Below are 72,089 nucleotides of genomic sequence, written 5' to 3'. Positions count from 1 at the left end.
AGTTTATCTCCTGACTGAAAGCAAAGGGCAGAGGTTCATCTAATGGGAAGCTTGGAATTTGCAAAATACTATTAGTTTATTGATTTTATACTGAGAAAAAAGCCCACTTATCTTATGGATTTAAGCAGAGGGCACTGGCTTCCCAAATGCTATTTGAAAAAGAAAGGATTCATAAAGTAAATTTTTAATTTGGACCAATGAAGGGGAACTGGGGATAGTGGAACATATTTACATGGCTTGCTTTAACTTCTCACCCCCGACAGAGAAAGGCGAGCGACCCTCTTAGGGATCGCGTACCAGCTGGTGTTTCCTGCCTTCTGCTCCAGCTCCACTGTCTGAGAGTTGTCTCCAGCCAACCGTGATGATCAGTCCTCAGTGTGTGTGTCTACTCCTGACACAGATACAACACTTTACCTCTTTATCACCTTACATATCTTACCTGGAGAATAAACTGCTGCTGAACTGAAAACATGGTGTGTGTGATTGAAGCCCCACAGAGTGTGTGCCGTTACCTGTGTCACTGCAGTGGATGCTGTTGGGTGGGCACGGTGAGTCTGTCACTGCGATGGGGAAAATGAAATCTGACCTGAGAAGTGTCTGCATAAAAGAATTCTAGACAAAGGAATTCTAGACTGAAAACTGAGGCATCCTGCGGATTTACAGAGGATCACGTTATGACCTGAGGTTGTGTACTGCCCAAGTCATAAGTTCGTGGGTATATATTTGGGGAAGCTGGGGAGGAAAGCAGTTTTCTTATCAGAAGGACTCAGTAAACACACGATTTGAAAACCCAAACCCCGTATCTTTAAAGGCTTCTATACATTAAAAGATTACTCTGAAAATAAGTAAGGGGTTAATTAATACTACAGTTATGCTAGTAGAGCTTATTCCACAGAGGCTTTCATTCTGCGGTTGGATTTGTCAACCAAAGATTTATAACATAATAGCTCAGGTATTAAGAACATCAGAAGTAACGTTTTCTGTAGCAGCAGTCAGGGGCTAGTGAAAAGCTGTTGTCTTTAACTCCAGAAATTTGACTTTCAAAATCAGTGACAATGTTTGACTGCCTTTTTTCCAGACATGTCCCTGTACTGTACCATAATGGAAGCTTTTCCCCACAGTTTTCCCCCTGCTACTCTGCACCACAGTTCAGAGCACCGGATGGTATAGTGGGTACCTCTGCCCTGTCCTGTTCTTGAGCAGGCACTGAGATGAAAATCCACTCCTCGGTGAGCTTCAACTGCTGCATGTCTCTTACACAGAGACCTAATCTCATGGGAATAAATCTAGCGCTACAGGAGGACACTTGGTGATTTGGCTGCCAGGAACAAGCACTTGAAAGAAGTATTTGCTATCTGAGATGGAGATGTAGGTGGGGAGACTCACACTACTGCCATTGCCCTACTCTTCTGCATCCAATCCTAGCAGCATGTTTCATGTCTTCACACTTCCTGCTATAGGAACTGGAGGTTTTGGTCTCCAGGGCATCCTGTACTAGCAAAAGAGCTGGTGGAATTTCCTCCTGCCTGGACAACATTGCAAAGACTTAATGCTTGTCCTTGTGTCAAAAGCTAATCTTCAGACACTGTTCGTCTGAAGTCCGTTACCTGACTGTCATCAACGTGACTGCAGCTATACCACTGCTTCAGAACAACCCCCATCCTTTAATCAAAGGAAAATTGCAAAAAATGCACTATTTTTCCTAGTCTTCTTTAGTCTGCTGAGAATAGACTTCTATAAATCTGAAAAAGCAAACTGTGTCTTACTTTAAGTTTTGTTTTGTCATTATTATTGTCATTGCATTCGTAGCAGTTAATTTTAACTCTCAGTGCCAAAACCTGTACTTGGTTACAAACCTCAAATCAACAGAAGGTTCTCGATGAGATAATGGATTTTATCTAGTTTGTTTCTCACTATGTGTTAAGACAAAGCTCCAGCTCTCCTACATTATCTGACTGCGATGAGTGTGACGGCAGCTATACCATTGCTTCAGAACAATACCCGTTCTTTAATCAAAGAAAATTTGCTAGTGTCCTTTAAAACAAAAATATTAAAACACGTCTGAAACAAATAAAGATTGTCCATTTCAAAGCTACGCAAGGGAGGCATATGGGGCAGAAAACTTGGAATAAAACCACAGTCATGGATGAAGGGATTATTCTTTGTTGTTAATAGTCTTATTGGGGTTTTTTTTTGCAAACAGCAAACCAAGTACAGTTACTACTAAAAGAAAAAGTTCATGCAAAAAGGTATTTAGATATAACAGTTGATTTCCGAGGAAAATGCCAGAGCACAGATTCACCAAAAAAGCACAAGGATAGAAACAGGCTGAACAAATCCATCATTTCTCCTCGAAGTGTTGCGTGCGAGAATCCAAACGCTCAGTTTCAGCTAGGGCTTCCCTATAGACAGCAGCTGTTTTGCATTAGTACCACCAGTTACGTGAAAGTGGTGCAGCTTCTCGCTGGAGGTGTAGCTGTGCTGCTACAGCCCATTTACGGATGCAGAGAGGCAGAAGTTATACGCAGAAACATCTTTACCCCTTGAAGTACAACCAGGTGTCCCAGGCGAAACTATCCTAGTAAAGATGTCACACCTCTCTACCTGACATATCTTTTCTAAACTAGATAAAGGAAGTTTAATTGGAATTTGATCTTCCTGTCATGATTGTGTGCATTTCCAACCTCCAAGGCAGAGCTGTAAAAAGATAACGATGCATCGGTATGCTATTTACAGCTCGGCGTTCCTGGTTCCTCTCCTGCTCTGCCAGCATCACTCACTTGGGGAGTGATGCCCCGTGTCCTGTTATGGGAAAGGAAGCTAGAACTTGTCTTTTTAACCGTTGCACCCTGTCTGACATATTTGCTATCGCGGTTACACTTGAACTTGGCATTGCTGTAGGTGAAATAAACGTTACATCAGGCTGAAACTGAGCCCCGCAACCATAGCCTTGAGCAATGTGTTCGAAGAGATGCCTACCACTTATTGAACAGCTTTGGGGCCCAAGCTCCTTCAGGGCAGTGGTGCCTGCACCACTGCACCACCCCCTCAGAGGCAGGGGCTTCAACCCTAAGCCTCCCAGTTCCCAAGGAAAAAGACTTACTTGTCTGACTACAGGACTGCTGTCAGAGGCAATCTTTTACTGAAGCTACACCAGAGTGAGCTCTCTGGAGCTGAAAAAGGATCAAACAAGAGGAAGCCACAATCTCTGAATAGTATCTGGTCAATAGGACCCTCCTCTGAGAAAGGAGAAGCTGGGATTTTTGACCTGGACAAAGTGTTTTATTGTTGTTGCATTAAAAACAGCAGCAAACCCCAGAGCACTCAACTCTTCCTCTCAAATGAGTATGGTTTTTTCAGGCAGCTCAAGGCTGTGGTTGGGTCTGAGTCATGAGAGAAGGAATAGGCAGGTATCACTACCATCCTTCTGATGAGGGAGGCTACCTCACTCCCTTCATCTACTAATTGGCTCCCTCAGCTAAGTAAGTTTTTTCTGAGCTAGCTCACCCCCTTGTTAATTGTGCTGTGCTTCAGTAAATACAAAACCTATTTGCTATGCATCTCTATTCCTGTTAACAGATTTAGTTTGTTAGCAGACACGCGTCAGCAAGTAAGGCCAGTCATATTTATTTTATTTGTATGTGAAAACATTTAAGCTAGCAGAACAGTTTTGGTTTCTAAGGCTGTGGTTGGGCACAGATTTCCTCTGACAGCTCTGCTGGCTGCAAGAGCTTCTGTCTCCCATTGGCCACTTTTTCCTCCCACTTGTGTTGTATAGATCTATATGTGGATATATAGTTCAGAGCCCAAATTTAGCAGAAAAAAATCAGCATCCTTTTAAGAGGTTACTTTTTTTTTTCAAATCAAAACTGTTCCCTGATCCTATTTATGATACAGCTTCCATGTGTTTCTGCTGGCACGGCCGATGTGGAGGCCAGGCTGGGAAGTGAGGGCCATAGCTGTGGAAATACATGGATTTTCACTCATGCCATACTGTGTAAGTGCTTCATTCATGGTTTTATTTTCCAGTGTCTATTTGCAAATGATAATTTTCAGATACGTCAGATAACTAGAGTTCTGCCAAAGAAACAGGAAAGATGCAAACCCTCCCGCCAAATCAAACAAAAGACCAAACCCCCAAACCCAAAGCCCCCAGTATATTTTCATAACTCTAGGCTGGAAACTACAGGGCAAGGTTTTCTAAAATGTGTGCCTGGAGTTAGCCTTTAAGTCAATTCTTGATGACCCAAACATTTGTCCTGAATTTCAAAAGTAATGATCATTCTGCCATGAATGAAAATCTATTCTGGAATGTATTTTTTGGAAAAAACCCAATTCAATAATTGCATAGGACAACCTCAAGAAATACAAATAATCAAAAGTTAAGAATAAAATAAAAAATTAACTGAAAGAATAGGAAGAAAATTTTTTACACAGGGCTAAAGTACTAAGGTCCAATGTATTTTGGTTTTATTCACTGTGTGTAGTGGAAACGTATTCACATATTATTACAATTGCAAGTAGCTGGTGCGTTAGCCTGCATTATTAAAATTGGCAAAGACCTCACCTGTAAGGGATGTAGCAGCTGTGGTTTGACATGGCAGTGAAGTTAATGTTCCGATCCTCTGCCCAAAATGTGGCTGTGAAGTAAAGCTCTGATGTAATGCAGACTCATTCAGCTGGCTCAAATTTCTTTGAACAATTTTGATGGGTTAACTTGATACTGTCATGCTTTATGGCAGTGGTTGAATTGCCTGTCCACCCCATTCTAACTCTATGTCAGGTCAGGCCTTGGTCATCCCATCGCAGGCCATAAACTCTATATTGTGTGCTAAATCCAGCACAAATCTTTAGGATAAAAATATCACTTCCACTGAATCAGGTGTCCTGAACTTTTTCTCACTGCCTCCTCTAGCTCATAGGAGCGTGTCTTTGTAAGAAATTCCCGTGGCCTTCCTGTTCTTCTCTGGCACTTTACAAGCATGCTATGTTAATCTCAAAATAATGCAAGAAGAAGGCATTAAAAAGAAACATCTAGTTACTGACAAATTTACTGTCTTTTAGGAAGACTCTAATGAAGACGAGGAGGTGAAAATTTCATTAGTTGATTAAATTATCTCTCTTATGTTATCAATTCTATAATAATATTAAACTTTAATTTGCCTTTGTATTTTAATCAATTGTTGTATTATTTATAACTGAGAAGCACTGCATTTTTTTCCTAGTCTTGTTTAGTCTGCCGAGAATAGAGTTCTATAAATCTGAAAAAGCAAACTTTGTCTTACTTTAAATTTTGTTTTCTCATTATTATTGTCACTGCATTTGTAGCAGTTAATTTTGACCTTCAGTGCCAAAACCGGTACTTGGTTGCAAACATCAAATTAACTGAACATTCTCAATGAGATAATTCATTTTCTCTAGTTTGCTTCTCACTATGTATTAAGACAAAGCTCCAACTGCCCTACAGCTAAGACCGCAAACAGGCTGCGTTGGGAAGTGTACTTTGTGTTTCCTGGTTTTCAGAAGTGATGGTGTTGTTGAACTTGATAATGTTGGTAATGCAGGTCAATATTAATTCTGTTACTAAAGTTGAGATGTATGCTAACCAAGTGCATTTCTTTCCCATTGCTGGAAATTAGGCTCCTTTTGTTTCATCCTATTCTTTGAACAGACGCCTGAGAACTTGCTCTGCCTGCAAATTTATTCTCTGGAGAAAAGTTAGGATACTTGCAATTTCTCTTTGTTCTGATTCTTCTAATTGCTCTGAAACTTTGGATTAACTTGTTTGTCCCCTTCTCTTGGATAAAAAATATTTTCATATGTATAAGCTGACTACACTGCTACTACTTTCCCTGAAGCCAAAGTTAATTCTCTTCTACTCCTTTGTGTGTTTGTAAGTAGGTGTTCAGACCGTGTTCCCTGGTGGCTTTCAGGGAATTTTTCATATGAGCTAGTCATTGACAAACCAGGATGCATCAACAAAAATATACTTGGTTTTGTGAATCAGAGACACGCTCTGTAGCTGTGTGACATTACTGACATTAATGGAGTTACACTAATGAGCGCAATCCTTCCTGTTTAAACTTCTGTAACAACATTGGTGGTGGCTCTATACGTCCATGAGCGTACAAGGAGTACAAGCATAGTCACTGGAACTAGAGGGCCGTGGTGTTTTTGTGGTATCAAACTGATGCTCCATCAAAGTGTCTTACATGGACAAGTGGAACAAGAACTCCTATCATGGTGTTGTTCTGCTGTCAGGTCTACACAACTGCATCTTCCCTCCCAACTCCCCAGCAATTTCCTTGAAGAGCGCTCGAGCTTTCTGCCTGTCAGCCCTGGAGACCCTAAAGGCTGGCAACTCAAATACAGATTCACAGGAAAAATTTAGTTTGATTTTTCCTTAAGATTAAAGTTTCATTTTTTTCCCCAGAATTTTGAAGTGTCTGTCTTTCATCCCACGAATGGAAATATTTCAATCTCAGCTTTCAACTAGCCATAGAGTCTGAGGTTCATCTTAGGCAATTCAGCATCTTTAATAAGCTCAAAGGTCACTTTTTCAAAGATGCAGCTTTTGAAGGCTGTGATGTTTAGCCAGCATCGACCTCCACGCTGCAATAATTGCAGAGCTCAGCAAGAGGAAGTAAGAAAGATCGTAGATGCCAAGCAATTTTTTCTTTTTATTTATCAGCAATTAGACATGGCATGAAGAAACGTAATTCAATTGAGAAACCATGGCATAGTCCAGCTTCGCCCTTGCAGAAATTGATTTCCCAATTGATCCAATAGCAACCAATTTCTTGGAGACACAAATCTGCCATCCTTTTTAGCCTGAAGGATTAACCCATGCACTGGGCTTTCTGGGTTATTTCCATTAGAACGAGACCTTGCTCTAGAGGCTGCCCTCTCTCTGAAATCATACTGGATTTTTTTTTTTTTTTCTGGGAAGAAAACCCAGTAAGTAAGGTGCTTTTTTGATTAAAGTTTCAAAACCTGCCAAAAAAAAAATTATCTTCTGGTCTTCTTTTATAACCAGACACTTTGTAAGCCCAGGAAAGACAGAAAACTGCAGCCTAAGAGCAGCTTCACCAAACCAATACGACAAGAATTTTCTCAGATTCTGCTTCAGTCTTAATACTGGCTTAGATACTAAATACACCAGGGCACATGGTTCCTGCTTTTGTGAGGTGTTAATGGTGCTTAAAATACTAAATGCCAGGAATTTGAGGGGCTCATGACAGTCACTTTTTTTTTTTTAATGTCAGCGAACAGCTTGCCATAAAAGACAATGCTTTGGTGTAAACTGGTTTAGGTTCTCGCTAGTACAACTGAATGCACTGGTTACTTCAGTATGGGAGACAATATTCTGGGCTCAGACAGAATACTGGACTTCTGTCCTTTCTGCAGTTCTGTTTGTTTCTGGCTAACATAATTTACCTTTTAAATTTTTATGTCTTTGGATTCAGCCACAGCAAAACTCTATCTTTTCACTCCTTAGCAGATGAATGCTAGAAGAGAAATAATTCCCACTCCTGAAATAATGTTGTTTATTTTTTTTCTTTTAGGATACAGTGATTAAAAAACCATCCTGACATTAAAAAAAAGATGCTACATATTGCAAGCCTGTGCTGTAGGAAAGCTCAGAAAAAGTAGTGTAGTAAGGGCTTGACAAAAAAAAATTCAGTTCTGAACTAAATGGTTATTATATATTTCTCATTTCTGGTGCATTTAGACACCTCATTAAATAGGAAGTAACTGCATTTTTTACTGACCTGAACAGAGAGTAAGGAAAGAACCTGTATATCAGTACAGAGACGTTAGAAATAGCACTGAAAACTGCTTATAAAGAGAGAAATGTTTATATTGCTGTCATAGCATTCTTGAAAATTGCCTGGGTAGCATTTGTGTTTACGTGTAGTCATCATATGTATTGAACCAGAGACATTTGCACTTGCCTAGATAGGAAGAGCACGCACACCTTGCTGCATCTGCAATTTTGAGCGTGTAGCAATGTCTCTTTGTGGGTATAGTGAATTCATGATTATTCTCACTGTACATCTCCTAGAGGTTGTCCTTCATCTCCTTTGTCATCCTCGTGTTGGGCTGAAATGCCAACACCTGACTATGGAGACAGCACAGGACAGAGAGACACTGGGTTTCCAGGGCACTCTGCTCGAACCAAGCCGCCAGCCCAGGACGGGGAGCACAGTGCTGCCAGGGGAGGCTTCACCCTCTGCTCCTCTGTTCATCTGACAGGAGGGAAGAGGGAAGTCAGCACCTATTCAGGGGATCTCTTTTGTTGAGAAGTTTATAACAACCCAGAAATCAGAATTTTTTCACTCTTTATGAGGGAGTGTAGCGATAGAATGAGGGGTAACGGTTTTAAACGGAGACAGGGGAGATTTACCTTAGATATTAGGAAGAAATTCTTTACTGTGACAGTGGTGAGACACTGGAACATGTTGCCCAGAGGAGCTGTGGATGCCCCATGTGGATGCTGACGATCTGAATTGTACAACAAATTAGCAGCTTTTTATAAAAAAAATTATTCTCATGCACAAGCATTTTATGAAACAAATGAACAGTGTGCTCAATGCTTGTCTTTGCCATACTGCAAGATAAACTTGCAGAAATGAGACCTGGAATGTCTTACAATATGTAATTAAAGTAGCATTTTAATAACTTTTTTTTAAATAATTATTCTAATGGATCAAGGCATATTAAACCTTCTCTGTGGTCTAGCAAAAATTGCCTTCGTTTCTCTTGTAGAAAGTAGTGTCCAATAAGAACCTGCAAAGTGGTGGGTTTTTTTTCCCCATCTGTTTATCCGTTACTCATCACCCCTCCTTTCTGTCAGAAAGTCTCTGCAGTCTTTCACCAGTCATCTGTGCTTTTTAGAGTCTGTAGCTGGCACTTCTTTATGATTCACCAGGTCTGTACTGCTGACCCATGCTCTAACAAAACGTTAGGGGATGACTCACTGCTGGAATTGTCTCCCATTAAAAGGCACATCAAAATGAAGGTTACTAAACCTCTTATTACCCTTTTACAGTTTAGGGGGCTAGTTATGGCATCATCTGGTTTAGGTTATTAGGACATGTCTTTCTAAAATGCCTCTTATACTGCATCTTTCACAGCTTTCTACTCTGATGAGAGAAACACCACTGGTAGGTACTGAGAGTGTCCAGAGATTATCTCAAACCATTTTGAAGCACTCAGATGAAAGGGGTGACGGTTAGAAGTATTAGTGCAGTCATACTAAGTATGGCTGATACCACCCTTTGACAGGGCACAGTTTATGTGATATTTTGATGTCTTTTTTTGCAGTCTTGCTTTTCTGTGATTCTTCCTGCAAAAAATGTTCATGTGTTGTTTTGAAGATTAGGGCCACGATGTAGAAGAATGTATTCACCGTACCACTGCTTACCTCAAAAATCTAACTTTTAGGCTTTCAGTTTTCCCCTGGACTGATATGGGGACTGAACTATCGCCTCTTCCTCCAGCTTTTTTATTTAAAGACAGGAAGGATCGATGCTTTTTGGTTTTGGTCTGGATTAATTGCTTGCTAACTGGATGATAATGCTGGGGACCTTGATGGGGCTCAGCCAAAGCTACTCACTGTGGAGGTCAAGAGAAATAATTTTCTCAGTCTGAGAAGTTAGAGAACATTCATAATGTGATTATATATCCAAATGCAGAGAAGGCCATGATCTTCACCTTTGTCGTGGATCCATGGGTTATGTCTTAGAACAGAATACAGTCTGAGAGGGTACCCTGTGGCTCTGAAATACTGTGATGATGACAGCATGGGCAAGGAGTGGACAGAAGAGAGATTTCATAAATAAGCCAAGAGCACCAATACAAAACTACATTATGAAGGACAAATGTATTTTTACCGAACAGATAAAAATAGCTACAGAAGGACACTGGAACTAAATTGCTTCAAAGTCTTACCACCAGACAAGTTGGGTAGATTTGTATTAGCTTCAGCAAAACCTTTTCTCGGAAACTGTTAAGATTAGCACAGATTCATACCAGAATGCATCGGCCTGTAATATGCTCTTCTCACAGAAACTTCTCTGGGGACACGTTGGACCATTGGCCTCATTTATGTGTTCGTTGATAAAATCAGTACCTTGCTGTCATGAAGGCAGCATGCAATTCCCTGCTGGTTTTGACGTGATGTAACTTGGCCTGTGGGTCAGGGCAGTCATGGCCTCTCCTGTCCCGGCAGACGTGCTGGGCAAAGGGGAGCTCTGTCGCGATTGCTGGTGGTGCTGGTGACAGGCAGGGGCTGGGTGTTTCTGTCAGGGCTCCCGCTTTGGTCACTAGTGAAGCCTGAGTGGCAGATACGTGACTGGAGTGGCTTTCTGCTCTGTCTCACCGCTTCCCATGACATGGGACTGTAACAGGCCTTGATATCTCTTGCCTTGCCCTATTGCCATCATATCTTACTTCTTTCCTATGTTCACTGATATCCTTTTAGGGCACTTTTGATCTTTTTGCCTGTGGTCTAAAGCAAACTCTTGAGTTCAGTGAAATAGGGACTTTAAGCAGTTAGCATTTTTCTTACTCCAGGTAAGATGTTACATGAACAACATACCTATTCCTGAAGATGCATTTTAGCATCCCTTTTGGCTATATGTAGACCATGGACCTCAGGAACACTCCCAATGGCTCCAGATCCAGGCTCCTTGGTGTATGACCCAGCTGTATTTGTTTCTACACTGCAGGGAGACCTGTGCACCCACATCCTAAGGCCCCTTTCCAACCTCCCTCTTCCCATGTGTGGAAAGAAAATGCCAGCCTGGGGACAGGACAGAGGTTTCAGTGTGTTCCTCAGGGTGCCCGCTCTGTATGCACTCAAGGAATCAGGTCTTCTGCTGTGTTGGTACAGCCCAATAGCTAAATACCAACACAGGCTTTGTGATGCATGGAGTACTGGTTACCCACACTGGCAATCCAGACATGATCCTTGTGGCCTTAGTAAACACCAAGCACCAACTGTCTGTAGGGACAGAGAATTTATTCAACTGAACAAACAACGGAGCCAATGTCAAGATCATGACCATCTCAAAGACCAGCCTATTCAGTCAGGAGTGCTCCAGCTGGGAGGTGAAGCTGCTCTTGGATTTCTCCTGAGAGAATCCAAAGGTCTGCCCCCGTGCCCCTTTACCTGCAGTCCTTATAACTCACCCACATGCCTTCATCCACCGTTAATCAGGTGCCCTTCAGCTGCTTGCTTCTCAAACTATTATGCTTATAGTTTCTTGCTGCATCAATATAGCAAAATAGGAAAAAAAAGTAAAGTACTTTTTAATGTCATCATCTAACATAAACAAACTACATCTATATCACTACCCCAGTTTCCAGGCAGGTACTTTTTCTGCAAGCTTTGTAAATAAGGGCATTTCTTTGTCTAGCATAGACACTTGTACCTGGGTTTATGCCTGGCCTGTGGAAGAAAAATCCAAAGGCTGATTCATAATATATATGTGAGAGACCTGGCATTGCTCTGAGGAATAGTAGTCAAGCCACACAGACTGATGTGTGATTTATTTCTTGTAATCGGCTGGTCTACTGAGTCCTACCAGGTACAGTGAGAACTTTTCTAAAGGCAATTAAGCCGGGCTAAAAAGAACTTTATTAAACTGAACATACAGAGGAATTTGTAAATGGGAAGATGAACAGAATTTAAAGGGAGAGTGTAATAAAAAAATAGTATACTGGAAGAGAAATACTTGGAACTGGAATGAACACAGCGTCTGCACAATTCTTGGTAGATATAGGAACAGAGAAAGAAATAAAATTTTAATTTTAGGTATATGATTCCCAGAGTCTGCAGTGGGAAAATGAAAAACTAAGCAGAAGATAACCAAAGATAACTAAGATGAGTTAGCTAAAGATAACCTAGGAGAACTAAAACAAGCTGTACGTTAAAGAACAGAGAGAGAACTGCAGACGGGTATCCTGTATTCTTTTCTTTTGGGTATAGCAAAGAACTATGAGCTTCGATTTGGCACACAGACACATTGGATACAGCAGGGAGTGTTGCTGTTCACTAGCTGGCATTAGCTGCTCAGATCTAACAGCTGCACTCGAGCATAGTTTGCTACCTCTATTTTGTCATAATGTAAATTCTCTTTCCTGTAGTGGGGAGAAGGGGCATGCAAAGTTCAACTCCAGACTATAACTGCGTAATGCTAGAGGAGCTATTTTACTCAAATTAATAAAAATGCTTTTCACTGTCTTTTTTGGTGCAGGGACTATTTGTACATCAGAACTTTTCATACAATGGCCCAGGTCTTTCAGTGTCCCTAGTGTGAAGCTAATAGTAACAACAGAGGAAGCTTCTGCAGAATATAATAATTAGAAATATGGGTTTAGCTGCATTATGGTGATAAACTCTATCTGAACACTGAGAACAGAAAAATGGCACAGGATACAGCAATAAAGTTTGTGTTTGTTCTTCAAGAAAAGTGCTACAGGTTAAAAACAAGCATTTGAAGCTCTTATATGCCATGAAAAAACCTCAACCCCTTAATTTGCGGAAAGGTGGTGATTTGGAGAAGCAGAGACTTTTTATCTCAAGTTAAATTCAAATCCCACATGGTATTTGACTGGCTGATTAGCAGATAACATGAAGGGCATTTGGTAGTGTCAGGAAGGTGTGTGCACTGATTTTGCCCCCTTTTGGGTAAGGCCCAGAATGAGCATCGGCTGCCTGGCTGCTAGACCCACAGAGGGACTTCAGCCATTGCAATATTGAGCACTGAGCTTCCCAGCTCTCAGACCCTGTGAAACCACTCGGGGAGCCCTGGCTCCTGGCACGATGCACTGTGTACTCCTTCCGCATCTGCATCGAAATCTCTATTCTAGCAAGGCGGCTGGAACACAACCATTTATTTCTTCTATTTTTTTTCACACAAGTTACTTGAATTATATCTTCTATTAGTGGTGTGATGGGCTGGACTGTATGTTCTCTGAGTTTTGTAACTGTGGTTCTTATTCTTGCAAAATTATGACTGTGAATATAAGAAAAATACTTATAGCAGTAATAAGCCTCCCAGTTCAATAAGTGTCTTCTGCTCCCACCTCTTTTGGAGCACTATTGCAGTATGAACTTATTGTCAATGAGTACTAGCAACAGCAGAGAAAACAAAAAGAAATGTTTTCGGAAAGGAGCACGCCTCATGCATTTTCTCTTAATATTATAAAAAGCTCATCATGAATTTTGGATCAGAATCACTGTTCAGTTAGAAAGACAAGAGAAGACCACTAGATGGTGGTAAAAACCCAAGCCTTTGCTAACAACATCTGTGAAAGAGAAGTTCAGAGGGGCAAAGAAGGGGAGGAGGAGCCACGGTTTGAGTACTGAAGTCATTATTGCTTGGAGTCTATAAAAAGGCAGTTGCACAGTAAGTAATTTATACGTGGTCAGCCTTGACTCTATGGATTTACTCATTCCTCTTCCTCTATTTTTGTCATCCATTCCCACCAAGGAGTCCCCAGCCCCAGATGTCAGGTGAGGAGGGAGGCTGAAACTTCTGCTCTCTGGAGGAAAGGTTGCAGGCGATGAAGAGGACGGGCAGCTGAAGGAGCAGCTCTGGTCAATAGGTACAGTTAATACTTGATTGCAAACAAAGGGTTACTTTTAAAAACTGGAAATCATTTAGCTTGGTATGCTTTGAATTTTATTTGCAATAAGTCACTGACAATCAGCTTTAAGTGTTCCCCTTTTTAAGAATCTGATGGCTTACAACTTGCCCTGAATATTGTCATTACCAATAAAGCATTGAATAAAATGCTCACGATCTGGAATAGAAAACTCTTTTTTTTTTCTTTTTTTAGTGACAGATTCTACCCTTACTGATTCTGTAACCTTAGTGTATCCTGAAAAGTACGGATTTGTCTTTGTCAGGTGTTTAATAGGCTGACAGGCTGTCAGGCTCTTAAGTGAGCACGTTAGTATCGCACAAATAAATTGTTTATAACACAGTTCACGTGAACGTAAGAAGTACGAAGGTCAGGAAAGCATTTAAATCTTTTACTGAAAATGTTCAGTTCTTAATTGTGGCAATAATTCAAACTTCTATGTATTGTATTCAAGTGAGCAGGTTCTGCTGAACCTAATACTATATTCTCCTGCATTTCTGGGATCTGAGAATTGAGCCTTTGAAAACTGTTTCTTGTTTGCTGTTCAGCAGAATTTCCAGGACTTTGTGATCACTTCTGGGGGACCAAATAGAATAAACAAAACTATGAATGACGAGTGCATGAATCTCTTCATTAGTTTGTGGTTTTAATTTCCCAGTAAGGATTGGTAGAAAAACTCTGAGCCAATCAGAGGTTAATTTAGCATCAGTAGAGGAATATGGTGTGGAAGAGGCAGGATGTGTATGAGCCAAATTAAATAGAAATGGATGATATTTGTTTTGTCAACTTCTGCCTGTTCTCGTCATGCTATATTTTTTTTGGCAGGGTCTTTTGCCTTTTGGAAAATGCATTTACCACGCGCCTTGGCAAGTCCCTCAGAAAGAACAGAACGTGTTTACTTCCAGAGATGAACACGTCCTCTCAACTGTATGTTTCTGAACTAAACCTGAGTGCCTTTGGCAACAATTTTACTGTGCCTACTGTCAAGAGCAAGTCATCGCCATGTGAGCAAGTGGTCATTGCAGCTGAGGTGTTCCTAACTCTGGGCATTGTAAGCCTCCTTGAAAATATCTTAGTTATATGTGCAATAATTAAGAACAAGAACTTGCATTCACCCATGTATTTTTTTGTTTGCAGTTTAGCAGTGGCTGACATGCTGGTTAGTGTGTCTAATGCTTGGGAGACCATAACAATATACTTAATAAACAACAGACACATAATTATGGAAGATGCCTTTGTCCGTCATATAGACAATGTCTTTGATTCAATGATCTGCATATCTGTGGTGGCTTCCATGTGCAGTTTGCTGGCTATAGCAGTAGACAGGTATATCACTATCTTTTATGCTCTGCGTTATCACAACATCATGACAGTGAAAAGATCGGGGCTTATTATTGCATGTATCTGGACCTTTTGCACAGGCTGTGGCATTATCTTCATTCTTTATTATGAATCAACTTACGTGATCATTTGTCTCATCACTATGTTTTTCACCATGTTGTTCCTCATGGTCTCGCTGTACATCCATATGTTCCTCCTGGCTCGTACTCACGTGAAGAAAATAGCAGCTTTGCCCGGGTACAACTCTGTCCGTCAGAGAACCAGCATGAAAGGAGCCATCACTCTGACTATGCTTCTTGGCATCTTCATTGTTTGCTGGGCTCCATTCTTCCTTCATCTCATCCTGATGATCTCCTGCCCTCAAAACCTCTACTGTGTTTGCTTCATGTCTCACTTCAACATGTACCTCATTCTCATTATGTGCAACTCAGTGATTGATCCCTTGATCTATGCCTTTCGTAGCCAAGAAATGAGGAAGACCTTCAAAGAGATAATTTGTTGCTATAACCTGAGAATGGTTTGTGGGTTATCAAACAAGTATTAAGAAAATGAAGGCAAACCAGGGAACAGAATCAAAATGCAACATCTTGCTACACCTTGTAGTTCTGCTGAAATACCTGTGGAACATCTTTCTCCATGCAGCTGTTATGATTTCTGTGGCACTCAGAAACCATTTTTAAATATGTGATTTTACCTTTCTTTCCCTCCATGCACCTCTCTCACACTGGTGGTAGGAGCTACTCAGTGCCTCTGTATTATGGGGAGAAAGCATATTTTGAATCTCATTTACCCTACTGAAGACTGGATCTTATAAGAGGATTATACAGGGAAAGTCTTATCTTTCTTTCTGCCAAATAAGTGTGACCTGCCATGCAAATGAGCCCATCAGCCTCTAAGTGTGTATTTCTTTTGATATTCTTTGTCTGTATAGGTACAGCATGGCTTATTTTTTTGCCCAATATCAACAGGCTTTTTGCTATTTCCTTCTGAAGACATAGAATCAGAGAAGTAGCTCTGATTATCAGGATTCACATACCTCACTCAACAGTTATGACCTATATATATGCACATATCAGCAGTCTTATATCCCAGTCATGACTGTTACTGTCATAAAATATGTATTATGTAAAAGGACAATGTTATCACAAGATTTTCCAGGTTGGATACAGTACTTTGTCTTGTCTGACTATATGTGTTCTTATCACTGTGGGGTAGGATGTACCATAGATGGATTTTAAGGCTGGATACAAAGATGGGATGATTCTAGTTTGCCTGTTTTCTTTATTTGCCAGGGCTGGGGAAATAAAGGGTACATGGCCTCTAGAGTCATGTAATGCTTCATGGATATGGAAAGACTGGGTGAGTGGCTGCCTTTATACAGACATTAGACAAGCGTTTTAGCTCGGAGTAGCTTTTGAGGAAGCTGTACTGTAGATTGCATCTTTCAAGCCGGGAGAGGCAAAACGAGTTTGATGAACAGAAGGCATAGCAGGCAATGGCAAAACAGGAATTTCAAAACCTCAGGCATATGTAACTGTAACAGAGAGTTCTGACTTTTGCTCCCCAAACAAGCAGTTTTTGTCTTTGTTGAGAGGATTCTAAGGTGAATCTCCCCATGCCTTTTGTGTGAGTAGTTTGCATCTACTCATGCTCTCATTAACATGCTGTTCTGCAACAGCTGTGTAATGTACAAAATATTTGATTTATCGCAGATGAAGGAAGTGCAACTATGGCATTGATTTTTTGATGCCAGTGGATGCCAATATCTTGCACTGCGGTATAAGCTATGAAAATATTTAAAGCAGTGATACCCTACTGACTAGATATCAGAAAATAGCTTGGAAAATTGAATTATGTCTGCCAAGCTGAAAAAATATCCCTTGCTATACTTGGTTTAGGGATGCTTTAAAACTGTTGTTGTCAATAGAAGGACTACGATTGATTCATTGGGCCTTAGGTTGCACCTTCAAGGTGGAAGACCTGGCCAGATGTAGGAAAATTTTTTTACCATAAAGGTGGTTCAACATGGGAACAGGGGCCCAGTGCTTGTGCAATTTCCATCCTTGGCGATATCCAGAACTTGACTGAACACAGCCTTGAACAGCCTGCTCTAAGTTGAAAGCGGACTCTTAACTTTGAAGTTGTCCCTGCTTTGAACGGTTAGGAATCGATGATCTCCACAGCTCCCTTCCAACCCAAGTTATTCTGTGATTCTATGAAACAGTTTGTGTATTATGATAAAATTATCAATTTTTCCCTCAAATTTAATCTCTTATGTAAGAAGAACTGTAAAACATTCCCCTCCACACATTTAGAAAGATAGCATACTTTGTGTCATCACTTGCTTTGGAGTTTTCTGGCAGGATAAGTAAGGTGCCTCTTTAGCACCAGAACTATACCTTTTCTCTGCTGCACCTTAAAATATATACTGCCTCCAGCTTGCACATATCTCCCTCTGACATGAGTGGGAATGTTATTCTCAGTGGAGACACCATATTATGTCGACTGTAAATATCATGTTTATATCAGTGCACCAGGCACTGGAATCTTCCTTCAGCTGCATCCGAAAACGGGATTTCAGAGCTATGTTTGTGGTCAGTAGTGAGAATCTTGCCTGTTTCAGTCCACTTCTAAACCCTATCCATAAAAAGCACCTAACAGTGGGCTCTTGCTACTATGAATGCAAGTAGCAAAAGGAGACAGTTCAATTGCATAGTGGAAGGCACCAGCTGATGTTGTAAATAAATCATTAAATCTTCACTGGTTATTGCAAATAAGACAGTCTTGTACATAATTGTAGATCAACAAAGAGGAAGCCAAAACTGTAATAGCTTTGGGTATTTTCTTGAATTGTACATTACTTTTTTGTTGGAAGTTTATTTGATGTATAAACACAGACATATGAAGAAACTATTAAAATGGATTGCTGGAAAACCCACTATTATTGGTTATTCATTGTAATGTGTGTTATTCATTGTAATGTGCTAACCTTATAGATTATTCACAGAGGGAATATTGCATTAGAGGCTGTCACTTCCCAATTTAAACAGATGCCTTATTAAGAAACACATTCTGAAAGAGAATTGCAGACTAATACAATGTATTTACATTCATACCTATGTTCCTCTAGGTGTCAGCATCACATCCTCACTATAAACTTTACAGATGGGGAGAGAAAACAGCTTAAGGGGGAAATGAAAGTATTTTCAAGAACAGGATGGAAGAGTTCCTGCAAAAAAAATGAAGTTGTTTACACTATATAAAGTGTATACACTATATATATGTAGTGTAAAAAAAATCTGTTTTTATATATAGTATATATATACACTATATATATATATTATATATATATATAAAATACATGTCTCTGTGAGGCCATGACATGTTTTAATCTGTTTCTTTCTCCTGTTCAGCTCCAGAATAAAAGCAACACTTAACATGCTTTCACTTCTACCAGACCTTGGAAAACCCTAACTATTCTGATAAATTGGGACAAGCAAGCATTGTGTGAGTATGAAATTTGCTGTCAAAAGACAGTCATGAAAAAATTAGCTGCTAGGCTGTCACTGCACCTTGTCTCCACAGCTAATGATACTACTCCTGCTTACACTTCCAGTCATTTACGGTTTGGTGTCTGTCATTGGAAAGAAGCTTAAATCACACTATTTCTGTCCTAGAGCTCCAAACCCAACTTCTATTGCCTGCTTCTGCTTTGATGACTGAAGATATCACTGCTTCTAACTTGTGTGTAACTATTTTAAAGTTTTTAATATGAAATTATTCTGAAGTCATTCCTGTTGCAGGTGGGGTCAACTTCTATAAACTCATATGAATTTTAAGTAGGCTAGTAAGACCAGGGAGAATATTAAAGAAAACCAACCCAACATTGCTGCTGCTCCAGAACTTCATCTAGTGAAGCAGAAGACTGGATTCTCTGGTCTATAATCATGCAAAGGGTGGCTGATGGTGGGCAAGTTGCACTGTCTCCAGATTACACTAAAGTACTTCATACGTTGCTCTAAGTTTTGCATGCTTTAGTAGATTGAAGCATAAGGTTGGTTTTTGCAAATGACGGCATTGCCTGGATAATTCCATATCCAGCGTGCTCCTATACTAGCACTAGGAAAATCTGAATCTCCAGGCCAAGGCCACAATAATGTACTTGGAAATAGTTTTCCAAGAGCCTTAGCGTCTTCTATGATGCAAAAAAATCATAACTGAATGGAGTAAAGAGGTTATTTATGATCCTAGGCTTTATGATCCTGCTTCCCAAATAGGCACAAGTCCATCACAAAGGACTCTAACTACTGAGTACTACTGCCTCTGCATCTGGGCTGGGAGGGGTGACTGCTTTCAGCCTGCACCCTCCGTGCAACCAGTATCGAAATCCCTTTTGAGGGTGGATTGCACAGTCCTACTTCTTAGGCTTTTCCTCTTAGAAAACCTTCTCTGAGTGGCTCTCTGGAGACTTTAGTTGCATTTGCCAGGAATTCTGTGCAAAATGACTGCTGAAACCCCAGGAATTCCTTGCACGCACAAACTTTAAGAAGGTAGAAAAGGCTTACACATCTGTGGGAAAGCAAGCAACTCGCTTACACAGTCTGCTCTCTGAAATCTCAAAGGACTCTTCTTTGTCTCCAAAGCCTTGTTGGGGACTCTCCTGCCTCTCTTGCAGTAAATCTTTCTTCTGTTGCTGGTTAGCTTCTTGCACAGAAGACCAACTCGTGGCGACCACTGCTGTGCTCAGGGATCGCAATGGATGGTCCCAGATTTCAGCTGTGTTCATTTGCATGCGCAGTGCCCTTCCCATTAGACAGGGTGGGTGAAAAAGGTATGGGAACATGGATGTGGAAGTGGGCATCCCCACATCAGGGATGGATAGTCATGCAGGCTACAGTGGAGATGTCTGTATAAGTCTCTGTGCTAGTTTATCTCCAGGTGGGATGCTCTCCTTTCTTTTCTAATCTTACCACGTATTACAACCTGAGCTGTGTCCATCTTGGATCCAGTTTGTTCTTCATACAGGAGAGAAAAGGAGAATCTGAGGTATGTATGTGTGTCTCTATACCTACATATGTGCCTACATGTATGTGAGTTCTTACTCCCAAATACAGACTACAGTCACAAATGACATCACAAACGAAATGTGAGGATACATAGTTTCCTTTTTTCTAACCTTTCTGCTCTTTGTCATCCAGTTATTTGTTACAGTACTTTCCAATTTGCAGCTTGTTTCTCACGTATTTCCTCCCCCTGTGAACAAACTAGCAACAGTCTAAAACTGAAGGAGAAGAAAAAAACTTCAAGTGCTTTTTGCATCCTGAGATTTTGAAAATTATAGTGAATTAGTGTGACAGAACAAAGCATACCCCAAGCACCTGTCACACTAGTAAAATTTAAATTCTTATGGTCCTTAACCACTATCCCTAGAACAGTTTCTTCTTGAGCTGCTGGCCTAAAAAACCTCAAGAACATGTGATTGGCCATGTTGAGCACTGAGAGTGAAGGATCTCCATCAAAATAATGAGCAGCTGTTCAGGGGAATTATACAAAGTCTGGACATGTGCATGGTAATCCTCTGAAATATCCTTACAGCTTCCAGCAAGCTATGGTTTAGGGACTTTTTGGGCAGGAGGTTATATTTACAGTTTTGTGACTGATAGTTCTCAATGAAAGTTTCTCAGAAGAATTTATGTGATCACTTTTGGATCTCTTCATACTCATCTGCAACATCTCTTGACAGTAAATTTCACAGATTAGATCCATTGTGCAGAAAAATTATTTTTTTATTCTTATAAAGCACCTGCTTGGAAGTTTTCTTCAGTGCCCCTGATGCCTTATGTTGTCAAGAAGAGAAATAACTGGTCTCCACTCACTTTCCCTCTGCGATTTGTTATCCTACTCCCTTATATTCCCCTATAAAGTTTCTTTTTTCCAGACAAGGATCCTAGCCTATTTAATCTCTACTGGTATTTTCATACCTCGTTGTCCTTATGTTGTTTTCCTAGATCTACTATATTCTTCCTGACTCAGGGGAGGACCAGATAAGCATATGATAATCTGTATATAGATGAAAACTAAATTTCCACAGAGCCAGACGATGTTGCGTGTTTTGTTCTCTATTATTTTGTTAGCAGTATGTAACAAAATACTTTCATTTAGTACAGCATGCTCCATAATTTGGAAAATTTCAAGATCTCTAAAAGAGTTCTCTCTCTGCAAGTGCTCATAGGAACACATACTCTCTGTTCTCTAAATATGTTTACATTTTCAATGGTGAGGGCTTTGGTGATACATTGCCATGCAAAACATATGCCAAAAACATGGTGCTTAGGAGCGCTTCTGTGTTTCCAGGTCCAAGTACCTGCCTTAGCTGTATACCAGCTCCATGGCAGAACTCATCTGATGGACACAGCTTCCATCTCCCTACCTCTGATGGGCAGTAAGCTTGGCCACAGAGGCTGGAAGGGCCTTGCAGTGTGTCCTAGACAAGCTCTGGGCAGCTGAGGATTAGGGACCTCAAGTTCAGACACAAACTTCTTCCAGAAGCACATTGTTTCTTTGAGAAGGGTGGTAAGAATGTGATTTGTGCAGCTACTTCCAGATGGTGATTCATCACTTGTCTCCTTTCAATTAGGCTGGTTTTACACCTGATTAAAGCAAGACGAGAATTGGAACTATAAGCTTTGTATGCTGGCTCCAGATGATTTTCAAAGGCACCAAATGAACTTTTTTGGTGCCCTGTTGCATAAATGCCTTAATTAACAGTAACGAAACAAAACAAAAACCCACAAAGAAAATGGGATTCTTTTTTCTCTTCTAGTTTGCCAGTTTTTAACAGGACACAGTTACTTTTGGCAAGCAATAAGTGGTGTTGCTGGTAAATCAGCTTTTTCATTGTCTTTTGTATCTTTCATGGAAGCTTTGTGCCTATATCCTGAAAAATGACCCTAGGAATACCTATCGTCTTTGCATTATGTATTATTGTTTTTTCACAGCTTTGCTCTGAACTGCTTTCTGAAAAGCTTTGCGTGTGTTTTGAGTCAGGACCAAAATCCCTGAATTTCTGTATCGCAGCAATTCATAGTGCTGGGATAGCATTACATAGACCTTACTATTATTTCTGCTTCACAGATTCCTTGTGCTTTTTAAAGTCAGAGGAATCTGTCCAGGATATTCTTCCTTTCAAAGGGTAGCAGGAAATACTCCTACACTTAAACTTTGTTTTAAATCTATAACAACACAATTATTAGTATTGCCAACATTGACCTCTGCTCAGAGATACATCACTGAAACCAAAAGTAGCTCTTTCCCAAAAGTTTTTCCCATAGGACATAAAGAGCCCTGGCTATAACAAGGAGAGGAGATTCCTGCCCTATGCTCATAGAGTGGTAGATAAGTGGTGGAGCTTGGGGAAGGAAGCATTTTAAATCTGTGTTATGTTCACACTTCTCTCTCACAGAGGATGAAGATGAGTAGCCTTTTCCTGTGGTGAGGACTGGGCTGTATTAAAAAATGTCCTGGCAGACAAATGTGCCAAATTCAGTTTTAGAGAAAGAGAGTCAGTGAGTGCTGGAAACTTGACCAAAAGTCTGCGTGCAAGACGTCACCAGGTGTGACTGAATTCCATTTCACTGAAGTGTCTTGTAAGATATCTTCTCCCCACCAAGATATATAGTAGGAATCCAGGACGTGGTAGCTCTCTATCTCCTTCCTCCTTAGAAAGGAAAAAACATTAGTGGAAAATCAGTGTGTCAACATTTATTTCTCATGTTCCTCAGACCAAGAACCTGTCAGCTGTGCACAGGGGGCCCCCAGGATCTAGTTCTCTGACTGGGGGTCTCTGCAAAGTCAGTTTGTAGGGAACCTGCTTAACTGACTTGGAAAAGGTAGGTTAAACCTTCAGCTTCTCCTGGGCTTAAGTGGCCTGCTTGGTAATCACAGTTTGTAAAACAGGTGCTTAAAAAGCTCTTCTTTCAAATGGCAGAGGAAAGAGATGAATCACTTGAATTTCAAGTGCGGTTCCAATGACAGTTCATGTCCCTGCATAAAGTGCATAAAAAATGAGGAGGTAGGAGGTAAGTCCTTGAGTGAAGTCCAGGTCTTTCATCTCTCAGTGAAGCTGCTAAATATTCAGGTTTTCTCTATGAAAAGGGATATTGGTGTGGCCATCTCTGAATCTGGAGGTTGATTTTTGAAGGAAAACTTTGCAAAGAAAAAAATGGTATTTGGTATGTAGCCCACTATTTTAGTTACACTCTGGGAAAGTCTGACGGTCTCTCTAGGGAAACAAGTGGAGAAGCATCTTTTCAGATTTTGACTGGACTTATTTTTAAAAAGTATCTGTGGTCTATAGCTCTCGGTGCCTCTGATGCCCAAAGCAGAGGTGCTCAGCTTCCAGAAAACTGGAAGGTATAAGGACTTTAGGTACAAAAAGGGACAGGTGGATTTAGGCTCCTAGCTCCTCATTCAGCATCTTGGTTTTGTTGGCCGAATGCCTGGTGCTCCAGTCATGTGTGATTAATAACTGAACCTAGCTGTGGCATTTTAAGCAATACACTGGAACTGTATTTAGAGCGGGGGATATTGAAAACATGTCTAGCTTAATTAGAAGGGAATGGAAAAGAGGAAAGCCAAGCCACCCTGGAGCTACCTCATAGGAGACAACCCTGGCATACAGACAAGCGGGGGATCAAAGGCCTATTGCACAACGTAATGAGTAAATAGATGGCGAGTACAACATTAGCTCTGGTGGACCATTAGAGAGGAAGGCAGAGGCGATACAAGGAACACCGTGTGCATTTCAGATGACCTTTCATTGAAAATGTCAGTTAGAAGTTTGTACTGAATTTATAAATAGGGTAATAAATAACTGGATTGAATAATGAAAGGTTTAATGCTCAGGGAAGAACCAGAGCGAAGATCCAGGGAGGCTGGACACCTGGAATTACACTTACTTTAAAACTTTGCTGAATGGCCAGTGAAGTGCCAGTGTTGTTAGTGCTGTGAAAAAAAGCATCTAATGACAAGAATAGAGCTAATAATAATGAAGGAAATCCGTGGTGAACTAATGGAGTTGAGAGAGGAGAGGCCTTGTGGAGGCAGCTCCCAGACCTTGTCCTAGGTCACCAGTGTCTGCAGCAGGTCCCCTCCACCAGCACTCCAGCCCTGGGAGTGGGGTGTCCCTGAGGCCCTGACAGTCATGCACTTGGGAAGAGATATAATAAGACTTCTCCATAGAGAAAGAAGGAGCTATTTAAACATCTCCAAATTGATTTATGTTTTGTTTTGTTCTGCAGTTTACCTTTCTGTGATATTTTTAATCTTTCAGCTTGACTGGGCAAAACAACTTCTGAACAGAGCTAATTAAGCAGATATTTAGAATTGAGTAGCATCTCCCTTCTGAGAGTCTCAAAGTATTTTGCAAACACTAATGAATGAAATCTCAAACCATTGCTGCAAGATAGTTTGCAGAGGCATAGCATCACCCTGAGCGTGAAGGCAGAGAGCTAAAGATGAGAGTTTTTGAAAGTAGAGCTCTAAAACACTGATTTTGTCCCTTTGTGGTTAAGTAGCATTTCTCGAGTCACCACACAATCTGAAGAGCTGGGCTTCAAGACACCAAAAAGACATCTACGGTGTAACATAGAGTGGTGGGATAGTCCCAAGCTTAGCTTCCTCCTGTACCAGCTCTAAGAAAAGGGATTATGGCCTGTGCTGTGGTACTAGCTGTGGCTCTGGAGTTCCCGCTGGGCTGCAAGGGCAGGCAGGGCATCTCCTGCTCTCAAAAAGTGGATTTCCATCCCTGACTTTTCCTCCTCTGTCCTGGAGCCCCGACACAGTGAAAGCACAAGAGTATTCACATACCAGTGCACTGTTTGCTGGTGAGGTTGCTCTCTCAGGGGATAAAGACAATTGGGTGTATTCTTTTTTTTTTTTTCCCCTTCTTTTTCCCCTAATTTCTGGACTGTAGCTGGTGGCCTGTGAGTGGCATGTTAGTAACAGATCCAGAATCTCTTTGCAACATGAAAAGCTGACGCAGCAGCTATGATCACTGCAATGAATGGAGCTTGAATAAATAAATAAACATTGCTAAAACACAGGTTAAGGATAGGGAGTGGGACACTGTGGCTTGCAGGACGTGAAAGTGTCTGGAGGCTTTTTCAAACTGTTTGAGAGCACTTTGCACACTAGTAAGTCCTCCTAATGCATCTTTAGTCCTCTGAAATGCTTGTACTGCTTCGGATTGTCCTCTGATAACAAACCAAATACAACTAATTTTCTTTATTAATTAACTGAAACAGTCACAGTCAATAAGATTCCAAGGCTTAAGCGTGTCATATTCATCGCTACTGACTTGGATGTTAGCAATAGACTGAGCTGCTAGGTCAGGTAAGTTTTTATTAGGCTTGCATTGCTTTTCTAATAAACCAGGCCACAAGGGAAGCACACTTTAAAAGCTGTGCTTCATGAGTTTCTGCATTTTCCTATGGATGTTTTAATTTAAGTGTGCTTTCAATGTAATACCTGCTTTCATTTAAAATACTTTTCAGACAGGGAAACTTTGTAAGGCAGAGGCAGCATATCGCTAGTAAAAAGATAGAGCAAAGTACTTCTAGATTGAAGTAACGAATGTAATTCAACTTGACAAACGACTTATTCTTAAACTTAATGATTTTGCCACTGGAATTCCTACCAAGTGCTCCTATACCAGCATTTACACACACCTTCTTTCAGTTTTGGTCTGTAGTGTGGGGCTCAGTAGTCGCAGAGGGAAGGATGCTCAGATTGTAGCTCAAGGGCTTAGAAAGGACACTGGTAGTCTAAAAACGTTATTTGTTATGCAAATGCCTTGGCAAAACCACAAACAAGACAAAGACAGAAGCCTGTGTCAAATTCTTCCTGTTATTTTCTGAGGGAGTTAGAAAATTGTCTGTAAAATAGGGAAGTTAGAATACGAAACATCATTTCTTCCTCTTGAAATGTACAAATACATGGAAATTAGATGGAGATTTGTTAATGAGATCCACAGTTTTAAGCTAATGTTTTGATACAACTTGAGGTATTTATAAAACCAATGGAAATAATTTTTATTCTACCAAAATTATTTTTCTTGTATAGGGTAGGAATCACTTAAAAATCTTTTCCACTTCTCTACTAAGGCACATTTGACTACCAATTTGTTGGGGGCATTAGGTCTATTGCTGGTTTGCTGTCAGTGACCCTCTACCGCTGTTTCCTATTGCTTGTGCTGCTGATGAGGCAGTTTTTTGTTGCAGTTATAATGGTTCTCTTTCCAGTTTTACTCTTTCACCAACCTTCTGCTCCAGTCTAGTAGTACTGAGAACTTCTGAGAACTTCTTCTTTAAGTAAAACCACGGACTTCCATAGCAGCTAGTGGTAAGCACTGCTTGTGCCTCCCACAGCAACACTGCCTCGGCACTGCAGAAACAGAATAGACTTTAAATGAGTTCGTCCTGTGGGAAAAAGAAAATCAGTGATGGATGAAAACAAGTAAAGCTTTTTAAAATAAAAGTTTAGAAGTTTTACCAAGGCTGCAGTCTTTGATTACTCAGCCTATACATAGCCATCTGGTCTAAAATCCCCTTAGTCTGTCTGCAGTCAGATGGTTTGAGGGCATCTTTTTCAGTTTGCAGGTTTTCCTTTGAAAAGATCCATAGCTGACTGGCACCTGCTGTTCATTAACTTTATGGCAGCATTCTTGATTTAGTCTCCAATTCAAGCAAATACATAAGAACAGTCTGCTCTTTGCAAGTGCAAACTGTCTTTCCGAAATCTGCAGGACTGTTGGCATACTTTGATGACTCTGGGGTAAGAGGATGGTGCTAGAGATCCCATGACTAGATGCAATATCCCTGCATAACAAAGGAAAATATGGCGCAAGGACTGACTTGAGGCTCCCAGGTAATCTCGCCAACTAAATATGGTATTGTATTCGGGCTAAGCCAGCCGCTGACAGCAGTGCCAGTGCCCGTTTTCCTACTTAGTCTTGGTGCCAGCTTGTTTAGGGCTGCTTCAGAGATCTCCACACTGTGGTCCAACGCAGGATGTACCCTGAGTAAAGTGCTTAGCTGGATCATTGTCTCCATATTCCGTACTTGACAGATTTAAGTGCCTAATGGTATTAGATGACTCTCCATGTCATTTATTTTTGTAAAGTGTCATTAATCTCTGTCCCTTCTTCATGCAGTGTGCACGTATTTCATTTTTGACTAGAATTAAGCAAGAAAACATAAGTAAAGGGATTGTGTAGCTACTATCAATGAAGTAAATTCTTCATCAGACGTGGATATGTGAATTTTCATGTCTGGTGTCTCTATTGTATTAACACAATGAATTGAGAGGCTGTGGAAACAGTTGTGGCAAGAACTTGCTGAAACTGAGTTGCTAGTAGTGAGGAATTAATACCTCAATGATTTTGATGCAGAAATCACAGGCTGAGATTCTTATGGCCTTTATTATTAAAGTCAGACTCGTTGAGCATGTTAATCTGTTCTGGTCTTAAAATTTTGAAATAAGTTTAATGGAAAGTTGGAAAATGTTCAGGTCTCTTTCCCAAGAAAGCTAATGAAGAGCGATAACTCTGTTCTTCTTAAGGGGTAAATTAACATGGTCCAAAAGAAGTTTGCCTGCGTTTATAAATGTGGAGGTTCATGCTAGAAGATTTCAGGAGATGAAGTGAAGACCAGAACATCAGAACTATACAAAGGTTAACACAAGAACTGAATCAGCAACCACAGTACAAGTGAACAGCCTGAACTGTGAAGTAGCTTTGTACAAAATTTTCCTTCAACTGAGAAGTGTTGAGGGTATAATTAATTGATAAAAAAACAGAAAGAAGAATTAAGCTCATGGAATAATTTATGTTAAAATTAATTCATCCAGATCTAGCAGTGACATGACACATTTAATTCATCAGCTAATTTCCTGGAATTGTTTAACCTTATTGGAATCAACCACGATTAACCTTATTTAGTTTTGCGTTGATTACGGTTACTGCTATTTGTGCATTTTTGCTGCCTTCAAAATATTTAGTATAGGTAGCAATGAATTACAAAATTTGGAGGAGGTAAAATAGAAGGGAATAATAAAAATTACCCTAAATTTATGCCAGTCAATGTTAATTTTTAAATTCCCACAAGTAAAAGGATGAGTTGTCATTTTAGGCATCCATTCAACCACCAGGATGATAAACTGTGTAAATAAAATTGTAAAAGATGAATGATAGAATAATTCCTGATTGTGATGGGAGAACTTCTTTGGGATAAATTTAGAAATAAGTGAAAGTGTTTAATTATAGGTTCAAGAGCAGTTCTGAAGTTTTCAAGTGTACATTTAATGTTTAACTTAGTTTGAGCAGATATTCCTGTTTAATACTAACATCTATGATGTCTGAATATCTAGCTGGTTAAGAATTATTTTCAAGCAGATGTCTACTTGCTAGTGCTTTCACAGAGCAAGTTTCTGTTTACTCAGATTTTTTTTTAGTGGGTCCTCTTAAAACTCATTTGAGTTCCCCTGGTGCAGACTGTTTTGCCAATTTCTCTGCAGAGCAGGGATTGCGGTGCCATTAGGAGTTACCAACACCTTGACTTTTTGTGGCTTTGGCACAGGGAGGAGCTGTGAGGGTTGGTGTGATACAAAGACTTCGCTAAAGAAGTTGACTGGCAAATGCATAAATAAGCATCATGAATCTTCATGCAGCAGGCATGTTTGGATGTTTGGAAGGAAGATGCATGTTCCAGATGTCCTCTGACGGGCCATTTTTCTCCTTCTAGGCAAGTTGAAAGTCGAGGAGAACTTTAAAGGGCCAAATTAATTGCCAGTTGTATGAATGGTAATATGCTGATCTTCATTTTACATACACTATTATACAACCTATGATTAGGTGAGAAAATAAAAGCCAGTCATTACTGGGGACTCTGGAGAAATTCTTCCCCTGTATGATGATTTCCTCCAAATTCTTTCTGTAGTGTTAAAATATTCTGATTTAGACTTTTTTTCCTCCTAAGGGACTTAAAAGAGAATGAATGAAAATAATCATTATGTCTCAGCCTTTTTTCTCAAACTGGAAGCGAGTGGAAACACAGTAAACGCAGGGTAGGAATTTCCCAAAGACAGTCTCAGCTGTAGAACGCCATTAGACATGAAATACCTGAAAACACTCATCTTAATCCAACAACAGATTTCCTGGGAGTGCAATGGGCTTTTAAAATGAATGGAGAGCCGGAAAAGCAGACTGTTTGAATCCTGCTGGGGGATACTTCACGTTATGTGTTATTCTGTTTCTTTCAGTTCAACAGTTTGTGGGTCAATTGTGTATGAAGCAGGATTTTTTCTCCTCCTTTGTGCCCCAGACTGAAAGTTGCAGCCTGGCCATAGGGTGAAGAAAGGCACCTGCACAACTGGAAGAAGACAAAGGAAAAAACCGTGATCGAGTTTTCTCTCTTGTTGTAGTCATCTCATGCTCGTGCATTCCTCTCGTGAGGCAGAAGGGAAACAAGCAGCACTGCCCTCTTTCCTAGTGTAAGACACTGTCATTTTGCCCAATTGTGACCAAGCAACTATCTCAAGAGCACTGAGCTGAACATATCATCCCATTACTCCCATTCATCCATCCAGTGCCACCAGGCTAATTGGCCTGGAAACTGGGATCAGGATTAGGACTGTAATAAAACTATTTAATAAATGTTATAACTGCAAACCTCGCCCTCCTGCTTTATGTGTTTATGTTTCTAAATTAGTAATGAGACAACTTTCATTACTGGAGGGAAAAATACAAACTTTGCTGCTTTCTCTGCCAACCTCTTATGCTACAGTTTATAGGGCGGGCTCACGATTTAATTAAAACAATGATAATCATAGAATCATAGAATCTTCATGGTTGGAAGGGATCTTTGAGATCATCAAGTCCAACCAGACAACCTACAATCTCTGCCACTAGAGCATGCCCTGAAGTGCCACATCTAGACGTTTCTTAAACACCTTTAGGGATGGTGACTCAACCACCTCCCTGGGCAGGCTGTTCCAGTGCCTGACCACTCTTTCAGTAAAGTAATTCTTCCTAATATCTAACCTAAACCTCCCCTGCCACAACTTCAGACCATTCCCTCTGGTCCTGTCATTATTCACCTGGGAGAAGAGGCCAACACCCACCTCTCTCCAACCTCCTTTCAGGTAGTTGTAGAGGGCAATGAGGTCTCCCCTCAGCCTCCTCTTCTCCAAGCTAAACATGCCCAGCTCCCTCAGCCTCTCCTCATATGACCTGGTCTCCAGACCCCTCACCAGCCTGGTAGCTCTCCTCTGGACACGGTCCAGCACTTCAATGTCCCTCTTGTACAGAGGGGCCCAGAACTGGACACGGTACTCGAGGTGAGGCCTCACCAGTGCCGAGTACAGAGGCACGGTCACTTCCCTGCTCCTGCTGGCCACGCTATTCCTGATACAAGCCAGAGTGCTGTTGGCCTTCTTGGCCACCTGGGCACACTGCTGGCTCATGTTAAGCTGGCCGTCCACCAGCACCCCCAGGTCCTTTTCTGCTGGGCAGCTTTCCAGCCACTCTTCCCCAAGCCTGTAACGTTGCTTGGGGTTGTTGTGACCAAAATGCAGGTCCCGGCACTTGGCCTTATTAAACCTCATACAGTTGGCCTTGACCCATCGATCCAGCCTGTCCAGGTCCCTCTGTAGAGCCTTCCTACACTCAAGCAGATCAACACTCCCACCTAGTCTGGTGTCGTCTGCAAACTTACTGAGGGTGCACTCAATCCCCTCATCCAGATCATCGATAAAGATATTAAACAAAACTGGCTCCAAAGCTGAGCCCTGAGGGACACCACTGGTGACCGGCTGCCAAGAAGATTTCACCCCATTAATCACAACTCTCTGGGCACGGCCATCCAGCCAGTTTTTTACCCAGTGAAGAGTACACTTGTCTATGCCATGATTCGCCAGCTTCTCCAGGAGAATGCTGTGGGGGACGGTGTCAAAGGCCTTACCAAAGTCGAGACAGACAACATCCACAGCCTTCCCCGCATCTGTTTTACGCAGACTTGCTTAGCAGCCTTTTCTCCTCTAACATTTGTACTTTTGTCTGTGGTGTTGCCTTCTTGCTTTGGAAAGTAACTTTTCAGGATTTACCAGCCTCATAATTATTCTCTGAGCACTTAAATAGCAGAGAGTCTAACACATTGGAATCATTTCCAAAAAGGTAAAACGAACATTGCATTAGGAATTAGATGGATTGGTTTGAGGGGAAAGAAAAAAAGAGTTAATTACATAGTCTGCCTGAGAAATAAAAACTGAAGTGTGGGATTAAGGCAACTGGGGCACGACAGTTTGTGAAAACAGTCATAGGATACAGAAAGGAATTACACAGGGTTGCACGCCGGCTGAACAGAGTGGCAAGGCCACTGCAGGCACAGCTGTCTATCAAAGTGACAGCTTCAGAGAGACTCCCAGGACACAAGACCTGCTCAAAAAAAGGGTGGCCGCAGGGGCTCTAGTGACAAGATGTTTATGATCATAGAATTGGACCCTGACATCCCTTGCTCCTCTTCACGGTCAGTAAACTGACCTTGCTTTTCTCTCACCCTGAGAAAGGAAACAGCATACTCTGACCATCCACTGGTTTGACGGGTAAGCTGATTATTTTCATCTCCTGTCTACTCCTATGCTATTTGGGATATCAGTGTCTTCAGGACCTTGATCACAGAGGCCTTCTTGTGCATCCTGGTGGTTCTGAGACAAGCCCAGCCTTACGATAGCCATGAGCGATGCTAGAATGTTTTTTTCACCTTTGCAAATGTACTTAAGTTGGTCTTCTTATTCTCCTAACCTAGATTTGCTGTGGATGTCCCTGAAGTCCTCACAGAGTCAATTGCAGTTACTTCAAAAGTGGTGTAGGCAGGATAGAGCTGATAAAAAAGAAAGATGTTCCCAAGACATAACTGCTGCTATTACCTGATTTACTCTGAAGAGTTCCCCCCACCCTGAGCTTGCAGCATTTGCCTGCAGCCTGGGTCATAGTGTATTCCTCATTGGAACAGGATGAAGTCTTTCATTCAAACCATAGGTCGATGAATGTCCACAGGAGGACAAACACACTTTATGAGATTTTTAAGTTTCTGAAATATGTCTTGCTTTTTAACCCATTTTTATGAAATGCGACTGTTTCAAGGTTTCAGATTTAGGTCTCAGGCTCTGCCTGTCATTTAAACTGGGCTTCTGAAGTAGCCAGGGACAGGACCCCTTGACTTCAGAAGCATTTCCATACAAAGGCGATTGAAGTCTAACACATTTTTACAGAATGATTTGGCTTTAGCAGTACAGGACCGTTCTGGCACTGCAAAAGGCTTTCTCAAAAAAGGGCAAAAGGTGATCATTTAGTATATTTTCCATTATATTTTCAGCTTCAAATACACTTTTATGGAAGGAATGATTTTTTCCTGTCAATGCTTGTGTTGTTTTTTCATCAAATTTTATTGGGGAAGAAAAAATTGGAAAAGAATGACGAAGGAAAAGAGGAATTTGATTTCAAAGGGGGGTGGGTTTCCTTTTGTTTTTGTTTTTGTTTTTTTTTTTTTTTGGTTGGTTTGTTTGTTTTTCTTTTTTTTTTTTTTAAGTAGAAGTTAAAATTTTGAGGGGGCTAAAAGTTCCAGATATTTCCTCTGAATGTAATTCCTGTTTTTTCACCAGCTCTACAAGACCCAAAATTATTTCATCTGTAGCTGGCCAAATGGTTGGGTCCTATGTAGCTGCTTGCTCCTTCATGAGTTGAAACTATATTCCTGTAACTCATCCTATGCTGTGATAAGCACTTTCATAACTGAAAAGCTTTATTTACCTCAGGACAGTCACCAAAACAGCTGCCAAAAGGAAAAAACACTTCTTCTTACTGACTTGAACTCTGGACTTCAGTGTTAATTTTCCATACTCAATAACTGATCCAAAATGCCAGAGAGACTGTGTCCTGGTTTGAGGTAAAACAGAACCAATTTTCTGTTCAGTAATTTTACTTTTCAGTTAGGTCTCTTCTAACTGCACTCTCTGAAATTAACGGCATATTCTTCAGACAGTGTCTGCTGCCAGAGTGATAAGGCCTGATGTTTACAGTGAATACCAAGGAATGGTATGCAGAGAGGCTCTTGTTTATACTCATTGCTATAACAGCCAAGGTCAGCTCACTTTGCTATATGTCCTGTTGGAGGGTCAGAAGCGGAATAGCGTAGACGGGTCGCACCTGCGGGAAGAAGCGGACAGGACAGGTGACCCAAACCTGACCAACGGGGTATTCCATACTGCTTGCATCATGCTCAGTATAGAAGCTGAGGGGTCAAAGGGTCATCTCTCTTTCTTCAATGGCTGGCATCCCAGGAGGACTCTGACTGTTTGTCTACCTATGATCCCGATCCATGCGTTCCTGAATCCAGACCCAGAATCCAGCTCCCATCCACCACTGAATCCAGTCTGGGACTTCCCCAGTGCCTGTTGGTGACGTGATTGTCATCCTGGGAGCTTGATATGGGTTGTATATGTTGTATATATTTCATTATTTTCCTATTAATATTATTAATTTTATTTTTATTATTTCATTAAAGTAGTTTAGTTTCTTTTTTCAACCCATAAGTTCTCTCTCTCTCTCTCTCTCTCTCATTCTCTCTGTCCTCTCCTGGAGAAACTGAAAGAGCACCAGAGGGGTCTAGAGCACAAGTCTTATGAGAGCAGCTGAGGGAACTTGGGGTTGTTTAGCCTGGAGAAAAGGAGGTTCAGGGGAGACCTTATCGCTCTCCACAGCTAACTGATGGGAGGTTGTAGTGAGGTGGGGGTCGGTCTCTTCTCCCAAGTAACAAGCAATGGGACAAGAGGAAATGGCCACAAGTTGCACCAGGGGAGGTTTAGATTGGATATTAGGAAAAAATTCTTCACCAAAAGAGCAAAGCGTTGGAACAGGCTGCCCAGGCGAGTGGTTGAATCACCATCCCTGGAGATATTTAAAAGATGTGTAGATGTAGTGCAGATGACATGGTTGCTGAGGGACACTTGGACGTTTCAATCCAGTAACTGTCTTCTACCCTGAAAGTGATATATGTGAAACTTTTGAAGATACAGGGGCCTCTCTGTGTGTGTCTAAGGTATCTCGTCTGTAGGAGCATAAATGGGGAAGTGCTGTTTGTCTGCAAGTGCATTTAAAAGGATGTTACCACTGAAGGAGTACAGTGTTGTGTTATCCTTTTTCTTGAAAAATCAATAATGGCAAGAGCTGTGAAGCCAGTTAGGATTTAATTTTTAAATTCCTCCAAAGCTTTTTAGATCTAAAGGAATGAATTTCAAACATTTTTATGTATTCAGGCTTATCATTTTGCTATCTCCTTTTACATTAGTTGAGAGATGGTGTTACTTGATTTTTCACTGCTTTGTTGCTACAAAGGAGGGAGCTACAAGATTTTTCTGGAGAGAGGGACTATGCAATAAAGATCAAGCTTTCTTTAAAGACTGGAAACAGTGCCAAAACATGAAGCATATCTGTTTCTTTTGAATAATTCTGCTTCAGCGAGTAGCTAATATCTGTTAAATAACTCCCAAGAGGATGTAATATATATGATTTCCTACAAATGGCAACTTTGAAAGGGAATGCTTGTCCAGTGGAATGTGATAAGACTTTAGACAGCTGTAGGAATATCTGCTAGGTGAGGTTCATGATGTGGACTTCTGCCAGTGTATCTTAACTCAAATTTGCAAAAATACACTTTGTTCCAGTGTTGATCCTGCTGGATTGCCTGAAATGTATTAACATCAAGTCTCTTAAGGGTCATGGGAAAAAGATGGTAGTATTGAATTGTCTTCTGTGGGAACATTTGAGTGTCTTGCTTCAGAAACTTCAGCTTCTTTCATTTGATAAATGAGGAAGTATAGGTCCTTGACTGTTCCTAATGTCCCAGTTGAAAGTGAGATACAGCGGTGGGAACCAAAACAGCAATATACATCCTGCTTCTCTGCTTTCACTTAGTGAGGTTTCCTTCAAGTTCACTTCAGCTAAGTGTTGCTTCTGTAGAGCAAAGGCAAAAGTTAGAACAAAAGAAGTGAACAAGCATTTGTCATATAAACAAAAAGGATTTTTGCTCTCTCCTATGTAATGCATTCTTGAGAAAGCATTTATTTGTAGCAATATATTTATGTATAGAAGAACAGTAAGCACAAAAATATAAACCTCTAAAAGTTCTATATACAAAGTCAATCTTATTTCTCCCCCTTTCTGGGTCTATTTTAAGACATTTTACTGCTGTGTTTGGTAACTAGTACAATTGTACTCTACAGTAGTACAGTATATACTAAGAATACATGTGAAAAGTCCATAGGTGACTGAGAATTTGAAGTTCTATCTTTAAAAACAAAGAGGGAGCCAAATTCTGAATGGAAAGTTAATGGCACATTTTCTCACATTTTCTCTTCCTTCAAGGTGGCTTAGGTATTTTATGAGACTAAAGATACATCTGGTGCTACTCTTATTTTCTCATTTCAGTTTTACTGATAGTATTTACTAAGTTTTTTTTTTTTTAATTGATCATTCTTTCTACAGCTGAAGCAAATATAATTTCTTTACAGTGATGTACTGGTTTTGGTTGAGTTAGAGTAAATTTTCTTCATAGTGGCTCATATGGTGCTATGTTTTGGATTAGTGACCAAAGCAGTGTTGATAACAGATTGATATTTTACTTATTGTTGAGCAGGGCTCACACAGCAACAAGGCCTTTTGTGTGTCTCATGCTGCCCTGCCAGCGAGCGGGCTGGGGGTGCACAAGAAGTTGGGAGGGGACACAGCCAGGACAGCTGACCCCAAATGACCAAACGGATATTCCATACCGTATGACATCATGCTCAGTGATAAAAAGCTCGAGGAAAGAGGAGGAAGGGGGAACGTTCAAGGTGATGGCCTTTGTCTCCCCACATAACTGTTACATGTGATGAAGCCCTGCTTTCCTGGAGATGGCTGAACACCTGCTTGCTGGTGGGAAATGGTAAATTAACTCCTTATTTTGCTTTGCTTGCACGTCCAACTTTTGCTTTACTTATTGAACTCTCTTCATCTCAACCCACAAGCTTTTGCCCTTTTACCCTTCCATTCTCTCTCCCCCATCCCACTGTGGGTGAGTGGGTGAGTGGGTGAGTGGCTGTGTGGGGTCTGAGCTGCCAGCCAGGGTTAACCCACAACAACTGACTACTTAGAACAAAATAGGACTGACTCACAACTGGCAGAGGTGGAAGAGTGTTTTGTAGAAGCAACAGCCTTGCCCTCTTTCCCTTCTGCTAAGAAACTTGTGGTGCATGAGCTACAGGTGCCACTATGGTCCTCTGAAGACCTTTTCCCAAACAAAACTCTGTGAAAGAATAATTTCCTAAGGCAAGTTATGCTGCCGCAGGTCTAAATATTGCAGGGCACCGAGAGCACATCTCTGCAAAACTCTGCCAAAGCCTTTGTTGTGCAGGTGGAGGTAAGGGGATTATACAACCACAGAAATAAGTAGATAGAAAGCTGAATACAACTTCACTGCAACAAGACTAATATAGTGACAGAAGCACTTCACAGCTCTCAAGTGACCCATGTTATTTTGAAGGTATGACACGAGTTCATTCAGACCTCGCATTCCTGCTTGTTCTGTTGGCAAGGTGAAAGAAAAGGAGGAAACTTCCCTCAAGCTGTTTTGATCTGCTTGAGCAATCCAAGTGACAGAGAGCTCTGTGATGAAAGGTGAAGTTGTCAAAGATGATTCAAGAAGTTCAGGGAGAAGCAGAGACGTTAATTAGTTGACTGGGATGGCAACTTTCATGGAAGGATAGAGGGGACATCTTTTGCTTCTCTCCTTTTCATTGTCCTGTTATGGCAAGGTCAATGAAGATTATACACTTAAAACATCAGAACTCTCCATATTTTAAAAACCAAGTTGTCTCTTCATTAAGAAATCTATGTCAAGCATTGCTGCTGGTAGCATCCCAGCACATGCTGACAGACAGACTTATTTTTCCACTTTCTTCTCTTTTGCAACATGCGCTGTCCTTGCCAAGTTCTTTATCACATCACTTTACAGTGGCTATTGTTGCTGAAGTGTTTTTGTGAAAGCTATTGACCATTCAGGGGGACTAGAGGGATTTAAAGGTTATTAGCTCATCACTGAAAAAATAGTTTTACTCTCTCCTGGCTGCTTTACTGCTACAACATGTTAGATCTTGGTGCTCTTTCAGTATGCAGTTCCCTGGATCATTCTTGCTCGTATCACTGCTGGTTGCAGGGTAGTGGCTCCTATCCTGTTGCTACCAACCTTCCTTTGTCAACTGCAGGTTCCTTTCATGGCTCATGGCTTCTTCTACATGGAGCAAATTGAAATTTTTTCTCAGTCCTCCCTGTCTTGTTTGACTCAGTGAGACAAGTAGTTTTGTGACATTATCCACAGTTGCTGCCAGGCTACTCCAGCGCCATCCTGACACTGTAGCCAATCTGAACTTGAATTTCTGTGCTCATTCTCCACTTGTGAAAGCCACAGTTTCAGACCTTTACTTGAAAATGAAGCCAACCTTCCTAAGCTGGTGTTCATCCTCCTTCCTTCCTTCCTTCCTTCCTTCCTTCCTTCCTTCCTTCCTTCCTTCCTTCCTTCCTTCCTTCCTTCCTTCCTTCCTTCCTTCCTTCCTTCCTTCCTTCCTTCCTTCCTTCCTTCCTTCCTTCCTTCCTTCCTTCCTTCCTTCCTCCCTCCCTCCCTCCCTCCCTCCCTCCCTCCCTCCCTCCCTTACTTCCCTTACTTCCCTTACTTCCCTTCCAAGCAGGCCTGCTGAAACACCTTGCTTCTTACCTAACAGGCCTGTCATCACATTAGACAGGGAAAGAAGCAGGGATCCTAAATCTGTCAGGGAAGTAAAATCACCAAGACCTCAGCTTACGTGGACAGAGACTGCTGAGGTCAGCGTTTGTGGCAGAATCCTGCAGCAGGCAGTACTAACATGTAATAACTTGTCTGGAATAAATGAAAATGAGTGGAGAAGTAAGCCTGTGCTTCAGCTGCAGGCGAGAGAAGGTCATTTGCGTTCCCCTTTCAATCAGTCTCAGGAAAGCCAGTATCAGGATTCTTTTTCTGATTCCCCAGTAAGCCTTGACAGGGACCTCAGCTTTAAAAAAGTGCAAAACTTCTTCAAGCAGTTTAAAAGAGCACCGAATTAATGATGGACTTCCATTAGAAGCTTAAAAGCTGTAAGTTCTGGAGGGAAATATGGTGGATAACTCAAGCATGTGACACTTGGAATGATATAGTCATGCACTGGTAGATGACAAGTTGGGGAAGAAAGTCTGCCTTGGAAGGGTTTTCCTTTCTTAGACAGCATACTTCTACCTCAGCATGCTCTTTTCTTCCCTACTGTTGTGGATCGGAGAGTGCTATAACCTTTTCTGTGTGTGGACCAGGTGTTGCAAGCAAAGAATTCTGGTTTTATGTGCTGAAGTACTACCTAAAACCAGCTATCAATTGGAGTATAGTTAAGCAGAATGACTGGATGTGCATCTATGCCCTATGTCATTGCACCTGGGAGTGCACATGGACAGCTACTGCATAGAGAGTTACTGGTGATGTGAGGTCCTTGTGGTCTGGAGGGCACTAGAAGATTATCCTGCGTAAGTCACTTGTCTAGAAGATTCAAACCAGCAAGTAGAAAGACCACAAAGAATTAAGATAGTGTGCATTATTGTTACTCTGGGCTTTACTCTGAACTTGGCTTTGTGTATGTGCAAGAAAGAGCGGACTTATCTGGAAACACTCTTGCTGTATTAGGGATCTCCACTACACTGACAAATCTGTCCACAGGGAAAAAGCCATCTCTCTCGGCAGGAAACAATTCCCTGTCTCCCATTGCACAAGTGTTTGGGAAGGTCAGGAAGTTTGGTTTTACCCTCATGCCACCAGCTGAGAGAAGATCCCCCCGGTAACACACAGGTAAGAGGCAGAGGAATAGGTACTGGTTGAGATGTAGCGTCTCTTTGGGTTGGGGTTGCAACATACATCTTGCCGGGTCTTTAAATGTAGTTTCCCACTGGCTCAAGAATGACTTCAGGCACCGAAGCTGGAGCAATTGCTGAGTGGGAGCACAGGCCTGCACACTGAAATCCTACTTGTGCCAAAGGAATGTGTCCCTTTAAGATCATTAGGAGTGGGAAGAAATGTGAATGCAAACACAGATCTGAAAGCACAATACATTACCCTTACTTATGCTGTTGTGCCTAAACAAAACACATCTTCTAATGAGAAAGCTGGTCATCAGCCAGCAGCAAGGTACCATGCCAAATGCTCTTCCAGGGTAAAATACGTGACATTCTCAGCTGCCTGCTTACTATTTTTCCTTTGCTGTCATCTCTCTGGAGCTCATTGCACATATTTATTTTGTTGCCTACAAACACGCTCTGTCTGTGAATCCTCAATTACACACTGTAATTATAATAATAATAAAAGAAGCTGAAACATGTTTCCCTGAAATACAGATATTTATCTCTGGCTGGGTAAGGGACTAATTAGTAACTATTCACTCTGGCTTTCTGCATTTTTAGACTTTTTTTTTTTTTGGCAGAACTATTAAGTTTGTTTTTTTTACTCTCTTTCACAATCTTTAGTTATGCAACTACTAGAGATGGAAAGGACTGTGGTTACCAACCTTTGTCCCCAAGATAGCTGCCTTCACATTATCAAAATGTCCTTTCCCAGTTCCATTTATTGTCTCAAGTAACATTTATAGTTTTCTGGTTCCTGAAGAAAGTACAGGTTTTGGACTGGTTCTATTTGAAACATTTTAGTTTTACCATGAACTTTTAAAAATAAAATGAAGAGATGGTTTTTGCAAGAAAAGTAATTTCCTTGCAGAGCACTATTTTAGTTAGCTGAGAAAAAGGTAAATTTGTACACAAGACCACTCATCTCTGAAGTGCTTTTTGAGCAATTTCAATTTTTATTAACAGTATTTGTCAAAACAGGAGTTACATTGGCTGGGAAAGGGATGAAAAATACGATGAATATAGCTGCGATGGTGATAATTATGGTGGTAGTACTTAGATTCAATCTGACATGACTAGGTAGAGAAATAATATTTTACTTCAATCAACATGGCAAAAAGGAAGTTAAAGAACTTAATGTTTTCTGATAGCCTTTGATTTAAGCAGATTTAATAAAACTTTCTGTGAAAGATAAAGAAAGCTGCTTCCCTAGGTGAGATCTGCCAGTGTCACACCTCCGTTAATAAACCAGATTGGGATGTGTCCTTTAGAAGGGAACACATTACCCCCTTTAATGGAAATTCCATTACTGTTTCTTGGTTAATTACTATAATTGCTTAATTTTTCCTCTGTGAAAGATACAAGTTTTTGATCAGTGGAGCTTCCACAGGTCAGGCAAAATAATGACTTGTCTGCAAAATATTCTAGGGATTTCTTTCAGTAATCATTTCATTGGCTTCAAATCAACAAGTGCTGTCATGGCTGAATGTATAAAATTATACTGTGCTTACCTTCAACTACAAAATCGTTGCTTTTTCCATCCAAGGAAACCAATGCTTTTTAAACCAATGACTGCAGTACTGATTGTGAAACTGGCCTGTCTGAAATGAGACGAATGGAAGTAGCAAGCCACTTACATTCTGACAAATAAAAAACTGTGCCTAAATGAGGTGGAAAATATTAGACATAGCTTTATACTTCCATTTCGAGAAATTTTGGACCTTTCCTTGGACTGCAATTCTGTCTTTGGCACTTACATGAAAACCCTCTTCATTAGTATAATAATTTATTACATTCACAGAGTCCCTGTAAACAAAAGCTGGGGCTGTAATTACTAGTAAGAAGATTCTGACTCTACAGTTCCACATTCATATTTTCTTAGTATTTCAATCAGTAATTCTTTAGATTTTTTAGAGGTTTCCCTTTGCCATTAAGGTTTTGAACCTCGTCAGTGACGAAGATGGCAACACTAATTCTGTTTTTTGTTTCTGCTTCACTATATACTGAAGAAGATGCTCCACTATATACTAAAAGGGATGCAATGTTCTTATCTCCCCTAGAAACCACCGTCCCTACATGTCCATTTGTTAGTGGGAAATAATCATTGTTCTTTGTGCTTTGATCATATTGGTCTCATTATTTGGGCTGTTTCTGTTTGTCCTTCCCAAAAATATATTTTTTTCTTACCAGTCAGATTATGTCTCTGAGGCTTTTGTACCGCTGTATTGAGCGGCTAACTTTGCCTCTAAATTGGCAAAATAGCATAATAATGATGTAACATCATTATCTATTTATCTGTCTATCCTTTTCTTTATCCATCCGCCAAGTGGTACATACTGGTGATCTAAATGCTAAGAGCTCATCAAACACATCTGAACCTCCTGATCCAAACTTTTGGGTGGTTATTTTTCCACGTGTACAAACACCTCTGTGGAACTTCATCCCATGTCAGAGATATGCACTGACTGCTGACAGCCATGAATATGTGGTTTAAAAACTCAGTCAATCTCGTGGAGACAAATCTGTGAGATGACTAGTGAAATGTCAGAGAACCATCCAGTATTTCTTTTCAATTGTTTTCAGGCTAGGTAGAGCTCACTCCCTTTAAATGAAGGCAAAGGGACTGCTCTCCGTAATGGGCCACTTTGAGAGCCTCTGTTTGGACCAGATTCTGCATGGAAGTGTGTCCCTCTGGCTCTTCCAACTCCCCCCCTGCAGCAGCACAGCAAATTGTGACCTCTCTAAGGGACCTAAAGCCATACTGCTGTAATAGCTCAATTCTTTTATAGGACACTTGTGCAACCAGCAGGGAACTGTAGTTGGGAAAGACATTTTTCCCAGAACAAAAAGGGTACTGAACAACAGGCAACTGTATACAGATCCAAAGGTCATGGGCTGCAAAGCTGAGGATAGACTTAACCAAGTTGCGCATCAGCATGAGAGACATGCAGTCCTTGTCGGTTCTTCCTCTTGTCCTGATGGCTCGTCAACTTATAATTTCCTCATCTCTTAAAAATGGCTCCACTTGCATTTCTTCTTCCTGATGTTTGCTCTAATGCACGTTATGGGTGGATAGGTGATACTCTTCTTGGTTTCAGGCTGTTTTTCTCAGCTGTTGCCCTCTCAGCCTTGGGGGTGGGTACAATTTTATTTCAGATATATGGAATTGTGGTTTTGGTAATGCACTACTTGTCAAATGGTCTATAAAACATGCCAAAGATAATAGATGAACTTACTTTAAGTCAGTTGAGGACAGACATCTGAATCTTGAACATGTGCACAGAGATTTGAAATGTAGACAGCAAGATGTGGCCAGGGAGTGGAGAGGAAGCAGTGCTGGCTGAAGTGTGGGTACAAACCTTCCATATATTATAGTTAATTTGCTCCCATGGAAACATAGATTTGGAAGCTTATTTCAAGTATCTGTTCTTTACTCTCACCATTATGTTTTGCTACAGCAGTTCTCCCCTGAAGGGATGCTAGTATTCCTTAAAGGAAGCCAGTGTATTGGCTGTTAAAGTCCACACAGTAAATACACTACTCTTCTTCTATCTCTTTGGTAAAAACAAGAGAGTCAAAACCCAAGAGTTAAAACCAGAACAATCTTATTAGAAAGCCCCTGTGATTTAAATAGGGGCCAAAATAGCATAAACAACTACACAGAGGTCAGTCTATACCTCTAAGTACTAAAACTAATTAATTCACTGCTCTGTTTGTTGTGGGGGTGATTTTTCTGTCTTTACCTTCTTTCCTGCAGGGATGAACTGTGTTTGGATTTTGACTTACAGTTGTTTTCTCCCCTCTCTGGAGTACCAGCCTATGACCTGCCTCCTGTTTGCTTGACCTCCTCCTCAAAAATTAGAATCTGTCTGTATTCTGGCCTCTATTTCCAGATACAGTCTTTCTTGTCAAGTTAATTGTGATTTTGTCTTTTAATTTTATGTACTAATTCAGTTAAAGTACAATTTTTTCAGCTGCAGAGACCCACTGGTGGGTGCGTGCATTGATAGCTCAGAGTTCTTTGTTCATGGGGTCTTTCAGCTACAATGGTGAGGGTGGGACGAAATGTTTTGTAGCTATTTGAAAGGGTTGTCAAGCACTGGAACAGGCTGCCCAGGGAGGCGGTTGAATCGCAATCCCTGGATGTATTTAAAAGACGTGTACATGTGGATCTTGGGGCATGGTTTAGTGGTGGTTTTGGCAGTGTTAAGTTAATGGTTGGACTCGATGATCTTGAAGGTCCCTTCCAACCTAGATGATTCTATGATTCTGTGATTCTATTCCCTGTAATGGGGCTCAGGTACTACTATTGGTCTGGCCCACTGTGGCTATTATGAAGGAAAGCGCGAAGGAGCTTCTACCCCTGTTACAAGAATGTTTCCTCCACATGGTCAAAATATGGCCTCCCCACTTTTCAATTTGTTTATTACTTAATCAGGGGACCCTCCTTCTAGCTGATAGTATGGTAATAAACAGAGGTAACTCCTCTAGGAGAGTAATACTAAGGCTTCACCTCACAACTGGTCGAAAAAAGTGGTGAGTGGGTCATGAGAAAGGGTGTGAGGATTTAGTGGCAAAGAATAGGTCTTGAAAGTGCATTCTATGATTTTTGAAAAAGTGATTTTTAAAGGGCAGCAAAATGTCTCTAGAGTTGATAGATAAAAGGGATTAGACAAAACGCAGGCTACAATATACACTAGAATATCCTTCAAAAGCCAAGCATCTCAAAAATCAGTGTGCACTTCAGGTAATTCACAGATTGCTAGGCTTTAAGCAGAAATGTCAGAATTAATTTCCTTTTTTTTACCACTACTGAATTATATACTGTTTTAAATTTAATTCCTAATATTTTATCTTTAGTCCTTTCTCATTTCTTATTGCTGGAATACTGTGCCAAGGAACACTTTCACAACCCGCAGCGTCTGGAGCACAGCGGCGCTTGACATTTTTCTCTTGATAATTGAGCCACTATTTCTACTGTTGCTAGATCGCGCTACTGAAATGAAGCAGTTAGTTTCTTAGCCTTTTCCTTCTCTTAAGGTTACATTTGCTGGCAACTCCTTTGCTCGGGCTTTATGTCACTGACCCTGTAACTTTGGCTGGCTACCAGCCAGCAGCTGCCAAGCTTTGCTGGCTTCTCCTACCCGTACCCTCTTTCAGAACCTGGGGGGACTGTCACCCAGTGCGCTGCAGGTGCTAGCAAACATCAGATTTCTCTTTTTTTTCTCTTTTCTCTTCTCCCCACCGCTGTCCTGCTGCCTTGTACTAACGAAGCTGTGCTCTGGGCACCTGAGCTCAGGCAATCTCCTTGCGGTCTCTTGTAGAGAAGTCGGTAACTGGTCAGGTAAACAAACCAGCCCAAGTATGCCTTTCCAGGACTTCTTAGACAGACCTGAGCCAAGGTATTTGTTGAAGAGATTTACCAATGGACAAAAAAGCATGCCTCAGCTTGAAATTAGCGTGAGAAGAATGAGACTGGTGTAAAACCACTTTAATTTCCATATAGCTTCATCTGTGACCCAAAAATACTGATACAAAAATATTATTAACAGAACAGATGCATTTTTGAACTGCCAAATGCGGTTTCTGACTCTTACTCCAGGCATTTGTTTCACAACATTGCCAGTTGGTAAGGCATATTCCTTGTGGGGGAGGCTTTGTGATCAGTGTAGCCGGAAGGGCTGTGAGACCAGACTGGCTTAATTCGGCAGACCTTTTGTTTCCCCCTCATTTCCTATCACATTCTTTCAGGGGAACATTTTCCAAACTCTTAAACTGAAATTCTGGGATTTTACAGAGCTAACTGCAGGCAATATGAGATCGTTCAGTAAACTTAAGTCTATCTGTCTTCATTAGGGGAGAAATTCTCCATTACAGGCTTAGTGTAATACAGAGGGCCTCTTAACAAAACCAAGAGAGTTTCTCACTGGTTCAAACCCAGATCTTTCTTGTAATCACAAGGAAGCAAGATTGCTCTCGCTTTTCAGAGATTTGCTTTGCAGGTGAGCTTGCAGTTGGGAGCTAGGGCTATGTACCACCTCTTTCACACTTTTTTTTCCTGGGTGGTTCATGCTCCACTGTTTGCGTAGGCCAAACAGCTGCTCCTGAGCTCTGATTTTGCACAGAGCATGTCTTGAATGGAGCTAAATTGTCACCGTCCACTCCTTGTGCACATAGGAGAAAAGACATTCCAGAGAGCTAAGTTAAACTGTTTTAGTTCTGATGATTTTGTCAGCTTCTGCAGTGCCTGGAGAGGAATCCAGAGCCCTGCTTAGGTCTAAGGTTCTCCGAACCAGGTGGGGATACAAGCAGGTGTCTCAAAACAGGGTCGGGAATATTAAACACAGTGATGAGGGAGGTGACACAAATAATCTTGTGGGGTATGGAACCACACACTGAATATGACTTAAAAGAGCAGGTGATCACGCTCTTCCCTTTTGAGGTAGCTGTGTACTAGACACCATTCTCGTAAAATGCTGCCATTGTCTTGCTTTTAAGACTATGAACTCCATGCCATAGACTAACGTTTAAACCGCCCCTCCAGAAGTACGTGAAGCTGGATTCTGGTCTCTGTTACCTGAGGGGCTTCTAGTTCAGAATTCCTGGGGAATCACTTTGTTACATTTTTGCTGAAGTACATCGGCAGTGCAGAGAGGAAGATTTGGGTCACAGAGCTCCTTGACCCACAGGGGTGCTTCTGACCCACAAGTCTCTCTTTCCCCGCTCCAGTGAATGCAGGTTTCTTCACTGCACAGTTTCAACAGCAGCAACATCTTCAAGGAAGAGCAGTTGGAAATTTTTCTACCTACACAAACCCCTGTGGTCCAGCAGTTGCTTTAGAAAGGCTCCAGACAGGGTTCAGAATTCTCTCTGTGTAAGAAGAATGTGAACCTTGGTCTCCCATTTCCTGGGGGTTCTCGTGTCACTGAGCTTGTGTGCATTTGCTTGCAAAGAAAACAGAAGTGGCTGTAGGTGTTCCTGTTTTAGCCATCAAATTCCACCAATGCCCTTCATTTTATTTAGTCCTAAAATCGTTTTTTCACAGTACTGCCTTTTATTCACATCTTCTATTACAAATATAAGGAAGCAAGCATTTGAATAGACTACTGAATGTTAGTACAGATATTATGTTAGGTAATTTTAGTCATTTAAACTAAATTTTATGATTATTACTTAGTTGCTGGGAGGACAATCAGCTGAAGAAAGTATACTGTAAGGTACTTAGTTATGAAATGGATATAAATCATTTTGCAGATATAGGTATAATGCATGAAATATTTTTTGAAACCTCAACATCTGAATTTCAAATGAATATGCAGTTATGTTTTAGATTTTAAATGATCAGGTTATTTTTGAAATACCAGAAGCACCACACTTAATCTGATTCTAATATGACTGACCTCCAGACACAATACATTAACAGGGACCAAGATCACAGCAGACAATTTTATGATGATGATTTAAGGAAGAATCTGAGTATTTTTGAGAGGTATGGGGAAGGAAATAAAAAATAAATTAATAATTAAGCCATAAAGCACAAATACAACCCCTGTTTACATTATCAATTCTTCAGACCTGTTTTGAATTCATTCCATGAGATATGGTATCACTTTATTTACACATATCCAAAGAGATAACACAGGAAATGCACTGTAAGGCTTCTTTGGTCACTAAATAAAACGGATGCAGGACTGAGACTGAAAGCCTGTGTGATTGCGTTGAAAGAACCTTTATGAAGAAAGCAATACAAAGAAAGTATATCTATCTGTATGTCTGTGAAGATACGTACTAATAATATTTCAATTCCTTCAATTCATTCAAGGCCAGGCTTGACGAGGCTCTGAGCAACCTGATGTAGTCGAAGATGTCCCTGCTTACTGCAGGGGGGTTGGACTAGATGACCTTTAAAGGTCCCTTCCAACCCAACACATTCTATGATTCTATGGTTCTATGATCCTTTGTGGCATGACATTGAGAAGAGCCATTGCAAGAGATCTGGGTGAATCAGATAGCCAGGGCTTCACCATTCCTTCCAGGAACCAGGCACTCCTTCCAGCTGCTGCCACCACTCATGTCCTTCCTCCTTGGCAGCAGTAATGGCTGATGGTGCTTAAGATAATTTTTCCCAATTAGCCACATCTTTACTGGGATTCCTAAGGAAAGTGCTCTTTTTGCCATGTGGTACTGTAGCTCTGGCACTAATATGTCAAACAGAAATAACTGCTTCACAGGCTATGTCAGTTCTGCCTCGTCTCTACATATTACTTGAGTACTGTCAGAAAATCTTGTCTTTGGGAGGCCGAGACTGACATTGGTTCCAAAAAAGATTACAGGGTTTGAGCTTGAACAACAGTTAAATAAACAGTAAATATCTGGACCATTTTCAGAACACTCCTGAGCAGCAGTCATGGAATATTCTGTTATAAAAAAGCTACTGCTCTGTGTTTTAAATATAACATATTATTCTTGAATGTTCAGAGTATATTTGGCACTATCAAGGCAATAGTGCTAAGCTCTGAGACCATTTTATGGTCACCTCCCTGTTTAATTCAGATTGCCTTCTAACAGTCAGAAGAGTTTTCATCCAGTTTTCACCATCTGATGGCAGAAAGCTGGCAGATGGTACTCAGCACACAGAGCCACATATACCTGCAAAGTTTACTCTCAGCAGCTGGAACGAGAGGAGATTTTCTTAGTTTATTCCAGTGCTTTGAGGTAAAAGGATGCCCAGGACTTATGCACGGAACACAGTTTAACATTATCATCTCTGGTTTATTTTTCTGTTGGTCTAAGTCAGCATTTTCCTGTCAGTGTAAGAGCACGTAACGATGCTTCAGGTTGGGATCTCTAAGCTGGTGCAAGTTCACTAAACTAGTCCACTGCAAACTATTTCCTTCACCTGTGGTTTGTGTATCCTTGCAGTCCTACTGCATCTGATCTCTAGACTAGAACTGTTAATCCTTATTTGTAGGATTGATTGTGCTGGGTTGACCTTTACTGGCTGCCAGATGCCCACCCAGCTGCTCCCTCACTCCCCCTCATCAACAGGACAGGAGGAGAAAATAAAATGAAAAAAGCTCGTGGGTCAAGATACAGACACGTAGATTGCTCACTGGCTACTGTCATACTGCCATAGGCAAAACAGACTCGGCCTGGGAAAAAGTAATTTATTGCCAATTAAAACAGAGTAGGATGGCAAGAAACAAAGACAAAACTAAAAAGACCTTCCCCCTACCCTCCCCTTCTCCCCAGGCTCAACTTCATTGTGGTCAGTCCATAACAGTTCCTCTCTGCCGCTCCTTCCTCCTCATACTTTTTTTTGGCTCCACCATGGGGCCTCTCCATGGGCTGCAGCCCTTCAGGGTAAACCTGCTCCAGCATGGCCTCTCCACGGATTGCAGTTCCTTCAGGAATTATCCACCCTCTCCAGCATGGCGTCCTCCATGGACTGCAGTGTGAATAGCTGCTCCGGCATGGTTATGTCCAAGGGCTGCAGGGAAATACCTGCTTCACCATGGTCCTCTCCACAGGCTGCAGGGGATTCTCTGCTCCAGCACCTGGAGCACCTCCTCATCCTCTTCTTCTCTCACCTTGGTGTCCGCAGGGCTGTTTCTCTCACATTTTTTCCCCACTCTTCTCTGACAGCTGCTGCGGAGTGTTTTCACTCTTTCTTACAGACATGTTCACAGAGGTGCCACCATCTTGGCTGCAGGGCTCAGCCGTGCCCTGTGGTGGGGACATTGAAGCCGGCTGGAACCATCTGTCTCTGGTTCGATGCAGACCTGGCCTCTCCTTGCAGAGGCCGCCCTGCAGCTCCCTCTCCAGTGTCAGCACCCGGGCACCTGCAATGGATACACCAATATCAAACAGAAAATGCAGCTGAAAAAAAAAGAAGCAATTCTTGGTTGTTATTGCAAATCAAGAACAAAAGTCCTGTTCTGGACATCTCTGCTCCTTTCACTCATCTCTCAATGTTCCTTTGCTTCGTCTGATCCTGAATGTTGCTTTCTTCCTTTCTGCTTCTCTCTCAGGTCTGCACGCTTCTTTCCAGTGGTGCAAGATGAGTATGTCCTCTCCACTCATTACTTTCTCTTCTCTGCTTACTTCCATGCTGTCCTACCCAATCCTAGAAATTACTTTTTTCTTCCCTGTCCTCTTCCCTCGTAGCCTGACCCTCCCTGGCTTCGCTGGCAACGTTTCCAGCCTGGGAGACCAGGGACCCCTCTGCCTGATGGGCTTTCTCATGCCCCTGCTAGTCCTGAGCCACCCAGACAAAGCCTTCAGTAAAGACCCCTATGTATAGAAACAGGCTGAACAATTGATTTAGTCCATTTAACACCAGTATTTAAAAAAATTATTATTCTTCAGGGACCCTTTTCCTTGGGCCTTTTCCCAGACTTCTAACACCCCTAGTGCCAGCTCCTCTGATGGGAAATGCTGCCAGTCTCAACCCCTTATTAACCAGCCAGCTCTCGCTTGCAAGCTGCTCTTCTTTCATCTGCCTGCTCATCCAGGAGCCAGCAGCCGCCTTTTTATCCAAATTCCCCCCACTCTTTCCAAGGCTCTGGCTCTGCTGTGATCTGAGAGGAAGCTAAGTGCAGGCGAGAGACACGGGGCCTCCATCAGTTCCTCTCGGCTTGCCCTCTGACACGGACTGCTCCATGATGGGCTGAAACACTTTTTTCCCCCTCTTTCTTTCTTCCTTGTTGCACAGACTGGCAGTTAAGACAGATTTAGCTGTCATGACAGATGATGTGATTACCCAAATTGCTTGGCTGTGGTTTCATTTCTCAAGCAAATGAAAATGTAAGACTGTAGACTGCAAGACTGAAATGGTTCATCAGTGAAGTAGACTCTGTAGATCATTCTTTAAAATTCAAGTGAAGACTCAAATGCATATTTAGCATGGTGCATAATATCAATTAATTTCGAAAGTGAATAGCTGCAGGAGTCCCTGGGACTGGGAAGCTAGTTTTGAATATGAAGAGACCTACCCTAGACTTTCAATGCCACCTAATACTGAGACCAAATTTAACCTGTCAGGAAGGGACAATTAGCCAGAATAAGTGACGTGATAGGATTTTAAAGGGGCTGAAGATATTTCTTGATGGCTTTAGAGACTGTATTGAACTACACGGCGTTATGCTGACTCCGAGGCTCCCTGCAGAGCTGAATGCTCTCATGCTATGCCGCAGAGGCTCCTCTGTGGTTTCACACTCTGTGAAAGTGGTTCTTAACTGCATGTTTACAACTAACAGCTTAAAGTGAGGGCGCTGTAGCGGCCGGTGACCATGGGGCTCCCCTGGAGTCCATCAGGGCAGGGCCTGGCAGCCAGGGCTCATTCCACCACCCCAGAGAGGAGCAGGGCAGCCCCAGCCCTGGAGGTGGGATGGTCTTTGGTGTCCCATGGCTGGACAGGGCAGGGTTGTGGGGAGATGGAGACCAGCCCTGCTGTGGCATCACTGAGGCAGGTGTTGATGGCTCCAGGGCACTGAAATGGGGTCCTGGTCCATGAGTAGGGTCGCGGGAGTCCCAGGGGAGGGCAGGGACAGGCAGAGCTGGTGGTGACATGACACTGAAACGAGTTGTGAACCTGTAAAGCTGCATACAATGCAGGCTGCCTTTTTGTTCTGGAAACCTTTCTATACAGCAATACCTATGAAGGGGCAGTTTGGGCATCCATGTAAATCATGCATCTCACCTGCTACAGCTGAATTGTCAATACAAGTATCCACCTAAGCCACATGCTCCATCTCCTTCATCCTTGGTGAGGTTGTCAGATGGTGTGAAGCTGTGAATTCCTCTTGTTAGCAAATGGTTTTTGACTAGCTCTACCTTTATTCAGATAATTTATATGAAGTTTAGGGGTAACTGTTGAAGCACTGCAGTTGTAATAGATGGTAGCATAAAGGTGCTGATGAAGCAATGGAATGTAAGAAATCTGTCTCATGGTCTTAATGTAAAAAAAAATAATTATGGAAAGCAATGAATAATTTTAAACACTCATTAGGCATTTGTACTCCAGATGGGTTATCCATAATTACTTGATAGCTTATGGTCACTCATTAGAGTGTGTGTGACAGTTCAACAGTATGATCTTTGTGTTATAGCGGTAATTTGAGGGGATTTGCAGACATAAGAAAACTGCTTTCAAGTGGACATGAGAATTTTTAAATGGTCACACTCATTTCTCCAGAATTGTACTGTAAGTCATCCTCTTTGAATCAGAAACACGCAACGGCATTGGCATTGTGTCTTCTGTAAAAGTGGCACTTCAAAAGAAGCCGTATCAAAGCACTATCAAATGATGAAAACACGATATCTTCATAGACTGCCATCTGTTCTAATTACCTTGAGAGAATTAAAAAACAGACCCTGTGCCTACTTGGGGAAAAGATTGTGTTTGAACAACTGTATCATTTGAAGAATTTAGTTCAAATCCAGCTAAAAAGATTAAAAAAAAATAATATTGCCTGAAATGTAGATGTTTAGTACTGAAACAGAAATACTGAAAGTTCCAAGCCTCCAAGGCTTGACGAAATTCAAAAAAACCAACCACATCAATAAGGTTGTGAATGTAATCGCAATTCAGTACTATTGCAAGCAGCATTAGGTCTCACAATAAATAGATACTTTAAGATCCTTTTATTGTTTTCCTTGTCTGTAATTTTAGCTGACACGATATGAAGTATCTTGCTTGATATTTTTAAGAAGAGTAGGCTAACATTTTCCTCAATCGATATTATCAACAAATATTATAAATAAGTATTGATTGCCTTTGACGGGGCTCACCGCTTCAAGTCAAACTTTTTTTCCAGTTACTTAAATATTGCTTGAAAAACTGAAATTTTGTTCAGCTAATAGGAGTCCAAGACACCTGTTTTCCTGAAAGACTTGCCCAGAACCATAATTAATGGAAACAAGATTTTTTTTCACCTAAATAAACTCTAAACTATATTTTCTCACAGATAAACTATATTTGTTTTGCTGTTTTGTGAACAAAATCAAACTGCTCTGCAAGCCTGTCCCTCACCGGCATAAAGACTGCTACAGTGGAATTAATTCCCCCGTGTGCCTTTATCAGATTTGTTCACTTTGTTCCTGAACATGTAGTTCAGTTCAAAACAACAGAAACAGAGGAGGAGCTTTTCTTCTTTGGTTTTGCAGTGACTATGAAATGTTTTGCTGCCACAGGCACGTCAAGTTCTGTGGACCCTTCCAAATGAAATATCGGTTGTAGCATTGCCTGTGATTTTCAAGGGACTGGATTTTCCTTCCAGTTTTATTAGCTTCTGGTAGGATCCAAGATGAACAAAGCTAAGGTACAGTTCTGCCACCCAAACACTTGCAATTTAAAGCTGGGCAGATGAAGGGAAGTCCCCAAATCTGAGAAAAGTGTTCACTGTTACACATTCTTATATCAGAGTAGAGTTTCAAGAGTGACTTCAGTACAATACAATGAAAGCTTCGCAAATCATGGCATAAAGAATCTGTCCAAAGAGCAACAGAGGGAAATATATGGAGACATTAGTATATGAAACAGAAAAACTTATTTTCTTGGAGACTGCACAACAGCTAAAACGCAAGCGAAATTTATAGCCAATTAGGAGATAACACATGGAGATTTACCCATCTGCTGACATGCAACAAATGCTGGCAGACTTAAAAATGAAAATCTTCCTAGAAGCTTTTTTATTCAGGAATATTTGGTGCTTTTCCTGAATCTGCTTCCCCAGAAAGGAAATATTTTGAAAAGAACGTCCCATTTAGTTGTAACTGGTGCAAACTGAAAAAAAAAAAAAGTTGTTATATGTGTCTTTTGAAACGTATATTGACTCTTTTATACAACCCTTAGGCTCAGCTTGAGATCTAATATTGTGATGCAGATTTCAGCTGTATTGCAATTGCATAGGATCTGCATGTCTTACAAATTTACACAGAGAATGTGGCAAATTCTGTTCTGAACACATTCAAAATAGAGAACAACAGACAGTTCTCATAATTTACAACCTTGCTATCTCTGTGCTTTCTCTTAGATCCTCTTATGTAGCAGCTTTTTCTCAATCTTGCTGGCTGTCTGGGTTCTAGACACAGAGTCTAACTGTAACGCCCATCATGTTTCTACTACCAGTTTAAAGATGTAACCTCAAACCGTAAGTCTAGGTGTTGCTCGGGCATCATGACATGAACAAATACTTTGGGATGTTGTTCTAAGGATATCCACAGATGAGACCAGGTAGGCTACAAAGAATAGGCGGTTAATTTCTGGTAACATGAGGTGGGAACCAGTTCTGGACAGTGCTTGGATCTCATGGCAACTTGAGATCCAACATCAGTAACTGCAGAAATACTTTTAAGTCAAAGAAAATGATGTGGGATAAAACCTGCCAAAAATTTGCTGCCTAACTGTTGACTCCTTGTTTTAACAAGCTAGATGGAAAAAAAATCTCACTGGGCCATAACCTACATAACCACGGCTGCTCCGTGTTTTGCAGGTAAATGGTGGCGGGAGGCTTGGGGATGGTGCTGGGACAGACAGGGGGACAGCCTGGGAAGGAGCGGACAGACACTGGGTTAATGGAGGATAGTTTGCCCTTGAAGTAGGGCCAAGAGGAAAGGGATTGATGGTGTGCTTGTAGAATGGACCTTGTATCTTAAGTTCTTATCTTAGGTGCCCTTAGGGTCTTAGGTCAAGGGTGAGGCTGAGGCATGGGTAATGAAGAGGAGGGAGTGAACCCAGCTGTTTGGTGAGCAGTTTGTGTCCCACACAGGCTGTCTGAGGGCTCCTGGTGTAGGTCTGGAGCATAGCAGTAGAGTGCCGCTACTCCCAGACGTTTCTTGAGGCTGCAGCATAGGCAGGGCAGTGGGGAAACCTATAAGACGGGCTGGATGTCTGGGATGAGGGTGGGAATGGTGCCTTGTCCAATGCACTTGCCTCTGGCCACTCTCCCCTTTGCACGGCCTGGGGGTCAAGCTTTGTGGCGAGGTAGGAACCCAGGTCCCTGTTGCAAAGCAAAGTGCAAGGCATGGCAAAGCTGGGCTCTGGCTCCTAGGGTCTGTGAGTAACTGCTCCCCCTCCTCTTTCCCCTGGGCCTGGGGATGCTGCGAGGAAGGTTAGTGCCAGCCAGTTCCTGAGACTCTTGTGTAGGTAAAGGCAGCGAGATGAAGGCTGAAGGCAGCCAGTCCAAGTTGTCCCGTTTCCTCCAGGCCAAGCCACACTTGTCGCAGGACTACCCTGAGTTGCCACATCCTGGTGTGGTAAAAGAAGGCAGTAGCTGGTGGCCTCATCTGGGGCCTGCTGTAGCCGTGGCCACGTCCACCCCCAGCGTGGACACTCACATTTGTCCCTCTCCTAGCCCTAACTGCCAGTGCCTCCACAAGACAAGGAGTGCTTTTCAAAGGACTTTATACAGAATTTTAATGATATGCTTTACTGCTGAATTTTGGATTTTGACACAAGTCTGTCTTGAACGTTCCTCTTTGCAGTGCTAAATGTATAGTATTTTCTTTAATGATTATCCCTCCATGTTTAGAAGTTACCAGGTTAATTTTTTTATGGTAGGTACTTTACTGAAATTTACCTTTGGAGAGCTCAGTCTGAACATGAACACTTTGTATCTGTAGAGTTAGAGTGGACTTCCTTACAGGATGCAGTGACATCTAACATGGTGGAGGCTACTTAGCTGTCTTAACTATGTCTGTTTTAGGGAAGCGGATGAAAAATAAAGTTTTGAGGGAACGTATATTTAGCAGATATTTCATGTGTTGCAGTGTTAATATAAGGGCTGCCTAAATTACAATTTTCTGTCTAATTTTTTTTAATCATTTTGAAGATCATCAACTGTGTACACAGGGTATTATGGTACTGTAGGTTTTCTGTTTTGCCTTGTCTTTAATTTTATATAATTTTTATTTTTTTTTTCAGTTCTAACTGTCATTTCTTGCTGTGCAGCTTTACATTTGTTCCACTTTTGATGGAAAGGAAAAAATTCTCATTAAAATAAAATGTGTGATTATATCTGAACTCCCTTCTGAACTTGCATTTTATAGATAAACCTTTTTTGGTAATAAATATATAGGTTTGAAAATTTTTCATTTTAGTATCTTTTTTTCTCCTCGTTTATTTTCTTTACTTAGTTCTATAGAGGCTTTCAGGTTTATCGTCCCTTTCTTATACCTTTATCCGTAAGCCTAAGTCCACTTGAATATGTACAGTTTGGTCCATATTCCATATAGCTTGAAAATTCCGTTTTTCTTAGTGTTCTATCAGAGTAAATTCTTGTATTTATCTCTGATTTCTAATAGATTTTATCTTTTCCTCTCCTTCTCAGTTTCTCCTTTTCTCAGTTTCATGGTTGTCTCTTACTAAATATTCTCTCTCTGGCACAGTTTAATAACTCCACTGAATTATTGTGATGTTATTTCCTCACCATATGCTCTGGACTGCTTCAGGACGTTTTGCTGTTGAAAACTATTCTGCCTTAAAGTTTTGTGAGTTTTCTATTAGCTTGGCAGGGACAGTTCAAAATTTTCTCACTTGGATTTTGTAAATTGCAAACTGCTTTGTAGCATCCTTCCAGACTGGCTAGCTGATTCCTTACCCAGGTGGCTGACTTCTGTGGAGGTCTTTGAATTTTCTCTCTGGTATTTTATTTTCTGAAGTCTTTTTTGTGACATGTTTAGAAAGTCACGACTGAATCAAAGTTCTTTTACTGTCTGTGAAGATTCTTATTTTATTAACGCAAACTGGCCCCGGGACTTCCAATGGGGAGTTGGCAAGCTCAGCGATTCCCTTTGCTAGTCCAGACCTGGCTCTGGGGTTTTAAAATTCAAAACCTGTCTTTGCTGCCACAACAACTTTGTGTTGGAAAAAATTCTTCAGTCACTAAAAATATCTTTTAAACCAAAATATCTTATTCTCTTGGACTCACAGTCCAAAATTACTTTTGAAACTTAGAGAACACTAATTGCCTGATTTTAAGGAGACTAGATGTTAAAGAACAGTCATGAATTCACTTTTCCAGCAAAATCCAATTACATGTCCATATTTTCTACTTTATCGTAGAGTTTTACATAAATGTGCAATTTAGAAACAAGTGTTCATTTAATTGTGATTTAAACAGCAGAATTTTTAAGTAGTGTACACCTTAAATTGAAATTACTGAAACAAAATGAGTTGGCATAAACTCATCTCTGGGGTAATGCAATACTTGCTGCAGAAGATTTATGTTTGAATTTTTCTGAAATGACAAAGATGGTTAAGATACAATTATTTTTTTACTTGCATGAAAATTGTTGGCAGAATTAACTTAATCAGTAATATTTCTGGAGGTCCTATTAGCAAAGATTTGTATGCATACTTAGTTTTTATGCATTCTTTGTTAGCCCTCTGAAAATCACTGTCAGTATCCTAGAAGCATAGTATTACTTTGGGCATAATTGTTAATATTTTTAACTCTGCAAACTGATGTTTCACAGCACCCCATAGGTGTGCTTCTACGATCTTCATTTTTCATGAAGCATTTACCAGTTCCAGTTTGACCTGGCACAGCAGAACATCTTCTTAAATGTACTCCGTAATTCTCGGCTTCGGAATGCAAAAATCATAGGGTCGATGATCGCATTGCACATTATGAGTGTCCCATTCACATGGAAAATGGACATGTAGCAGGCACAGTAAGGGTTATGTGGGCAAAACCTTGCTAACAGGATGTGAAGAACAAAGGGGGCCCAACAGCAAAGGAAAACTCCAAGGAAAATAGTCAGTGTAATGGCTCCTTTCATGTTAGTTCTCTGATGGACTGTGCTGGTTGGCAGTGAGGCGATCTTTTTAGCATGAGATCGAGCCAGGAGGAACATATGGACATAGAGGCACAGTATAAAAAACATCATTAAAGGGAACAGGATGGTGAAGGGAATGACTGTTGCTGCTTCGTAGGAGAAGAGGGCAATGGCAATACTACTGCCAGCACAGAATGTCCAGATGATTGCCAAGATAACCAAGGCCCTTCTTAGTGTCATGATATTATGATATCGTAAAGCGTAGAAGATAGTGATGTATCTGTCTGCTGCAATAGCTAACAAGCTGAAAATCGACCCCAGTAAAGACAGAATGAACATGGAATCCATGGCATCATCCAGCTTTTTCTCAAAGTCCCCACGACGTGTGAGGTACCCCATTTTGCACAAGATGATAAAGATGTTCTCCAGAGTTTTGTACAAGCTACCTAACATGTCTGAAATGGCTAAACTGCAAATGAAGAAGTACATGGGCAAGTGCAAATTCTTATTCCTAATGACAGCAATAAGGACAAGCAGATTCTCCAGTATTCCGGCAGCAGCAACAGTGAAAAAAACTTCCTCTGGCACCACGACCTGGGTGCAGTCAGTGACATTTAAGGAGAAATCACTTATATTTTCGAGAGAAGCAATGCTTGTCTGCCCTGGGTGTTTGATGAGGTTGGAAGGTCTCTCAGTGCTCATTTCTTCTGATTGTGGAAAGATTCTGGATTGTTGTTTCTCAGGCTTGGCTTTATTCTGAAGCTGATCTGTCAGTCAGACCATTCTTCTTTCGATGAAGGTTTTCTCCTTCATCTGGAGCAATTTCAAGGCTTAACTGAAATGTTTTGAATTTCTCCTACAATAAAACATGTAGAAACATAAATATCAAGAAGAAATTTACCACACAGATATGGCAAAAATAGACATATGAAATATCACGTATTGCAATGGAATGAACATATATCATCATCAGAGAGATGTTTGTTTGGAGCAAAGTTTGTTTCGATAAAATAAGAGCTCCTCCAGGCTTTGCTGAACCTTAGAGGAAAACAAAGTGTAAATTTTCTTCTAGCTTCAAAGCAATTTTAAAAAAAATATATAGTTTTCTTTACCAATGAGCATTCCACATCTACTGAAACTGATTTGACAGACTTCAAGAGTTTGGCAATCTTTACTGGCCCAGCTGTTTGCTTTGAGAAAGTCTGGCATTTCTTACAAGATTTGCAGTATTATTAGACACAAATGAGACCAATGCCAAGGTAAACTGTTGTCCAGGACAGTAACGTGTTTACCACCACACTTGATGGTGAAATAAAATGCCCTCAATTTAGATGTGAACATTTGTAAATACTGATATTCTTTTGAGGCATGTTAGATACTAGTGAGAGGCTTTGTTTTCAGGTAAATTGCAACTGTCTTTTGATTTGATGAACATATTTCTAATGCAGATTAAGACCCAAAGTATAATCTTTTTTTGGCTGTATTTTACAACTCTCTAAAAGACCAAATGTTTATTTCAGCATCAGGACCATGTTTTTCTTTCTCCATAATGAACCTGATCTAAACTACATTAAAGCATACAGGAGTCTTTCCAAAGGATTAGGTTTTTTAGGCTTTTCATTAATGTATAAATGGATGTGATATTAATTTAGCTTGGATGTTACCCATAAACAATAAGACCCACTTTTTCTTGTAGTTTTTATAGCCCCATTTGTGAAACAGATGCAGTTGCTATTTGGAATGTCCCCTTTTTAAAGAACTGATATATTCTCCCTCTGTTTTTAAATTCAAACCAGCTTTAGAGTTGTTTGGCACTTTCATACCAATAAGTCTTGAAATTCCTTTGGACATTTGTTCATAGTCAGGGCTGCCGAATGCCATTACTGTTTCCAAGGGAGAAGTAAAAATTTTTAATTACTTTGTATACAAACAATGCCCTCTGCAAGTGTCAGTGGGCATCTGTAGTCAGGACAGCTGAACTGGTGATTGAATATGATTAGCCTTAATGCAGATGAATGTGTTTGGCCACTTTTCAATGGAAAACAGGTTTCTGACCTGGGTTTTCTAATGTTATTTGCAGAGATTGCCAGTAAGGTGCTACTTGAGGTGAAGACTGCTGAGACTTGGACCACCAGCCATCATTAATTCAATTGAAAGAAGCTCACTTAAGAGAAAGCATTCCAGAGAGTACCCATACTTATCTGAAAACAAAGGCTGTGTAGTGGATAAAATGAACTGTACTGCACTGCAGCATGCATGGACATTCCCAAAGACAGTTAGGTCAACATCTGTCAGTAAGTGAAGGAAGGAGATACTAACAAGAATATGAGACTCAGCAATGTCTTTTTAATGATATGTTTTTCCTGTTCTCACCTAGAGCTACTGTCACAGTTAATTTTTTTTGATTTCTAACCTAGCAATCTGTTTAAACAATTTTCAGTCTTGATAGAAGGTCAACACAGGCACTTCAGACAAAGCCTCATTTCAATGGGATTTAAACAGGACAATCAGTTGGCAAAAATGCATTTGTGAAGTCACTATTCTCTCAGGACTGTTTTTCAATAATGCTTCTTTGCTGATATAGTCATATTGCTGAACTAATCTGCCTGACAAACATGAAGGTTCCTTCACTGAAAACATATAGTGTTATGAATGGCATGATATATTACATCTGCTGCTTATAAATTTACAGTAACTTCATATTCAGTACAGCATTTGGTTAGAGCAGAGAACTTATAAGGCCTTTAGAGCAGTTACAGTAATCCGAATGATTACATTATACCACTTAGTGTTGTTCTCAAACAATTAATAGAAAGTCAGAAAAAGACATTCTTATTTCAGCGATTCTCATTTCAGCATGTATACATGCCTATTGCACACTATTTTATTACGGTTCCACCAAGGATGTTGCCAATTATCTCCTTTTCTGATGTTTCGGTGTTGTGCGTAGTCAGATGTCTGTCTCAGACTTCCCAGACAGAAATATCTGTGTATACCGTGTTGTCCACAGGTGGTAAATCCAGTGCTTGATCTGTGCAATACAAATTATATCATCCATCTGCAGTAAGTCCCACATTTACAGGATCCTTTCACTGACACACATCTACCAGGTAGCATGCATGAAGTAGTTTAATGCTTCTACACAGTGTATGACTACACATGGGACGTAAAGCTGTTGTGAACACAATGAGCAACCTCAGTGTGTCCTAAAAGCTAATGGAAAAAGAAGACACCTTGGAGCTCGGCTGTGTATTTCCACTGGCTACAGAAATTAGAGCCAAGGTCATTTCACACAAAGCTATAAATAATCAGCAGGTGAAAAAAAAGTTTACCCTCCTGTGTTGTTAGCACTACCAGAGGCAGCTTGGATGCAACAGATTTACTCTCCACTGTCAATACCTTGTCAGTTCGCTTCCACATTGTATTGTCCTGATAAAGGGTTCATGCCATTCACCAACACCACTGTCTGAAAGACCTCAGATTTATCTTTTGCAGGTATCTGCAACGTCAGCCTTTCACAGATAGTTTTTATGTGCCAGAATTGTTAAAAATAGAGCACAACAATTTAAGAACAATATGTGCCTTATATTACAATAATTTTTTCCTGGCAATGGCTGAACTATTTGTATTTTACCTTTCTTGAGGTCATTCTGTCCAAGAATAAGTTTGCCTGGTGGTAGTAAGAAATGTAAAACAGTCAAAAAACAATAAATGACAAAGAAGACCCCTTAAGTTTGAAACACATTTGCAAATGTAGCTATATCACAAAAACTGCAAAAACCTCAACCCTTTCTCTTTCATGTTTAAATTATGTCCTGCAGGGAGAAATCAACAGCTCAGTAGCACTGGATATTCAGAAGCATTATTTATCTAGAAAGAGACAGTGTCCTGAGCTGGTATAATGGGGAATGATCTCACAGCAACAGTGAAGTTACTAAAAATGCATACATTTGTAATACTCTCGGCAAGTTTTATTCAATTTGTAGTCATCTAAAGCAAGATGAAGCAGGAAACTGGGAGACTGGAAGCCAAACTATTCTGACAATGTATATACTGACAAACTTAAGAAACAAATAGAATTCAGATTAGCTGTCAGCCGTATTCATTCACTGTGGTTATGGTTTGGCTCTTTACAGCACTCTGACACTTGCAAACACGTTTGTACTGCTATGTGTTACACAGCTAAAGCCAGCCCCAGTACTTCAGCTTGTGACCAGGCTGAGAATACCTCTGTGGATGCTGGGAGCTCCCAGCACCGCGCAGGATGAGCCTTGGACAAAAACCATAATTCACTCATTTATTAAACAGACCCAAACAGTGCAGGACGCATCTGAGAAGTTGCTACTTAACTTTAGTGACAGCACAGCTGTTCAATAACATATAAATATTTCTCCTTTTTGAAACAAGTTGTGAAGTGACACTTGGAGCATTCTTTTTTTTTCTGTGTGGAGGAGAGCCGACTGGTAACTTTGTGAGAGGTTATGGTTTCACAGCAAGCCCCGGGCCAGCTTAGCAGCTTGCTGTGCTGAAAGGCAAATTCCCAGCTCTCCCTTCCCATCTGCGCTTCTCGCTGCTCCTGCCCTCTCACTCCTGTCACGTCCCTCGAGCCGAGCCAAACCTTTTCTTCCCTAATTAACAATAGCAATTACTAGTGTGTATATATATCTATGTCTATCTATCACATTTTCTCCTTACACCACGGTGTACACTGAAAATGGGGTGGGCTGGCGGTGCCGACTGGTGCGGGGGCTGCAGCACACTGTACTGACGTGTGAGGTAGCTGCAAGCCACCATGCCCAGCAATATACTCAGGGTAAACTAACCCTAACTTTGTCAGCTCTTTGTCAATAACCACCTTTCTACCAGTGCCAACATCATGCTGTTTCCATCCAGCTCAGACATCCCTACCAGCATAACAATCCCTGCACAAACTGCAGCATGAGGAGTTCTTTGGTTGTGAAACGTGGATGCCAGGGTCCCTCCTCTGCATGGGCTGATGAACCAGGTCCCTTTAGGAAACTATTCAAGGCCTTAATGACCCTTCCTTTGGGAACCCTGCTGAAAGTACTAGTATTTCCCAGCAGTAACTGAGAGGGCAAAGAAGCGTGCATTTGATAAATTTCTTTCATGCAAAACTAAAAAATATGTATATTTTAAAACAGGCATTTTATGTTACAAGCTTTGTTCAGCAAACACTGAACAGAACAGCAGTTGTGACAGCATTAATTTCCATCCTGTTCTGCGTGCGAACAGTCTCAGTTGCTTGCCTTCAGGTCTAACAGAAAGATCTCTTTCCAGGGAAGGTCTTTCAGAAACACGAGTTTCCCCCGCTTACTGCTGTAGGTACCTGCTAGAAAAAAAGTACCACATGTTCAAAAACCAGTGAGATAGCTGGATTTTGTGCCTATGTTTCATTGTTCAGTTGCTAAAACCTCTATCTTCTTATCAAAGTAAACGTGTCATATGAAAAACTAATGTAGTGCAGAATATATTAACTGTAGTATTGATAAAAGCACAGTCGTTTTCCTTCTGAGTCTTTTTTTTTCGTTCTTTAAAATTACATTCTAGGTAAAACAATATCAAATAAGGCCATGTGAAAGCTATGTCGAAAAATTAAGATACTATGATACCTGGTGTTTCATCTTTTCATCAGTGGAAATTTTATGAACAGCACCAATTAGTATCCATCATCTATTAGATCATCTATTCTTTTGCTTTGATCTCCCTCTAGTGTTCAACAAAATAAGGTCGGCCAGGTATTAATCACTGATTACAGCTATTCTGGCTCCTCATGTGTGCCCAAGACACTATATAATGTTATGTAACCTGATTTTAATTTCATGAACCGGCATCAGACCTAGATAAATACTTGTATAAGAGTGTTCACTGCTGTTTGTCTTGGAGATTTACTGCATCAGAATATTGAATATATGTCCCACATCATTTCACTGTCTAGTACTTTCTTTGAACTAACTTCACACTTAACATCCCTTAAGATCAACTTTGAAATAACAAAATTATGTCTTTGTTTTATGACTAAGGAAAAGTGTCATTTTCAGGAAAGATTTCCTCATTTGTATTTAAGGTTAGGTATATTCAGTATGCCGTGATTTTGTTGCCAACAGCAAAAAATGCAATAAAGCATCTAAGCTATGTAGAAACTTATTGGCCAAGATTGCTTCTCTCTATACAATGCTAGTGTAGCTTCATTCTAGACATGCACAGCCCTGGGTATTTCAGCAAAGATACTGAAAGCAAGAAAAGTAAAAAGGATTAAGTAAAGATAGACTGAGTTCTCAATATGCTTAAAAAATAATATCTTTGCAATAGCAGAGAGGAAAAGGAATTATTTAGGATGTTTATGAATGAAATGACAAGGGCCATTAAAATGACAGCGAGAAAAATAAAGCAAAGCTAAAAAATCAGCAAACATTTTCTAATTGATTAACTCCTTGCGGCAGTATAATTTTTCACATACAATTGCTGAGACTGAAAACTATGCTGTTGTCTCAAGCATCTGGAACTAAAGAAATTGCATAAATCGTTGGAGGTTATATAAAAAGGCTCGTCTTGTCATAAGGCATAAACACTGAATACACACTCATTAGTGACATAAGCCTCTTCATGTCAAGTGTGTGAACACTTTATTGGAAATGAGCAAGCTACAGAGAGAAAAAACAGAACTTGTAGAAAATCGAGGGCTGTAAATGCACTAATGCACTGGTGACTGGTGTTCGGCTTCCTTATCCAGTACGTAGGAGCCTTCCTACGGGTGCAGGCAGCACGCTGCGCCCTGGGGAGGGGAAACTTTTACAAGTCATTTGATACACAGCTGTCAGGGAAAGGAATGAAATTCAGTGAAGGTTTCCCCTGTCTTTGCAGCTGGACAGTATATGTGATGATGAGAGTTGGTTGGATTTTTGTTTTGAGACACATGGAGTCTCACTCTCCGTAAAGCTGCTGTTGCTTTGTAAAGTTGTGATACATTAGGAAATATAGCTATTAGTATATTGTCATTTGTTAACAACGTAATCTACTTAAGGAAAAAAACCCATCACCACCCTGCTGCGCCTGATGCGGGTAATTGCTTTGGAAGTGATGCACTTACACCCTTTGGTCACATCTTTCACTCTAGTAGATCAGTCTCAATCCATTGGAGTGACTTGGTGACGAGCTACTAAGATCAATGCCTACTAAATATATGTTTCTTTATTAAAATTGTAGTAGCTTGATTCATGTTTTTTTGAAACATTAGTTACTGTGTTCCAGACTTCATATTCTACTTCTATTACACCATTCTTTCTTATTTGCTTCCAGAATAAATTAATTTTAAGCCTATGTATAGGCTTAGGTATAGGCTGTAAATTTCTACAAGGAATGAAAAATAATAATGAATTTGAATACAGGACAAATAGTTCTCTGGGATCATTGTAAAAATCAATCAAGAGGCCTTCAAGTGACATTTCTGAGGCCACTGCTCTGTTCTTATTCTTTCCAGTAAATCATTCAGTATGCCACTAACAGTGCCATCACAGAAATGTTGTTATCAGCAAGCATCAAGGAAAACTCCCGTACAGAAAAACATTAACCATTTCTTGAAAATGAAGTTCTGTGTTTCTGCTCTAATGAAAGCAGCCCTCGTAAGTGTTTTTTTAGGAGACACCCATCTTTTTCTCTGGCCATGATTGCTCCAGTAGTTGCAAACAAACCAATAGTTAAAGCAGACGGAACCATTAGATTAATATTTTATATTTTTAAATGATAGAAAATGAGGGTGTGGATTTGTAGCACATCCTCTGCTGTTTAAGTGCACTATCTTGTAAACCGAGGTATGTCTTACTGAAAAAAAAACAATGCATGAAAGACACAGGATCTTCTTCCCTGAGAGCTACTTAAAAATACTGTTGTGTTTTTTATCTTGCCACTGAGCTCATATTTACATCTCTTTATGCTAAAAAGTAAAAATAGTGAAAAAACAATGATTAAAAAACAAATTCAACGGGTAGTTACTTTCTCTGGGAAACCTATAGGATGGGGGCAGGGTGAAGAAAACTCCTCTTTGACATGTGTCTTTTCAGAGCCATCTTCATGCCCATCTGTCTGAGAGGGAGAAATAACAAATAGGAAAGCAAATGTGGGAAGAATCAAACCTAAATTCTGCAAGCCCATAAAAATCTGCTTGCATTTGAAGTAGTGGCCACATAAAGCTTTAGTCTGGTTGCGTGTCGGCATCCAGTGCTGGCACGGCTTCTGCTATAGGTAGAAGTAGCCAAAATCTCATTGAAAAAGGTGTGCTGTCATCCAAACCCACCTCTGGAGAGGGGTGGGAGATTTATGAAGATGCCCCAAATTAGGTCATTCTAGCTTGTTTTTGCCATACATCAGCATCTGGAGCCCCATGGCAATGGTGCTGTGGTGGAACAGGTATTTCCATTTCTGCACAGGTATCACAGGACTACATGCATATATATGTGTGTGTGTGCTATCATTTGGCTTCTGCTTCTGGTATAAAAAAAGTAACAAGGAGCGTCAGAGGATAAACGTTAGTTGAGGTATCTACAACAACATGTGTTGTTGTTTGCATTTACTGTGCCCCAATTTTCTTTGTGGTCACCTCCTGCAAGAGGGAAGAAGAGAGACCTCTGCTGTCCTCTGCCTTCCTTGGCTGTGTGCTGCAGACTGACACAGGATTAAGTATCTACGAGTATTGGCAGCTAGGGTGCACCAAACCACACAGTCTTCTGTCAGTCATACTCCTGAAAATCTATAATAATATCAGGTAGATCAATAGAATTGCTCAATATTTACACTAGAGTAAGTGAGAACAGAATTCAATCTCCCTGCAGCAGAGTGAATGCTACGAAGCCACACCTGGCAGAAGTAGCCCTCCTTGCGTAATTCCCAGTCCAGACCCAGAAGAAGACTCGTTGATGACCAGTTATAGAAAGTCTCGAAAGATAAGTGACCTCTGGCTGATGCAGTGAAAAAACTGAGATGGAGCAGGCCAAACTGTATCCAAAAGATAAGAAACCTTTCAGTGGAAGATCTCCTATGGTACAGCTTAACTTCTTCAGGTGGTAAAGAAGAAAATCTTTCTCAAACATCATAAAAGAGACATAAAACCCCTGCCAAAATTTTGCTTTAGAGAATAATGATTGTAAGATGAAAGATTTTAGGGAACATTAGAAATATGGCACTTCATTCCACAAATAACATTGCATCTTTCACTACTTTCTCCAAGCAGACTTTCTGAGTTTTAGATTTAGTAAACCCCCACTTACCTGCTAGTGAAACAACTCGTGAGTCAATGTGCTGGAAACTCTGGGAGCAAGATTACTTATAAAGGAAATGAAGCCAACATAGTCTTTGCGTAAAGGAAAGATTGGAACATCTAAATCAAAGAGAAAGACAGTTGTCTTATTGGCATAACCTTGACTTGAATTAGGGTCACTTTAAGATAAATCATCCACTGTCTCTGAAAACATTTATAAGGAAAAAAAAAAGATGCCCAGTCAAAGTGAAAATATTCTATGTTTCCTTTCAGCTACTCCTGATCTTTATAACCTCCCCTCCTAATATGTGGCAGACTGTAAATCGAGGAGTCTCTTCACAAAAAGACCTTGGTCTGTACTATAAACAGTGTTTAAACACACAGGTAGATGGTTGAGATGTCATAGGATGTTCACTATCCATCAAGATGATTGTCACTATGTTTGTTTTTCAATCTAAGACCTCTACTAAAGACAAACTGGTAGCTGAACTGGAAAGTTAATGAGGTAGAGAGAACTCGGCAGCAGCAAAGTTCAACTATACCAGTCTGGATAAAATTAAGTAATTATTACGAAGAACTGTAATTCAAGTCATGAAGGTAAAAAACGTGTTGAGCTTTAACAATATTTCATGAAGAGGTGGTACTCCCTGTTACTGAAACAAATACGGGGGAATAGCACAAGTTAATTGCCCTAGGGAAAGACTTCACATTTGGATCTATTAAATAGTCATTAAATAGCAATGCCCAAAAGCAGAATAACTTTCTTAACAGAATAAACCGAGAAAATCTGTTTGCTTCCAGGGAACCAAACAAAAGCTCAAGGCTACTACAGAAAGGGTGAATTTGGGCTCAGGAACTGAGGATTTAGTTCATCTCTGTGTAAAAGGACGGGTGAAAACACAAACTCTCTGCAGTTAGCAGTTTGACAGCTAAAGTGAGATTCATTTGGGTCCCTGGCATATAATAATTGGCGGTGACAAGGCTTAGCAACACAGTCAAGGCAAGGCGACCTGAAGAAATAAAAAAACTTTAGCAAATGGAAGGTATGTTCATCATATTCGAGTGTCTTTCAGATTTACAAGGAGGCAAAACATGCCTCAAACTCACTCTCCATCCTCAAATGCACACCGTTCTAATATTTGCTTTTTAACTTTCCTTTTTTTTGACCCACTGAGTGCTATTATGATAGACAAAGATAATTAGTAATAGAAGTGTGCATGGTTATGGGAGAATAGGACACAGTCAACACAACAGGAGTCCAGAACAGTTTTTTGCTATTTGTTTTCACCTGCCTTGTCCATCATTTGAATCCCTCAGATATACCTGGTCATGGTCCTTGCTCTTGAGCGCCAGCTTCAAGGGCACTCATTCTATATCATGCCAGGCAGAACTCATCTTCTTACGAATTCAGGTTCTTGTCATTTTCACTGCCTCGGAGCGAGAAGACACTCATTAGGTGCCTTGGAAGTTAATTGTGGAAGGCCTTCACTTCTTGTATTGTGAATTTCTCTTCTAGACTAGGAGTATAATATACAGCCTAGCAGTGCATTGCATGCACAAAAAAGGTCTGTACCATAAGGTATATGAAATTAATAAGAAAAAAAGTCTGTGAATTTGTGCTTACATTTTATTTTGGTTGCAGAGAAAATAAACACACTGGAGGCACAGAGGCTCTTCACTCAGCCCCAGGCAACAAATACGTTTGGATCAAGTCTGAATTGAGAACGAAGTTAACAGTCAGAACTCATAATAACAATGTTTAGGGTCATGTACAATACAAAAATCCAATTTTTAGTTTTATTTAAGTCTAGAAAGTCTGAAGGTACTTGTTGTCAACAAGAGAGTGGTGTATTGATTTAATTGAATTCTTGTGATTTACCAGGTTATAAAAAAGAATTGGGAACATGATTTGCCCTGTGACCATGTTATCATCTTTAGAGTGGAAGAGCAGAAGGCCCTCAGAGCAAACTTTTTCAGGTTACGTTAGCCAAACTGTCCAGAATTCTCAACTCATATTTCAAATATCTGTGTTCAGATGTAATGTGAATAGCATTCCTACCAGCCCAAGAGAGCTGGGGCTGTAGGTGTGTGAGGGACAACATCATGCCTTTTGTTCTAACTGTGGATAAGAAAACTTTCAGCCTCCAGGAGGCACATTAATTACAAAGGTGCAGCAGTAAAAGCTGCATTTACTGTACTTTTGAGCTGGCTATAGAAGCTTTCTGCTTCTGAGCCGAGATGTATGATGCTATGGTTAAGCGCACGGTGAATGTTTGAGGGAGCACGATGGTAAGAAATAGAAAGGCTGGTACTCAGAGATTTATTCTGGAAGGTACTGTGAGCATTTAGAGAGGAGATCAGAGGTGAGTAATAAATTAAAATGCCTGTTAACAAACCACCTATCTAAGCACAAAACACTATAATTTTAGGCAGATCAGTTTTTCTAATGTTAAGGCATTGATTTCCTGTTTTGTTGTGTGAAGGGAAGGTATGTAAATGACATGTCAGAGAGGGGCCAAGAGTTACTCAATATTTTTTTGAATAAAATATTACTGTGTAAACCAGTTGTACTATGATGAATTACAATGGAAAAGCAGCTAGAATTGCATGTCAAAAATAAAAAAACTGAAACCTGTTATCACACTGCATAAAATTTATTTCTATTTATTGAGCTGTGAAATCAGTAGACAACTCTAGTTTGAAGGTTGAAAATGCAAAGTAATTAGAGAAGGACATTTTCACCTGGCAAACTTCTTACAATGTGCTTACAAAACTATAGCCGATTTAGTACTTACATTGTGTATGTTTTCAGCCCGCTGTGTTTCATTTCTGAAAAGCACACCAGGAAATAAACAGTATTTTCACAATATGTGAAGAGAGAAAGAGATCTAGAAATTGTAGCAGTAAAGAGCTCTGCAAATAGTTCAGGCTTTCAAGGAGCAGCCATGATCAGTAAAGTTGACCAGAAGAGGAGTGCATGAAAACTGGGACCTCGGATGGGCCAAGAAAAACACACATGCTATTTCCACAGTATACAAGATTTTTCCATCCAGTTGACAGGGAATATATCAACTGTAGTATATTAATATATTAAGCTATATTAAATACTTACTGAAGTCTCAGATTCTGTAACCATTACGTTTAGCTAAACAAGCAAGCAAAAGTCAACTGCCTTCATCAGTGGATTTAGCCTGCCATTTGATTCTTGCTTAAAAATAGACCTGTTGGGTCAGATTTTCATTCCACACCATTCTCGGCATGCTATGCAAACTTGGAGCTATGCAGAAAAGTCAACTGTTAGGCTACTGTATCATCAGAAGGCAAACAATAATATTTGGGGGACAGATGGCTAGAGAAGACATTAGCAGGAGAAGAGGTTTTTCTTAAGCAGAAGACAGCCTAATTGTGATTGTCTGGTAAAGCAAGAATATGTGAATATTTGCAATTTTATTATTAATAATTCAGTATTTGCACAAAGATGTTACTCATTCTTTTTCAGTGACTTGGCAAACGTGGAGTATGATAGAAAATTAAGTTTTAGGGAATTTCAGAAGGCACAGTAGTAATGAATTCATCCCTTGGGCTGTGCCATATGGTCAAACAAAGCTCCAACAAGAAAGGATTCAGCCAACTTTTTCAGATGTTAGCATGTTTTATCTTGCACACTGAAATATAGCAACTGTGATGATAACAGCTGGCCTTAAAATGCCAGTAGAGAATTTTTTGGATGAATTTGGGGTAAATAGAAAAGCCTAAGGTGCAACACTGGTGTACTTATGTCTCCAGACATCACCTCTTGCTTGATTCCCAGCACCTCACAGCTGAACGCTGTTGAGCATAAATGTATGGTTTCGGTGCCAAACCCCTGGGAAGCTTGATTTATCATTAATCAAAAATACTTGCAGTGATATCAAAGGTAGTGCTGTTATTTTCTTGCACTGCGTGGTTGTATCTAGTGTACTGGAGTGAGGGGAAAACAAGGAGGAGAGCTGGAGACTTCCCAGCTGGTCTGCCCTTATGTGACGAGGCACGGGAACGGGCAAAGTCATGAACCAGCAGCCTGTGGGGGCAGGTGGCATGACACTCTCACCAGGGCAGGCTGGAAAGAGTAATAAAAGGTAGGAGGAGGTAAGGATGGCTATGTGGCCATGGTTTCCTTCCAACTTCTTTAGAATGGAGACCTAGTTTCCTGGTCCTCTTATCTTCCTCTGAGGTTAAGAGCAGTCAATCTCTAGTGTCAGCCCATATGGAGTGCTGCAGTTAGTTTTGTTAGCCCAAATGTCCCAAGAGTGCACTGTTGGTCTAAATGGCTTTTCATTTCAGGTTCCTCATGTGTGTATTAACATAAATTCTTGCAATAGAACTTTTTTTTGCACGCTTCGATTTTTCTAAAAGGAATAGTAGATGAAATTCTGTTAAAGCCTACAATAGCGTAATTAAAGAGTGCATTAGACTCAGATCCTGCAAGGGTTAACTGCAGTTGCCTGGTCAACTTTAATATTAACATCGACTAATTTTTAAATACTTGGATTTGCTCTTTTTGTGTTATGATATTGCAAATGTTTTAGGTATAATATTGGATTCAATGTGAAAGATCAGAAAGGTTTCAAAAGGAAAAGCTGTCATTGCTTTTGCCCTGAGAGATGTTTTTCACATCCATAGTGTAGTGGTCAGGCACCAATGCTCAAATACTGGTATTCCAGGTTCTATATTTTATATTTCTATAAATGTTCAGTACATTCGATCAATAGTATATCAGAATTTAGTCATCTTGTAAAAAGTACATTAATTTCTTCAAAGGTGCGAATGAGAATGGTCAAAAGGAGTACACGTTTTATTAAATGTGATCGGCTGTTTGGGATCCTCCTTTTTTTCTTTCTTAATTACTGTTTGTTTTCCCTGCTTTCCCTCTTTATGGAGCTTTCAGGGGACATTCTAACCAAAGAAAACCTAGAAGAGGCATTTGTTAAGTATTTTCCACATGATTATCCATTATCAAGATTACTATATAATTATTTTTCACCTTCAAAAAGCAAATACTGTGATTCATATCAACAGGCTTCTCACCTGAGGAATTTATTTCTATCAAGAACTTTATTTCAATTATTCTCTCCCATTTCTTTAAGTACCTGAACTTCATTTTTGCTTTTTCTTACTAATTTTGCTTTTGGAGTACTGGCAACAAAATAACTGACCTTGACACAGTTTTCAATGAAAGTTATTTTCATCGATGAAATTGCCTTTAAAAAATAAACATATCCTTAATTTTACATTACAGTTACATAAATTACAACATTTGTATGTAGATTGGGATCATTATACTTGTTAAAAAGTATCTATAAATATGGTAAGGAACTTCAAGATGCTCAATATTATATGCACTTAAAAACAATAAAGCCTTCAAGACATACACAGTTTAGGTTTTTTTCACAGGTCTAGTCTTTCAAAGTTTAGGAGGAGCCAATACCTTAGAAAGGAAGTATCTAGGACTTTGCATTCTCTTCTTCTAGAACCTCCTACAAGGTAGGACTACTTTCCTCTTCTCCTTCTAGCCTTGTTTGTGATAAACATTGCTAACGGCAGACGGTGGCACAGGTCAGGTAGCTTTTGACCTGAAGTCTTCTTTGGGACACCTTCCTTCTCTTGTCATTCACGGTCTGATGGGGAAGCTGTGTTTTATTGCTTAATTGTAAATAAAACATGCATCACACTAAGGACAGCAAAATGACGTTTCACATACGGGGATAATCTGTGGAGTGGGTCGTCTAGTTTGCTATTGGCAAGCAGAAATTTCACGTTTAGTTAGTGCAGTCAGTTTTCAAAAAAACCTCATAAACTTCCAAATAATTTGCATAGGATTGCCAACCATGCAATGTGAGAAGATTCTTGATTTGAAATTTAATATAATATTTGAATTTTTATTTCTCATTTAGAAAAAAATCTCTAAAGAAACCTGAACATCTAAATAAAATTTTATACCTTCATGCTTTCTCTCTAGGTAGG

At 40.6% G+C, this 72,089-nt stretch overlaps 2 protein-coding genes and 1 long non-coding RNA gene across 4 annotated transcripts; 2 read left to right on the top strand and 1 right to left on the bottom strand.

Moving 5' to 3' along the window:
- The first annotated feature begins 13,359 nt into the window (after window positions 1-13,359).
- MC5R (melanocortin 5 receptor) lies at window positions 13,360-17,929 on the top strand. Of its 2 annotated transcripts, none has more exons than XM_063326462.1 (2): window positions 13,360-13,617; window positions 14,482-17,929. In XM_063326462.1, the coding sequence occupies exon 2, from the start codon at window positions 14,564-14,566 to the stop codon at window positions 15,539-15,541; it is 978 nt and encodes a 325-aa protein (XP_063182532.1). In that variant the 5' UTR covers window positions 13,360-13,617; window positions 14,482-14,563; the 3' UTR covers window positions 15,542-17,929. The 2 variants fall into 2 exon arrangements, with proteins under 2 accessions (XP_063182532.1, XP_063182533.1); XM_063326463.1 differs by lacking the exon at window positions 13,360-13,617 and having other exon boundaries at window positions 14,569-14,707; window positions 14,794-17,929.
- Window positions 17,930-25,111: 7,182 nt separating this feature from the next.
- On the top strand, window positions 25,112-29,679 carry LOC134510745 (uncharacterized). The gene is made up of 3 exons (XR_010069710.1): window positions 25,112-25,190; window positions 25,302-25,389; window positions 29,314-29,679. It is a non-coding gene; the product is annotated as an uncharacterized LOC134510745 (long non-coding RNA).
- A 26,878-nt stretch (window positions 29,680-56,557) lies between these two features.
- MC2R (melanocortin 2 receptor) lies at window positions 56,558-57,517 on the bottom strand. The gene has a single exon (XM_063323984.1). It carries the CDS (start codon window positions 57,515-57,517, stop codon window positions 56,558-56,560), a length of 960 nt encoding a protein of 319 aa, XP_063180054.1.
- Window positions 57,518-72,089: the final 14,572 nt, after the last annotated feature.

The sequence above is a fragment of the Chroicocephalus ridibundus genome, chromosome 2 (genome assembly GCF_963924245.1).
Source record: "Chroicocephalus ridibundus chromosome 2, bChrRid1.1, whole genome shotgun sequence".
Taxonomy (NCBI): Eukaryota; Metazoa; Chordata; class Aves; order Charadriiformes; family Laridae; genus Chroicocephalus; species Chroicocephalus ridibundus.
This window is presented reverse-complemented; position numbering and strand designations above follow the sequence as displayed.

Bases quoted from the DNA above. Each gene is read 5' to 3' on its own strand.
- MC5R (XM_063326462.1), top strand. From the start codon at position 14,564: ATGAACACGTCCTCTCAACTGTATGTTTCTGAACTAAACCTGAGTGCC.
- MC2R (XM_063323984.1), bottom strand. From the start codon at position 57,517: ATGAGCACTGAGAGACCTTCCAACCTCATCAAACACCCAGGGCAGACA.